At 41.1% G+C, this 72,089-nt stretch overlaps 1 protein-coding gene and 1 long non-coding RNA gene across 6 annotated transcripts in view; one reads left to right on the forward strand and one right to left on the reverse strand.

Annotated features, from left to right (window-relative positions):
* Positions 1 to 7,085, reverse strand: part of Ankrd34c (ankyrin repeat domain 34C) — a 9,290-nt gene extending 2,205 nt beyond the window's left edge. The window contains exons 1-2 of the mRNA XM_052716593.1: positions 6,605 to 7,085; positions 1 to 315 (exon numbers count right to left, since the gene is read on the reverse strand). The exon at positions 1 to 315 is cut by the window's left edge and continues 2,205 nt beyond it. Coding sequence (XP_052572553.1) covers positions 1 to 271 — 271 coding nt within the window. The 5' untranslated portion in view covers positions 272 to 315; positions 6,605 to 7,085. The remainder of the gene's footprint in view (positions 316 to 6,604) is intronic.
* Positions 7,086 to 47,835: 40,750 nt separating this feature from the next.
* LOC128096702 (uncharacterized) lies at positions 47,836 to 57,485 on the forward strand. 5 transcript variants are annotated; one of them, XR_008213720.1, is made up of 5 exons: positions 47,836 to 47,959; positions 52,372 to 52,544; positions 53,807 to 53,898; positions 54,300 to 54,531; positions 55,381 to 57,485. It is a non-coding gene; the product is annotated as an uncharacterized LOC128096702 (long non-coding RNA). The 5 variants fall into 5 exon arrangements; XR_008213718.1 differs by having other exon boundaries at positions 47,836 to 47,973; positions 54,300 to 54,384; positions 55,381 to 57,483; XR_008213717.1 differs by having other exon boundaries at positions 53,800 to 53,898; positions 54,300 to 54,384; positions 55,381 to 57,483.
* Positions 57,486 to 72,089: the final 14,604 nt, after the last annotated feature.

Raw genomic sequence — 72,089 nt, forward strand, 5'->3', positions numbered from 1 at the left:
GGATGAGAGCAGTCTTGCCAGACTTATCCTGGATATTGGGGTCTGCCCTATTGTCCAACAGATACTTCACCATCTTAGACTTGCTAATGCTTTGCTGGTCCACGTGCTTGGTGATGCATGCCACCATGAGAGCTGTTTCACCTTTGTCATTGCTCTCATTGATATAAGCTCCCCCTTCCAAGAGGAGTCTGGTCAGCCGGAGCCTCCCTAACCATACAGCCTTTAAGAGGGAATTTCCATCAGTCCTCAACTCAGTGTCATCGTCCATCATGGTGGCTACAACTTAGGACCTCTGAGCGACAGGGGTAATCAGACCTAGCAAGGGAAGAAGAAGAGAAAGCATTATATAGTCTATTGCTATTCTATGCAGCATGGTTATTTCAAAGTCTAGATGCAATCATGTCCCTGCCTGATCCCAAGCTGTGTTGCCTGAACTTCGTTATTGAATGCCTGTGAGTGGGTCTATTCATCTATAATGGAGGTAGAAATAGTAGTGACCTGCATCTTAGGGTTATTCTAAAGATTTCTTCAGATAGTGTGTATAAAACACCTGGCTAAGGGCTGCAGAGTTGGTTCAGTGTTTAAGAGCATTTGTTACTCTTGCAGAAGACCTGAGTTTGAGTCCCAGAACCCACATTAATCTGTAACTCCAATTTTAGGGGACCTAACACCTTTTGACCTCCATGGGCACCAGGCATACACCTGGTACACATATATGCATGAAGTCAAAACACTCATACACATAAAATAATATGAATTAAATCTAAAAATGTGTGTAAAACAAACACACACAAAAACCACCTGGCCATATGAAAAGCAATTAGCATAATGCAGAGCACACAGTAACTATTTTTAAATTGCAAGATATGGTTGTGTTGACTTCTCAGTTAACACAAATATAGAAATCTAAGTTCCTTTAAAAAATAAACATTCATATCTGTTTTTGTTTTTACTGTTGGATCCTCAGCACTTAGCAGTGATTCACACATAATGAGTAGGGCACTTTACAAATAATCGTTAAAAGCATTGTTATTGATGTGCATCAGAAAAACTAGTAGAAAATACACCAACGTGTTGATCCTTATTCTAGGTAATAGGCCTAGGGAGGAATTCATTTTTTTCTTTTTGTTGTGTTCCTAAAATGAATATGTATCACTATGAGTATGAAGAGAAAGCAGTAATAAATATGTATGATAAAGTCAATATAACCATTCTTTTCCAGGATCTAGTCTCCACTTTCCCAGCAGATGTCAGAATTCCCATTTGCCTAATTCACAGCAGCTCCCACCATGCCATGTTATATCCTTCCCTCCTGTTGAACTGATATATGGCAGAGAATAGAGAGAGCAGTGTTGAATTTTTGTTCCCACATATTGTGAAACACAGTTTAAAACCAAAGTTTCCTCCATTAAAATTTGTCACACTCTGGTTTTCTGTCTGGTTCTCTTCATGGGAGTTGTCTAGTCTATGGGCTCAGAACTTCCACACTGTGTGCTTGAGATGCATTTTACAAATAGGAAGTGATAGGAAGGCTGGCATGGATGCCCTGAACAGCCTATAGGTACCAATTACATTGACTCGTGTCTGCAAGAATGGCCTCTCCACATGGACACCCTGGGTAGCCAGCTCTAACTGAGCTGACGGCCTGTTATTTCCTCCCCTCTGATCTGCAGCATTCTTTCTCTTCCTGGATTACTCAAAGCAATGGCTTCTCAGTTTCTATTTTCTATAGATTTGGAAGGCAAAACTCTCTTGGCTGAAATTGAGAGATAAATGCTCATCCTTTAAAAAAATGTAATGCATAAAAAAGAAAACCAGGGCCTGAGAGCTAGCTCAGGTAGCCATGCAAACAGGAGGACCTGAATTCAAGCCCCAGAACCCACTTAAAAAGACAGGCATGGGAAAGCACACTTGTAATCCTAGAGATGGGGAAGTAACAGCAGAAGTATCTTGGGATCTTCGTGGCCAGAAATCCTAGCCTAATTGTTAAACTTCAGGTCCTAGTGAGAGACCTTGCCTCAAAAAATTAAAACGTGGATGGCTCCTTAGGAATAAAACCCAAGGTTGACCTATGGCCTCTCCACACTCATGCACGAGTGCTTGAGCACACACACACACACACACACACACACACACACACACACACACACACACACACACACAATTGCCATGGCTGTCACCATCACCATCACCATCACCATCATCATCACTGCCATACCATACCATACCACATTAAGAGAAAAAAGGTTTCATTGATCCATCCCAGCTCCTCCTGGAAGCACTTTCTTTAAAAGTAAGAGCAGCAACAGCCCAGTCTGTATCTTTCTGCTTCGGCTCATTTCCCACTACTTCAGATGCATCACACTGAAGACTCTGAGTCTAACCTGCTGCAATTGTGCTTATATGTTTCTGTGAGAGTTTCTGAAGAATTGCTGTCACCTGAGGGCATTGCACAATTGACATATCGACATGTCTGTACTTCCATCTCCTTCCCCGTTCCCTTTCTCCTTTAACATCCTATCGATCTTCATCTTATCTGTGTGTCTGTGGCTTTTCTCTCTCCTGCCATCATAATGATCTCCTTAACAGTGTGCTTCCTATGGTGACTGTGTTAAAGTCTTGAATTGTTCAATATTCAATAAATGTCTTAGTCTCCAAGCTATGGCAATCCAAAGCAGAATTTCCAAGCATTAACTAAATGAAAGGGAATAGCCAGTGAAAACACTTCTTTTCATTCCATCACAGAAGCCTTTCTTCCCCTGACCCTAACTCACCTTCTAGAATTATTCCCTGAGATGCCAGCTCTTCTCACATTCTACCTTAAAACGTCAGTATTTCTTATATACGCCCACTTTTCTCCCTCCTGGCACTGCTCTTGTTTCTAACTATAAGGACTCCCTGCTCTTCTTTAATTATTCATCATCCTCCAAACATCAGCTCAAATGTTACTTCCTTTGTAATCAAGAGAAAAATCAATCAAGATCCAAGAGGGAAAGTTGAGTAAAATTACAATGACTCATATCCAGACTATATAAAGAACTCCTCCAAATCACTTCCTCCAAAAGAGGATACACAAATGACCCATGAGCTTTACATGCTCATCAAAGGTACTCAGTCTCATTAGCACTCAAGGAAAATCAAATCAAAGCACAAGGTACCACTCAATGTTAGACAGAATGACAACCCAAAGGATGCAGGAAGTCAGAAACCATCAGGAACATGTTGGAGTATAAATAGGTACCACTATATTAAACTGAAGTCTGCATTCTGACCCGGTCATCCCATGCCTAGATTGATACTTGTGGTAAACTATAAATCATGGCTACAAAATTCTCCTATCCTGGTATATGTATGAGGAGCTGGCCAATAAAATAGGCAAAATAACACCATCGCTTTTGAGCAAAGCCTTCACAGGCCTTGCAACATCTAAGTTTTCCCATTTGGAACCCACCTGTTTTATGAGGAAGACTGGGCTAGCCCAACAGAAAGGGATAAAAGCTCTAAGTTTTCCCTGTTGGAAAACACCTTCTTAGTGAGAAATGCTGGGATACCCCACTAGAAAGGTCAGGTGGAGCTTCAGCTAACTTCCTGAATGTAGATGAGACCATTTCATCTGTCTAGCCTTAATCAGCTCCCAGATGACTGCAACTGACTAAGTGAGCCTACCAATAATCTGAGAAGCAAGTTGAAGAGAGAACTACCCTCTCTCTTCTGAAATTTTTGGCCTTTGGAGGACAAGAAAAGGCACTCTAGAAGACTTTCAGTTAATTAGTGTGTTTTTGTCTCTAATTATGTGTATCATGTGATTGCCAGGTACCCAAGGAGGTCACACAAGGGTGTGGAATGACTGTGAGCTGACATGTAGGTTCTGAGAATAGAAGCCAGGTCTGTTGCAAGAACAAAAAGTGTTCGTAACAGCTGAGCCATCTCTCCAGCCCCTGGCATGATATATTAATTATTATATTTGAATACAAGGATTAGTTATTGTTTAGCATGAGAAGGCCCTCTCTATAGTATTACAACTATTCATTTACAATTATTCATACATTTGTTAATTTATCTGGACTAAATAGGGACAGAGGTTTACATACAAACGCAAAAGGCCATCATGCCATAGTTTGACTCTTTCTCTCACGTTCTATTGCTGACCTCTTCAAAGCTGTCAGAAAAAATAGATAAAACAATAAATGCAGAGGTTTTCTGTTCTTGTTGTTAACTTGAAGGTGCATATGGTCAAGTGAGACATCATAAATTATGTAATTAGCAATTACTTTGGTAAAGATGTAATGTCATAATGTCATTCCCTTGCTGGCTACTTTCTTTGGTCCCAAGTCCAACAAATTTCCAGTTATCTTTCCTCATTTGTCACACAAGCAAATATTTCAGTGATCTGAAATATGTTGTTATGCAAAAGAGAAAGTTCTGTAGATATTTTGTGAGTATCTTCATAATTATTTATGCCTTACCCAAAAGGCTTAGGTATATATTGTTCTTATTGACCCAGAGCAGACTTCTAGGACTTTCTAAGATGTATTTCATATCCATTTGTTTCTGACTATAGTTCATCTTGTTTTTCCTCTACTTCTTCAACTACTACTGAATATAAGCCTCGTATCTTATGAATCTTTAAAGATCGTTTTAAGTTCTTTGGGAACAAAAATAGATTATAGTTAATATGCATCTATTAAGTTGATCCAAAAGTAGTTTAGAAGTCATTTCTCTCACATGTTAATATTATTTATCTAAATACTTTTAGTACTGAAATTGACAAATTCCAAGCTCCAAAGGAAATGCCAGTCTGCAGAAAGTGGTATTGCCAAACAAAGATGCAAGAGAGCTGTTCAGAATTTCAGCTCTGTTGCTAGGTAGGTACCTAAGGAATTCAGGACAAGTGTTCTTTTGCCAAATGAATAGGATAACCCCAAGCCCTACCCATTTCACAGTGTTGTAAGGATCAAATGATAGGAAGTATGTGAATTTCCTGTAGGAAGTTCTGCTTAAAAATTCCTAAAGGGTTGTAAGCTTATCTCACATCTTTTCCATGGAGCCCTGCCCTGCTCTGAACCCAAGCCTGCCCTGTAATATATTGTTCATTACTGCCTTGTAGCGTTTCCAACTACCTGCTACTTTCTTCTTTCCTACTAACTCCACAGTTAAAGTTTGAGGAACACACACACACACACACACACACACACACACACACACACACACACACTTTTTGAGACAGAATCTCATGTATCTCAGTGTGGCCTCAAATTCACAAGTAAAGGAGAATGGCCTTGAACTTCTGATTCTTCTGCCTTCTCCTCCAGAGTACTTAGATTGCAGGACTGCAACCATTACCCCCGGTTTGACTGATTGTGAGGGTCTTACCCAGGGCTTTGATCGTGCTGGGCAGACACTCTACCTATTAAGCTACAGCTTCAAACACCTGCAGTATGTCCTAAGGCATAGTGCTACAACTTTGTTCCAGTTCTGTCCCTCCAACTCCAAGCTCAGAGCTGTTCCACAGAGGGAACTCTGCTCAGACTCATGGTTCCACTTCTGCAGGCTGGGATGGAATTTAAGGTTCAATCAGCGGTAAAGTCCCTGGTTGTATAAACTTGGACAAGTTTCTTAGTCTCTCTTACTTCAGTTTTTCTCATCTGAAAAATGGGGCTAAAAATAGTGTACAGATAGAGCTATCATGGTGCATTAAATTATACAATCTATGTAGAGCGTTTGGCAGAGGGTGTTGGCACACGGTAAGCGGTATAAATGATAAGTACTTGAGAAAGTTTGGGTACACACTCCAAAACTAAGGAGGCCACTTCGTTCAGCTGCAGCATTTGCGGAAGCTTGGAAGGGTATCTTTGCACTCCGGCTCTTCCTTTTGTAGTCACAGGAAGCAGTTAGAAGCCCATTAAAAATTGAACTCCACATTTGTGTTTGTGGTTCAAGAGCCTTGTCTGGCTGAACCAAGGGAGGTAGCAGTTTAGGAGCCAATCCGAGGGGTTGGCTCTAAGCGGCCTGGAGGAGGAGGGGCTCTGTCCGAGGTGCTGAAACCCGGGGTGCGGCCGCGCCTGGTGTGTGGGCGTTCATTGCTATCAGTGTCGCTGGGCGCCTTCCTGAAGGCCGAATATGGGGGAGGGAGGGGTTCAAATGAAGTCAGAGCAGTAAATGCTCATGCCATCATTTTTTTTCAGAAATTCTCAGACACATATGCTTTACGATTTTGTGCACATTTTCAGATTTTTTTCACATTTCACATCTTCTCATTGCCCACTCATCACAGGTTTATGCAAAAACGTTAAGACTTTGCTACGGCTTCGGTTCCTGTAAAAACCCAGACGCCTAACACCCAATCTGCAACCATTTCCTACAAAAATCCCTGGCTCCTACGCATCTCATCCCCACGCGTTAATGCAAATATATATTTATATTTAAATTAAGTCCTTCCATTTCAGTCTCCCACAATTTCCTGTGACGAAAGGAGACTCTTTCCTTCAGCCCCGCCTCCTGCCCTGGCTAGACAACGTGGACTTACTTCTGGGGAGCCTCGGGTCTCACCTAGGTGACCAGCGGAAAGCCCTTAAGGCGCACTTTACCCAGTGGGGATGCTTACCTGCTTACCCAGCGATGCTACCTTGGTCCAGGAGTTAGACAGTGTCATCACTTCCATAGCACCTCCTCCTGCAGCTTCAGCTTAGCTGCCAGAGAGCCTTGCCAGTCGGAAGCACCGCCAGAAGCCAGGCTAGCCCTGTCCTCGTGGATGCCGTTGAATGCAGACTTACTCAGAACTTCTTCAAGGGCCATAAATGAAACCTCTGTGTCAGTTTCTCAAATCGCTCTCTGCTCTTCCAAGTTGTGGCGGCCAAGGAAAGAGGCGTTTAATAAGAAAAATAAGTATTAAAGAAACGTGAGGACGCTCCCCCAGCTTGGAGCTGTTGGCTGCAGAGCTCCTGCGCAGCCCAGTCCTGCAGCTTGGCTTCTGCTGGCTCCGCTGGCTGACAAGCCACTGCTGCCCGCTGGCGCCCGAGAATGGCTCTCCAACCGCGAACAGAAAAGGCTGTGTGGGTGGGTGTGAGAGAGGAAGCCAGAAGGAGGGGGCAGCTGGGGTGGGGAGGTGCTTACCTGCCGCTGTGGGAAAAGGAGCCGCTGCCCCGCCCCCTTGTCCCCAGCTCTGGGAGGGATTAGATTTAACTCAACAATTGAGCAGGAGCCTTAGAACCCCTGGCGGCCTGCGCACTTGGTGAGTCCAGACCTTGGGGTCTGGAGATTTTAAAAGACCTTCTTTGGTCTTTCTGTGGCTCTGCCTGCCTCAGATTTGATAGATTTGATAAAATCTTTGGGGTCTCAGGATGACAGTCTGTAATGTGGAGAGGAGAGGATCTGGTTATTTGAGATGGTTCCCACATGCATGATTCTGGATTCCATCAACTTCATCCTTTACCCCACCTCCTCCTACTCCCATGACTTCCCATGGAGTCATCACTAACAGTATTTGTTGTCTTTTAACTAAATTCATTTATGGCTACTGCATATCATTCATAGCAGAGCGCTATATTTGGAAAGTGGGTGTCTTCTTCCTCCCAGCCCTGTAGCACCCTTCTCCCACTAGTCAGCTTCCAGAGGTAAGCTTAATTTTCTTCTAAATATATATACACACATAGCATCTATTTATCCTACCCCAAACCGTCCTACTTCTTGAGTCAACTTTAGTGATTTCTATATTCCTTGAAAATTATCTGTCTCATTTATATGTCCAACGTTTCTAAGTGTTGCCTTGCCATTTTTTCCAATATTATGTGATTATGTGGGAATTTCACTCAATGTACCCTGATCACACTCGTTTACCAGTTCTCCCAGGTCACCCCTGCAACCCTCATGCCCTCTCAAAAAATAAAAATAAAAATAAAGGAGGAGGAAGAAAAAAATTAAAAATACATCTTACCATTTATGTATGTATGCATGTATGTCTCTGACACTGTTTGCAATTCTTTTCACTGTTTGCATTCTTAATGCTCTCTGTTGGCATTTTCTACTACTCTATCTTCTATTTATTTTAAAACCAATCTTACTAGAGGGCTATCTATTTTACTGATCTTTCAAATGTGTGAATGCTATTTCCTACTGTGCCTTTATTAGTTGGTGGTTTCATAGTACCTTACCCAGAAGTTTCCATCCAGTATCCATGATATTTTATAACTTCAGTGCTGTTTCTGGATTTTTTTTTTCCCTGTAAAGGTTTGTATGGTCACTCCCTACATTCCCCATCTTGCTAAAGGAGTTTTCTATCCCACAGTCTCAACAATGGTTCTTTCCTAAATGCCTTTATGGTTTGTGGCTATTACATTCGTGCAAAGAGGTAAAGTTAGGATCTGACAGATGTGAGATGCCAACTGTCCCAACACACAACACCAGTTCGGAAAAACCCATTCCTCTGTGCCCTGGTTTAACATGCTATCTCTGAGAGTGCTGTATTATAGTATCCAAACGCTACTTGACCATGTCTGTTCCTTTACACAAGCATACTGCTAGATTCAAATTGTTTACTTATGTGAAGGTAGTTTTTTTTCCCATTTCTATTAACAAATTAATGTTTGTTAGGGAAAGTTGATCTCTCATTGAGTTTTAATGCGGGATTATACTAACCTAATAGAATAATTTTCCTGGCATTCCAGTTTTCCCCTCAGAGAAATTTAAATCATTAACATGGTTGTCTATTCACTGAAAGTTTCTTAGATGACCCTCAAAACCATCTGTGCTCCGTGGATTTTAAAAGGACAGATTTTCTTTTTACTATCTTTTGAAAAGCATTGATGGCTGCTGGAATGTTCTCTCTCTCTCTCTCTCTCTCTCTCTCTCTCTCTCTCTCTCTCTCTCTCTCTCTCTATCTATCTATCTCTATCTCTATCTCTCTCATTGAGTCAATTTTGAGTAGTGTGTGTTTGCTTGGAAAAATAAACTATTTCTTTCATTTTTTGAAACTGTAGTTTTCCAGTTACAAATTGTCCTCTTGTATTTAATTATCTGTGAACGGGATCTTTTGTGCCCTTTCATTTCTGATGTCATGTTCTCACCCATTATCTTTGCTGTTTATAACTAGTGTTATTTTGCTGTAGTTTTAATTGACTTACATAATTTCCATTTTATAGTCAATGTATATGGTCATTTCAAACATTCAATGAGCATTTTCTTTCCATGTTTCAATGAAAACTTGACATTTATGTTATATGTTCAAATATGTCCTTCACACCTCTGTTTTGCACTATGAAGAAGCACATGCTGTTGGATGGGAACACAGATCATGGAGACAAACTGCCTGTATTTGAATCCCAGTTCTATCCCTTACTAACCACGGGATCTCTGGTAAAAGAAACACTGAACCAGTTCTTCATGCCCCAGTTTCCCATTGTGTAAAATAGGGTAAATTCCTGTGTCTGTTTATGTATTAGTTACATCTGTTAGTATTCAACCTATTAATAATAATCTAATAACATTTTTAAAACAAGCTGTTATAGTATCCCAGGATATTTAAAAGATTTCTTTTCAAAAAAAAAAAAAAGTCATTGAATCTGGGTTTATATGGCCTCATTTGCCCTCTTTAGTGTGCTCAGATTCAGCTGTGAACGGGACATATTGTCTGCTTTTGCAGATGGAATCTGCTGAAGATTCATCTCTCTCTCTCTCTCTCTCTCTCTCTCTCTCTCTCTCTCTCTCTCTCTCTCTCCTCCCCCCCCCCCGTGTGTGTGTGTGTGTGTGTGTGTGTGTGTGTGTGTCTATTCTATGCCACCAATGCCATATGTGACAATATAAAGCAAAGGTTCTCAAACTACTCCAAATCTGCTCATCAGTGAATAATACAGCCACTTCCTTACCCATGGATCCTTTGTACTGGACCCACTTGATTAATCACAATAGTGATAACAATATTTTAAAACTAATTTCCAATAAAAGCCATAAAATTTTAATAATCTATATTGCCAGTCCCCTCTAGCCAAAGACACTAGACCACTAGGTCTGTCAGTTCTTGATTTTTCCCCACTGTGTGCTATTTGAGCCTAAAGACTGTTCCTATAACATGTTGTACCTGCTTTCCGCTAGCAGTTTTAGCATTCCGGGTCTTGTGAAGACACTTTGAACTAACTTTTGTACAGGATGAAAGCTCTACTTCTCCTCTCACTCCTTTCCATGTGGCCTGCTCCTTTCCCCAGCACCGTTTGTTGCATCGTTTTTTTCAATGTGCAGTCTTAACTCCTTTGTCAAAGGTTAGGTGCCTGTAGTCATGTGGGTTTGTTTATGGTCCTCCATTCTATTGCACTGTTGTATGTGTTCGGTTTAGTGACTGTGGCTCTGTAGTACAATTAACGAGTAGGCATTGTGATGCCTGCACCACTGTGCTTTCTACTTTCTAAACTTTTGTCTATTTGAGATGCTTCACCATGAACTCTCAGATTGCCTTTTCTAGGTCTATGAAAGATGCCATTAGAGTTTTGATGGAATCCATAGATTTTTTGAAGTGATAGAGCCATTTCATGATATGAATTCTACCAACCCACGAGTATGGAAGATCTTTTGTTTTCTTCAATTTCTGCCATGTCTTAAAGTTATAGATATCATTCTTATGTAACATTTTTACATTTATTTATTCTGTATTATGTTTGTGGAGCGTGTGTAGAGGTCAGAGGATAATCAGCAGAAATTTGTTCTCTTATTCTACCATGGGTTCTGGGGAATGAACTCAGGTTGTCGGGCTTGGCAGCAAGTTGTTCTACCCCATGAGCCATCTCACTGGCCCAATTCCTGGATAATTTTTAGGGTGTTGCAAATAGTCTCATTTTCCTTACATCTTTCTTAGTAAGTTCATTATTGGCATTTGGAAAAGCTACTGACTTGGGCTTTTTTCAGATTTTAATTTTTATGTATGTGAATGTTTGCCTGAATATAAGTATGGGCACCATGGGCATGAAGTGCCTTTGGGGGTCATTTTGGGAATGGAGTTATAGAGGGCTGTGAGCCTCCATGAGGGTGCTAGGAGTTGAACCTGGTTCTCTGAAAAAGCAGCAAGTGCTCTTAAGCACTGATCCGTTTCTCCATGTGCTATTAACTTTTATTTGTTGATTTTGCATCCTGATATTTTTCTCAAATTGTTTGTTAAGTCTTTGGGGTTTCTGGTGGAATTGTCATGATAATTTAAGTATATGACGTCATCTACATGCAAAGGTAATTTTATGTCTTTTCCTGGTTGTATCCTTTTTATTTATTGCTCTTATTGGTCTAGCTAAGATTTTGAGCAGTGTATTAAACAAGAAGGGAAGGAGTCAGCACTCTTGTCTTGTTCCTGGTTTTAGAAGAAATGTTTTCTATTTTTCTCCTAGCCAGTATAATCTTGGTCATAGGTTTCTTGTATCTAATCTTTGTCATGTCAAAGTATGTCTTCTGGTCTTGGTTTCCTCTGGACTTTTATTGTGAAGGGATCATGAACTTTGCCATAGACCTTTTCTGCATCTATTGAGATAGTTGTGTGCATTCTGTCCTTGAGTCTGTTTATGTGTTGCATTACATTTATTGATTTGTATATATTCACTATCCTTGCATCCCTGGAAGGATACAATTTGTTCATAGTATATGATCTTCTTAATGTGCATCCAAGTTTTTTGCTAAAAATTTTTACATCTATGTTCATTGGGAAATTGAATTGTAATTTTCATTTCTTGTTATGTCTTTATCCAGTCTGAGCATCAGTGTAATGTAAGCTCAGTGAATTTGGGAGAGTCCCTTCTCTTTGTAGTCCATGGAACAATTAGAGAAATGTTATCATTAGCTCTTCTTTAGAGGTTTGGTAGAATTTTTCAGGGAATCTAGCTGGTCTTGGATTTTCCTTTGCTGGGAGACTTTTTTATGCTATTTCAATACTGTTGCCTGTTATGGATATGTTTAGATTGTTTAGACTCTTTTCATTTAGTTTTGGTAGATCATATGCATCTAGAGTCTACATATTCTAGATTCTTCTAGTTTAGGAGAATTTAGATTTCTAAAGAATTTGCTTAATGATCATCTGGATTCCATTGGAATGTGTTGTAACATCTCTTTTCACATCTCTAACTTTATTAATTTGAGTCTTCTCAGCCTTCCTTTTGTCTAGTTTGGCTAGGTGTTTATCAATTTGTTTATATTTTCAAAGAACCAACTTTATTGAATCTATATATTGTTGTTTGAGTCTCCATTTCATTAATTTCTGCCCTGATATTTATCATTTTTTGCTATCCACCACGTTGGACTTGGTTTGTCTTATTCTTCTAAGACCTTGAGGTGCATCATTAGGTTATTTGTTTGAGGTATCTCTGAATTTAAATATATATATCTTCACTTATTTTAGAGGCACATGTGTGCACGTGTGTGTGTGTGTGTGTGTGTGTGTGTGTGTGTGTGTGTGTGTGTGTGTTTACACAGTACATGTGTGGAGGTCAGAGGACAACTTTCTGGAGTCAGTACTTTCTCCATGGGACCCAACGTGCAAACTCAGGTGATGAGGTTTATGCAGCAAGCACATTTGCTTGTGCCACCTGAGCCTTGCATCTATTCAGCCCTTGAATTTTTAATGTAAGCACTCAAAGCCACACACTTTACACTTAGTACTGACTTGGATCTCCAATACTTTTAGTAACTGGTAAACAATATTCATTGGTTTGGGGGAACTTAAATTTTTCCTCCCTGATTTTATTAATAATCCACCTGCCATTCAATAGTTTGTATTGTTCATGCTCCATGTATTTGTGTAGTTTCTCTTACCATTGATTTCAAGTTTTATTCTAATATGATCTGATGAGATATACAAGAAGTTACTTTGATTCTTTTGTATTTTTTAAGACTTTCTTTGTAGTCTGAAATGTGATAGTTTTAAAGAAAGTTCTATAGGTTGTTGAAAATGGTATTTGGTATATGCCACATGAAATATTCTGGAGTTATCTGTTAAGTCTAATCATCCATGGTACAGTTTAAACCTGAAGTTTCTTTGTTGGCTTTTAGTTGGTATGAACTATCTAAAGATGAGATAGTATTTAAATCATCAACTATTTTCATCAGACCTATCTGACATATTATACCCAATAGTGTATGTCTTTTCAAACTAGAAGCCCCAACATTTGGTACATGTATTTTTACAATTGTTTCTCCTCATTTCTAAATTGTTACTCTTATTAGTATGTAGTGACTTTCTCTCTTTACTAATTCTGACTCAAAGTGCACTTTATCAGATATCAAAATAGCTGTGCCAGCCTGTTTTCAGCTTCTGTTCACTTACAGATTTACTTCCATCTTTTGTCAATCCGTGGGTGTCTTTGCCAATGAGGTGTGTTTTTTGGAGACAATAGATATTAGGCTTTATTAAAATTTTTATTTTATTTTTAAAGTGTGTGAGTGTGTGTGTGTGTGTGTGTGTGTGTGTGTGTGTGTGTGTGTGTGTACATGAATGCAGGTACCACAGAGATCAGAAGAAAGCCTCAGATATCCTGAAACTAGAGTTTCAGGTGGTTGTAAGCCACATGACCTGGATGTTGGGAACTGAACTTTGGTCCTCTGGAAGAGCAGTTTGCACTCTTAACTGCTGAGCCATCTCTCCAGCCTATAGATCGATCATGGTTTTTGATTCATTCAGCTAGTCTACATCAATTTATTGGTGACTTGAGGCCATTTATATTTAAATTTACTAATAAGAGCGGTTTATCAGTTCCTGTGATTTTATTGGTTATTCTTCCATATGCTTTGTATCAGTTTATTCTTTTTGTTCTTTCCTATTAGAATTAGAAGTTGATGATTTTCTATGTCAAATATAATGGATTTCTTTTTAGTTGTTCTTTGTTCATCTATCTCACTCAAAAATGTATTCCATCCTGTGCTCTTCAGATTGAGATGGTCCTTCTTTCTCCCCTGTATATAGTATTCTTTTAAATATCTTCTTCAAATGCTTGCTTGATGATCACGAATTGCCTTGGTTTGTGCTTGCTTACAATATCCTTATTTTCATCAGCTTGAAAAGATAGATTTGCTGAGACAGTCATTTTAGTTGTCAGTTATTTACTTTCAGAGATGAAAATGAATCATTCCATCTTTTCTTGGTTTTTGGTGTTGCTTACAAAAGCTATGCTCTCGTGATGTTTTGACTTTGTAAATGGATTCACTTTTTTCCTTTTACAACTTTTAATATTGTTTCTTTGATTTGTGTTTTGACATCTTTATGATTTGTGACAGAGCTGGATGTGTATTTGGGGTTCTAAATGTCTCTTGTGTTGAAATGTCTACCTCTTTATCTACCTCTTTATCTAGAAACATTATGCTATAATTTCATTGAATGTATTTTTATGCCTTTAATTTTTATCTCAGTTCCATCTTCTATCCCACAGATTCTTTGATTTGATCTCTTAAATATATCCCATAGTTCTTGGATGCTTGGTCACTTCCATTTTTTTTTCTTTCTTAGTTTTTTAATGTAGCATTTCCTTGACCTTGTCTCCATCTTTGATAGTCTTTCTTCAGCCTAGCCACAACTATTTGTGATGCTTTCAGCTGTGTTTTTCTTTTGATTTGCTGAATTTTCCATTTCTGTTTGTTGTTGTTGCTGCTGCTGCTGCTGTTCAAAATTGCAGTCTCTCTCCTGATTATTTTTCTTCTATGTTGCTTATCTTTCTCATCCATTTTGTTGGATCCTCATCAGTTTTGCTGAGGCCTTCCCCTGTGTAGCTGACTTCCTCTCTAGATCCTGTATTTTATCTGTCTGCTTGTTTGTAGCCTCTTTGGAATCATTGGTCATTTATACAAGTGAACTTTTGAAATCTTCAGCCAACGTTTCACATATTTAAATATCCTTGAGTATAATAGTTGAAAAGTTATGAGTTTTGGAGAAATCAAGTTACCTTGTTTTTACATATATCTTGTATTTTAATTTGGGATTTGGATTAATTTAATTTAATCTTGGTTTTATTTGGGAATGATTGGGACATTTTTTAATGAGGAACTTAACAATCTCAGAGTAGAGAAAAGAAATTGCTGTAACAACAACAATATCAAACCACACACTTAAAATGGACTAAATCCCACTAATACATCACTAATGACTATGAGTCAGAAAATGACAAAACTAATGTTAAGTGTGCTATGGATTCAAAATAATTTAGGATAGTGATTCAGGGAAAGGGGAAAATAGTGAAGTAGAAAAGTAAAAATGAAAGAAAGGAAACAATAGAAAGGAGAAAAGTGTAGTGAAGCAGAAAAGATGAAAAGATTTGGAAACTTAAATAACAATGAAAATATTTCTCAATAATTAGAACCTTTAGAAACAAACTTAGATAAATGTAACAAAAATAAAAACTAAAAACAGAAGAGCTTTTGAAAATATCACTACAAGTATAGCAAAAAAAAAAAAAGCAGGAGAAACACAGGGAGAAAGGGAAAGGAAAAGAAAAACATTATCCAACAATGAAAAAAATGCATAATCAAAATTGGCAGATAGGTGGCTCCAGAGCTGTGTCTGCCCATGACACTGAGTGTCAAACCCTAGGGTGATCTCAGTTGATGAAATTTGTTCCTGACAAATGAGGGAGAAATTACCTTCCCCATGCGTGCCACTGTCTGAACCCAGCCTGCTGCTTGCACTTTTTGGCTTGCCAACTCCAGGGCACCTCACTCTTCATAACTACATCCCAAGGCTATCTCTCACCTTTAGCTGGTGGCAGGCTACATTTAGGCTTACTGATTTATGGTGTTCTCTGGTCTCTGGTCTCCAGGGTGGCATGGTTTTAAACAACAGACTCTCTTTCAAGGGGGCAACCCAGCAACCCCACTCTCAGTTGTGCAGAGCGACAAATGGAATTATTTTCCACTATTGGTGACTTCTCCAGAGGAATTACTTTCTCATCAAAACTTGCAAGTGGATTTGTGGTTTGTGAGGGCATGAGCTTGCTCGAATAGTAGGTAGGGCTGTCACTCTCTTTTCACCTGGACTGCCTGGCTTTCTGTTTCCATGAGCCTCGTCACTGCCTCTGGGAGCCAGGCAGTTAAGAGTCTGGTTACTTGGCTCACATCTTTCTGGGCTTCACTCACCCTTTCTCAGCCCTTTTCAACTGTCTTTTAGGGAACTTCTGAAGCTCTTCCTCTCTTTCACTTTATAATGAGTCTGTTCTTTCTTATTCTCACTCTTCCTTACTAGGTTCCACAGCAGCGGCCTCTGGACTATCCTTTCTGACCTTGCATGCTTCAAGTCTTTCTAGTTCACCCTTTCCTTTATAAAATGATTGCACTGGGCGGTGGTGGCGCACACCTTTAATCCCAGCACTCAAGAGGCAGAGCTAGGCTAATCTCTGTGAGTTTGAGGCCAGCCTGGTCTACCGAGCGAGATCCAGGACAGGCACCAAAACTACAGAGAAACCCTGTCTTGAAACCGCCTCCCCAATATAAAAAATGATTGGTGTCTTCCAAATGTATCTGTTAGATATGCCCACAGTTGCCACAAGTAACAGAAACCCTCATCTTAAACAATGTAGAGGGTTTTTTTTTTCTTTTCTAATTTCAAATTCTGGTAGGACGGCTTAACCAAATATATACTAAGTGTACAACATACCATTGCTAATAGGCTCAATGCTGTCCAACACATCCCTAGAGAAGTGCTTGTTTTCTCATCAAATAAAAGGTCTGAGCATGGCCTTGGGTGAGTGGTTCAGGAGCTCATGGCTTGCAGGGATAGCAACAGTGCTTTCTGGCCTTTGCCTTCTCATTGCCAGACTGATGCAGAGGACTCAAAGCATAGCACCACATTCCAGACAGGTAGAATTCAAAGGGTGCAGCCATTTCTACCACCAAAACTTACCCAGCAGTGCACCTCCCGATCACCTTCACCTTTAATTATATTTTACTTCAAGTGGATCATATGCAAGAGATACTAGGAATATGGAAAGCAAGAATGTTGTGATCAGCTAAGATAAAGAAATGATTCTGTTCCTTGGTCTGATCTACTGCTGGTTCCAAATAAATCAGCATATACTTATCAAAAATAAAAATAGATAGTGTGATTATCATGTTTGTTGTTAATTTTTTCAAGAAGGAGTAATTATGTGCATTTATATTAAATGACACAATATAATTTACATAAAAGAAATTAAACCATAAAACATGGGATATTCATCTTATACCCTCTTCTTGTCTCCCTTAAAATATTAGCTACAAAGCTATTAATTTAAATTGATTTTATTTCCCTTTATATAGCAGTTCTATATCATTACATGCTATCTTCTCTGTCATTGTTAAAGGTTACATTATATTTTAATGTATGCATAAACCAGACTTCGTTTAACCAATTCTCTGTTTAACATTAAGGCTTCACATATTTTCCATTTTAGTATATGTACTCTCTTCTCAGTACCGGAAGTCATTTTAAAACTCATGCTTAATTGGTAGCTTAGTGACTCTAGACACAAAAGCCTCTCTCTGAACAGCATACTCCAGGAACCCTGAAGAAGTGCCGTGTAACTATGAAGCCTGCCTGCAGACCTCTAGATGGGGCTGGTGAAGGGTAATGCTGAATTGCAACCACACGGTATTAATGAGGTGGAAATCTGGTTGGAGCCATAGACACAAGCTTGGCATACGTGAGCTGGCCCTACAAAGAACCACTCATATTATTGGTAGGCATCCACAAACCAGAGAGGAGGGTAGGCGCCATCATCCACAAGACCATCACAGAGACTATACACAGACTGCACCCCCACCTGACTCTCCTTTTCTTTCATGTTTCTAATATAGAACACCCAATGCCAATTTGGTGGAGCAGTTCTGTCTCTCACACTGTTCTTTTTCTTTGTGTTTTTCATATATATGTATGAAACTCAAGCTCAATGAGCTCAGGCTGGCCTAAAGTTAAAGGTCTTCTTGCCTCAGCCTCCCAAGTGTGGCCGTTGTTTTATGTCAGCTCAGTAACTTACATCTTAACATATACAGTTCCTTTACGATAAAATCAAGTACTGGAGCTGAAGGGGCACTTGTTTGCAACTGACTATTGCTGTGTTTTCATAGTGCGTCTATCTATCAGCTGTGGTTTCTCCTTCAGATAGTAATTTAATCTTAGTGTATTACTGGAGATTGAGCCTGGTGCCCTGAACCTGTTGGATGAGGATCTAACTTCTGAGTTTTACCTTTAGTCCAGTGGAGAGAGATTAACATTTTAACCCTCCTGCATTGAGCATTGCAGTGATTGCAGTTATTTCCACTGCAAGAATATGAGTGATTAAAAAAAGTACCTAAGCAACAATCTAATCCCAGATACATAAATCTCAATACAGAAACATAAGAAACATGAAAACCCAAGCACATGAAAATACTAATGACCTCCAGTGAGTGAATTAGATGAGTAAATTTCAAATGACTGACTATAGGAATGCTGAACGAAATAAGAGGCACAAATGAACTCCTCAATTAATTCAAAGAGAATACAATCAAACAGATGAATTAAATGAGGATGTCAAAATAAGATAAGAAAGTAGAATACAAGAGACAGAGATAATGAAAATCAAACTCAAATATCAGAAAATATCTCAAATAATGCCAAGAATTTAGAAACCAGGTTGCATGAAATGAGAAAGTTCTTGCACTGAAAAGGAAATGATATTACATGAAGAGATGGCCTACAGAAGGGAGAAAACCGTTAGTTGTGCATATGACTGAGCCCAAAGATTACAGTTTTTTTAAGGGTAGTCTATGGTAAGTCAACCATTCTTCAGTGGAAGGCCATGCATCCAAGAGTATATAGTCAGCACCCAAAGATTACAGTTTTTTTAAGGGTAGTCTATGGTAAGTCAACCATTCTTCAGTGGAAGGCCATGCATCCAAGAGTATATAGTCAGCACAAATTAAACTTGATTGGGGAGGGGGGTGGGAAGGACACAAAGTTGGGTAGATGGAGAGGAGGTATGAATCTGGGAGGAGTTGTGAGGGTAAATATGATCAAAACACATTGTACAAAATTCTCAAAGAGATAATAAATTTTTATTCTATATGTATGGCCTACATGTTATATCTGTATCACCTTATATCACGTGCATGCCTGGTATCTATGAAAGCCAGAAGAGGGCATTGGATTCCCTGGAACTGGAGTTACAGACAGATAGGAGACTCAAGTGGGTCCTAAATACAGATCTGGGACCTCTGAATGAGCAGCAAGTGCTCTTAACTGCTGAGTCATCTCTCCAGTCCCCTCCCCCCAAAAAGCCTCAAGATTTGTTTTTAATTATGTACATGTGTGAGTGTGTGCCTTGTGTGGGGGGTCTCCACAAAATCTAGAAAAGGGTACTGGATCCCCTGGAGCTGGAGCTGCAGGTGGTTATGCGCTAATTGATGTGGGCACTGGAAACTGAACTCAGGTCTTCTGGAGGAACAAGAAGTGCTCTTAACCAGTGATCCACCACTCCAGGCCCCCAAAATTACTATTTTAATCAACTAGTACCTTTGTAATCATCAGAGAGTGCTCTATAGGATTATAAGAAGGTTCTTACTGTTGGGAAAGAATTTGAACAAGCTAGATGGATGTTGATGGTTACTTTTCTCCCCTGGTAACCTGCATAGCACCTTCCAGCACTATGAAAGTTAGCTAACAGGGATGAAACTTCCAGGTCAGTATCAGTTTAATTTATCCATGTCTTATGACTCAAGTATATGGTGTCTTTATAATTGCCTCTTACAGTCAAGTTCTAGGGAGTAACCAAGAGCATTGACAATAGCTTATAATATTGGGGAGTCTTTGTGACCTTACTAGGCAACAACTTCAAAAGAAGTAATGCATTCCCGGCACTGGACTTTTTGTTTGTTAGCCTCTAGTGTCTGGTACAGTCATTGTTACCATTACAGGGTAACTCCATTTTAACTATTTTTTTAAAAGTGTGTGTGTGTGTGTGTGTGTGTGTGTGTGTGTGTGTGTGTGTATGTGTGTGTGTGTGTGTGTGTGTGTGTGTGTATGTGTGTGTGTGTGTGTGTGTGTGTGTGTGTGTGTGTGTGTTAGGATGTTTTTATGGTAGTAGGTTTCCATATGACTTTTTCAAAAGGCCTTTTGTGTTAGTTCTATCTCCTCTTATTCCCTCTTCCATCCTGCTATTCCACTCCCTATCCCTTTTAACTCTTACTGTTCTATTATTCTGTTTTACTTCTGTATACCACTGAATTCTATCTCACCTCCCATGAATCCACTCCCACGGCCCTTTACTAATTTCCTGACCTCTATGGGTATTCCAAAATTCAAAACTAACATCCACAAATAAGAGAAAATTTGTGATGTCATCTTTCTGAGTCCAGGTTACCTCATTCAGGGTGATTATTTCTAGCTCTATCCATTTACCTGTGAAGCTCATAATTTCATTTTTCTTAGTAGCTGAATAATTTTCCATTGTGTAACATGTACCCTGTTTTCATTGTCCATTCATCAGTGAATATAACAGCAATGAACCTGGATGAACAGGCATCTGATCTATAGTAGACCACAGAGTCCTTTGAGTATCTGCACAAGAATGCTACAGCTGAATCATGTGCTAGGTCTGCTTCTAGATATTTGATGAGCCTCCGTGCTGACTTCCATAGTGCTTGCACTGCTTTGAACTCCAACCAACAGAGAATAAGTGTTGCTCTTTCCCCACAGCCACTCCAGCATTTGTTACTATTTGTGTTTATAACTTTGGTCATTCTGACCGGGATAAAATGAAATCCTAAAGTAGTTTTAATTTTCACTTCCCTGTTGGTTAAGAGTGTTGGAAATTTTAAAAATATTTCTCAATTGTTTCTATTTCATCTTTTGAGAGCTCTTCATTTAGCTCTGTGCCATAATTTTAATTGGATTGCTCTTTTTTTACTTTGTTATAAAAAAAAACCTTGGAAATAAATAAAAACAACATACACAAAAATTAACCAGCCCCAAAGACTGTGTAACGTAATGAACTTATGTGCAATTAAACTTGGCGTTCAAAATGGAATCTGTGAAGCTTCACATTAAACTTATGCACTTACCCATACCAAAACAAAGCTAAAAATCCACAACAGAACTAGAACTAGAAAAACATTTGCCTGTATTCAGTCCTTCCTTTGCCCCTCATATTCAGCTTTCCTTGTTCCCTTTTCTTCATGTTATACTGTACCCACATGTTCAGTTTACATATATTCATATTTGTTGGCTAGAGTCCACACATGAAAAAGAACATGTGCCTTGTTCTTTCTGAGATGTCTATGACTTCACTTAATATACATTCAGAGTTCCTCCATTTTCCTGCAAAATTTTAACTTCACTTATCTTTGGAACTGTGTAGTATTGTGTGTGTGTGTGTGTGTGTGTGTGTGTGTGTGTGTGTGTGTGTGTGTGTGTAGTTTTAGTTATTCACTCATTTGTTGATGAACAACTAGGTTGATTTAAATTTCTTTCTATAGTGAATAAAGCACCAGTAACATGGGGTGCAAATATCTCTATGATAGGGTGTAAAATATCAGGGTCATATGATAGTCCTATTTTTAATTTTTGAGAAATATCTAAACTTACTTCCACAATGGTTGTATTAATTTGCACCTCCACAAACAGTGAATAAGGGTTCTCCCTCTCTCTCTCTCTCTCTCTCTCTCTCTCTCTCTCTCTCTCTCTCTCTCTCTCTCTCTCTCTCCATCCTCTCCAATATTTGTTGTCAAATTTCTTGAAGATAACTAGAAAGCGGCAGTATCTCAAAGCACTTTCTAATTTACTTCCCCCTGCCCTCCTGGTGTCTGGGAATACTGAACACTTTGAAAGTAATTCTTGGCCATTTGTCTTTATTTGTTTATTTTTTTGAAAAATGTCTATTTGGTCCATTTGTTGATCGGAGTTTCATTTTTTACGTATTTAACTTCTGTAATTCTCTGTAATTTCTGGATGTTAGTGCTTGTCTGAAGTGTAGCTGGTATAGATTTTATCCCATTCTGTAGACTACCTGTTAACTCTGCTGATTGTACAGAAATATATTTTCATATAACCCCATCTGTTGATACATGAGGCTAGCTCCTGTGCTATTGTTGATAGTTTATTAAAAAGTCCTTGCCTACCCCAATATCTTACAGTGTATTCCATGTATTTTCTTCTGAAATTTTCAGTGTTTGGGGTTTTAAATTAAAGTCTTTGATTCATTTTGAATTGGTTTTTGTACAAGGTTGATCTTTGTTTATTCGAATGAGATTCCCATGAGTACAAAAAATATTCCCCTACAATCACTCCTACATTTCTTTTAGCTCTTTATATCTGTGCTAACAGAATGGAAATATTTTCAAAGATTGCCTGGAATACCTTTTCTTGCTCATTCAGCCAGGAATTGAAATGAGTCATTTAGGGACATAATATTTTGAAAGACCTACCATGAATGCCATCATGAAGCATGTCTTTCTGAGCAGTGAGACCCTCCTTGAACCACTCAGACCCTTTGGCACTAGCCTATGTAAATAATGTTTTGTAAGATGGTGTCCAGAGAGGGCATCCACAAATATTGAGAGCAGAGAGTATGACCCTGTCAATAGGAAACTAATAATGTAATTTCGACAGACCAGAGCAGAGTGGACAGAACCTTAAATTCCTTTTGTGTGTGTGTGTGTGTGTGTGTGTGTGTGTGTGTGTGTGTGTATTTCTCTAACTAGATTCTTGGAAGGAAGCCCTGTCTTTCACTCATTATGAATAGAACTCCCCCAAAGGCTTAGCCCTCGGAAATGCTAAACAGGGAGTGTGTGTTGAATGATGTGTGAATGCTACAGATGCCACCGGGCAAAGGAATGGAAAATGTAACATGAGAAACTTTGAATCCTTCTGTGCAACCCATTTCCCAGACCACTGGAAAGAAAGCTGTCTTGAATTCTTCCCAGGAGAAAAATTAATTAAATGTAGACCTCAGTCTTCTTGCCTTTGGTTTCCACTACTAATGGGGCATTGCATCTCATGCCCAGACTCTCCAGCAGTTCCCTTTGGAAAGACAGTTTGACTTTCCAGAGTCAAGGTTCAAAGTCCCCAGAGTCGGTCACTCTCACTCTCTGTGACCCTGTTCATTGCAAAGGCCATGACATCAACATCAGACATCTCAATGTAGATTTGGGAATTCATGCACACATGTAGATTTCTGTTCCTAATTTCAGACACACGCCAGAGAAGCAAGTTGAGAAGGCATTTTGTAAAATCCTGATCTTAGTATCTGGTACCATGCCAGTGAAGGCAATTGGCTCTCTGGTTGGCAAAATGAATGTGCATGTTACACATATGTGTATCTGTGTATATGCGTATGTCCCCATATATAACAGCCCAAACTTTACTAAAATCAAGGGCAAGTAGCACACTATTTATAAATAGTAATAAAATATGCAAGTCCTTTTTGGTAAGCTCCATCTAACTAATAAATTCTCACCAAATGATTTTATTGATTTTGACTATCTTTTGTACTTCTTCATCACCCTATGGAGCAATATAACCACTAACTCATTTCCTAACAAGTTCGCTGCCATTGCATCAGATTCATGACTTAGTGTTGTTTTATTTCTCACTCTTGTACAAATTATAGTCACTAAACTAAAACTTGCCTCTACTCCAGCATTCATTTTAAGTTTAATCTACATTATTAACTTTCCCTCCATTGTTTACTTCCTGAAATACAGACAAACTGGTAACTCAAAAAGTCCAGCCCTGATAAGTTTTTGATTAATATTTCCCTGATGATTGGACATTTCTTTTCATATTTCTCAGCTATTTAGATTCCTCTGTTGATAATTATCTGTTTAGATCTATATCCCATTTTTAATTGGATTATTTGGTTTGTTGATGTCTAGTTTCTTGAGTTCTTTATATATTTTGGATATTAGTCCTCTGTCACATGCGGAGTTAGTGAAAATCCTTTCCAATTCTGTAGGCTGTTGTTTTTGTCCTAATGAAGGGGTCCTTTGCCTTACAGAAGCTTTTCAGTTTCATGAGATCCGATTTATTTATTGTTGGTCTTGGTGCCTTTGCTGTTGGTGTTCTGTTCAGGAAGTTGTTTCCTGTGCCAATGTGTACAGTGCTATTCCCCACTTTCTCTTCTATCAGGTTCAGTGTATCTGGTTTTATGTTGAGGTATTTGATCCACTTGGACTTGAGTTTTGTGCAGTTGATAGATATGGATCTAGTTGCATTCTATATGCAGACATCCAGTTATATCAGCACCATTTGTTGAAGATGCTTTCTTTTTTCATTATATATTTCTGGTTTCTTTATCAAAAAGCAGGTGTCTAGGTGTGTGGATTTATGTCTGTGTCTTTGATTCGATTCCATTGTTCAACCTGAATATTTTTTATGTCAATGCCATGCAGTTTTTATTACTATAACTCTGTAGTACAGCTTGAAATCAGGGATGGTGATACTTCTGGAAGTTCTTTTATTGTACAGGACTGTTTTAGCTATCCTGGGTTTTTGTTTTTCCATATGAAGTTGAGTATTGTTCTTTCAAGGTCTGTGAAGAACTGAGTTGGAATTTTGAAGGGGATTGTGGTGAATCTGTAGATTGATTAGGTAAGATTGCCATTTCTACTCTGTTAATCCTATCAATCCATTAGCATGGGAGATCTTTCCATCTTCTGATATCTTCTCCAAATTTTTCTTCAAATACTTAGAATTTTTGTCATACAAGTCTTTCACTTGCTTGGTTAGAGTTACCCCAAGATATTTTATATTATTTGTGGCTATTGTGAAGGGTGTTGCTTCTCTAATTTCTTTCTCAGCCTATTTGTTGTTTGTATATAAGAGAACTACTGATTTTTTTTTCAGTTGATCTTGTATCCAGCCACTTCATTGAAAGTGTTTATGAACTATAGGAGTTCCCTGGTAGAATTTTTGAGATCACTTACATATACTATCATATCATCTGCAAATAATGATACTTTGACTTCTTCCTTTCCAATCTGTGTTCCCTTGATCTCCTTCAGTTGTTGTATTGCTCTAGCTAGAACTTCAAGTATATATTGAATAGATATGGGGAGAGCGGACAGCCTTATCTTGTTCCTGATTTTAGTGGAATTGCTTTAAGTTTCTCTCCATTTAATTTGATGTTGGCTGTTGGCTGTTGACTTGCTGTATGTTGCTTTTATTATATTTACGTGTGTTCCTTGTATCCCTGTTCTCTCCAAGACTCTTATCATGGAAGGGTGCTAGATTTTGTCAAAGGCTTTTTCAGCATCTAATGAGATGATCGTGTGCTTTTTTTTTTCTTTCAGTTTGTTTATATGGTGGATTACATTGACAGGTTTCCATATGTTGAACCATTCCTGCATCTCTGGGATGAAGCCTACTTGATCATGGTGGATGATATTTTTTATATGTTCTTGGATTTGGCTTTTAAGTATGCTATTGAGTGTTATGGTTTGGGAATCAAGGTGACTATGACCTCATAAAATGAATTTGGCAATGTTCCTTCTGTTCCTACTTTGTTGAATAATATGAGGAGTATTGCTATTAGTTCTTTGAAAGTCTGGTAGAATTCTGTGCTAAAACCAACTGGCCCTGGGCTTTTTTTTTTTTTTCTGGTTAGAAGGATCTTAATGACTGCTTCTATTTCCTTGGGGTTTGTAGGTCTATTTAAATGATTATCTGATCTTGATTTCACTTGGTATGTATTAAGAAAATTGTCTGTTTCTTTTAGATTTTCCAATTTGGTGGAGCACAAGCTTTTAAACTACAACCTAATTATTTAGATTTCCTTGGTGTCTGTTGTTATGTCCCCCTTTTCATTTCTGATTTTGTTAATTTGGTTATTCTCTCTTTTAGTTAGTCTTTTCATTACATTGGGTAAGGGTTTGTCTACTTTGTCGATTTTCTCAACGAACCAACTCTGTTTCATTGATTATTTGTGTTGTTCTCCTTGATTCTATTTTATTGATTTCAGTTCTCAGTTTGATTATTTCTTCCCATCTACTCTTCTTGGGTGTGCTTGCTTCCCTTTGTTCTAGAGCTTTCAGGTGTGCTGTTAAGTTGCTAGTGTGAGTTCTTTAGAGGGACAGAGATTTAGTTAAGTTTCATATCTTTTCAAGAGTCAGAGCCTGGTGGAACAGAATTCCCTCCAGCTACGGCCCTTGAGGCCTGACTGCTGCTAGCAGTGGTGGAGATGCAGTTGCTGATTTGAACAGCTATGGCTTAAAAGGCAGCAACAATTTTAAAAAAGGACAACAGCTGACTTCTTAGGTCCATTTGCTTGGAAAATCTTTTTTCAACCATTTACTCTAAGATAATGTCTATATTTGGTGTTGAAGTGTGTTTTTTATATGCAGCAGAAGGGTGGATCTGTTTTTGCATCCATTCTGTTAGTCTGTGTCTTTTTATTGGGGAATTGGGTCCATTGATAATGAGAGATATTAATTACCAATGATTACTAATTCCTGTTATTTTGTTGGTGGTGGTGGTGGTGTGGGGGGAAGCTGTGCATGTGTTTCCCTTTTTTGGTTTTGCTGGTGTGAGATTAATTATTTCCTGTGTTTTCATTGATGTAGTTAACCTCCTTGGAGGAGTTGTTTTTTTTTTCTAGTATTTTCTGTAGGGCTGGATTTGTAGATAGATATTGTTTGGATTTGTTTTTAGCATGAAATATCTTGTTTTCTCAACATCTATGGTAATTGAAAGTTTTCCTGGGTATGGTAGTTTGGGCTGGCATCGGTGGTCTCAGACTCTGCAGGACATCTGTACAGGCTCTTCTGGCTTTTAGAGTCTCCATTGAGAAGTCGGGTATATTCTAATAAGTCTATCTTTATATGTTACTTACTCTTTTTCTCTTGCAGCTTTTAATATCCTTTCTTGGTTCTGTATGCTTAGTGTTTTGTTTATTATATGATAAGAAGACTTCCTTTTCTGGTTCAATCTATATAGTGTTCTGTTTGCTTCTTGCACCTTTATAGGCATCTCCTTCTTTGGGTTAGGAAATTTTTCTTCTATGATCTTGTTGAAAATATTTTCTGGGTCTTTGAGCTGGGATTCTCCTTCTTCTATTCCTATTATAATTAGGTTTGATCTTTCCATAGTGTCCCAGGTTTCCTGGATGTTTTGTATCAGGAATTTTTGATTTTTCATTTTCTTTGACCATTGTATCTATTTATTCAATGCCTGATAATCTCTCTTCCATCTCTTGTATTCTATTGGTGATGCTTATGTCTGTAGTTCCTGTTCACTTACCTGGATTTCCCATTTCCAGAATTCTCCCAGTTTGTGTTTTCTTTATTGCTTCTATTTTCATTTTCAGGTCTTGAACATTCCTGTTTGTCTCCTTCAACGGATTGTTTTTTCTTGACTTGCTTTAAGGAATTTGTTCATTTCCTCCAGTTTTTTGTTTGTCCTTTCCTTGATGTCTTTAGGGGATTTATTTATTTCCTCTTTAAGGATCTCTATCATCTTCATAAAGTTGGTTTTAAGGTTTTTTTTTCTTGTGTTTCAGCTATGTTGGACTTTCCAGTGCTTGCTGTAGTAGGATAGCTGGGTTCATGTGGGGATGTATTGTCCTGCCTATTGTTGATTGTGCTTTTATGATGGTGTCTAGGCATCTAGGTTTAGGGTAATTACATGCCTAGGTGCCAATTTCTGAGTTTGTCTTTGTTGGATAGGTATTTTCTTCCTTGGTTTCTGTTTCCTCTTTGGTCTTCTGGTCTTTGTTGCTTGGATTTCTGGTAGCCCCCATGTTGCCTGTGGTCTAGCGCAGTCTCCAGTTGGGGGCTGGATTTCTGGCAGCTAGCATGGCCTCTAGTTCAACAGGGGGCCTCTGCCCACTGGAGGCTGTTCTGGTTGGTGTGTTCTGTTCTTCTGTCTGGCGTGGCCTCTACCTGAACATTGGATATTCACTCAGAGTTGGAGGAGTGGACATAACAGCCGGGGTGGGGGCATGGCAGTAGGGGTGGGCAGTGGGGATAGGAAGGGGTAACAGCAAATTTCGTCTTTGGGAGCCACACCAGGGGTGTGGGAGAGTTCCACTGGCAGGTAGCCCTTCCATGTTTTTCTGACTGGCCTGGCCTACAAGTTCCTACAAAATTTTAAATGATGGCTATGTTTTGACAGGCTGGCAAAATTCCAGGACATTTTACACCCAATTCTCACAAGCTATTATAAGCAAGGTCTGACACACTCCTGACCATCATCCCTCAAGTCACAGAAAAGCTGAGGCTAAAGTGCTTTCAGCAATGGCATGGCCTGGTTAACATTTCCTGTGGACAGGGAAAGCTCAGACTTGGAGTTACTGAAAATCGCACTTACGATTGTTGACAAGGAAAAAAAAACCCTTCTGCCCCTCAAACTGGTCTAGTATGAAGTGATCTACATCTGGAACCTCAATGTGGGATGCCAGCAGCAGCAGCAGCATATAGTAGCTTGAGAACAGTGCAGATTCTCAGGCCCTGCACCAGTCCTGTGCTGAGTCTAGATAGCAAACACTTCAAGTCAATCTTCTGCACATCCAAGCTTGACTTGCAAAGCAGTAGTTCTAATGCAGACTGTTAGACTCACATGGAGTATTTAAGACCCACTTGAGTCCTACCTTCAGAAATTATATAACAGGATGGGCTAGAGCCCAAGTATGGGTATCTTTTTCAAAGAGGTAAACGTGGTTTTGCTACAGAGTCTAGAAGATCTTAGCTGTGCCACATGTCCCTCATGATGCCTGCAACACTGTGGTCAACTTTCCCAGAGAAGTGAGAATGAGAGTGGCCATACCAGGTGGTGGCACAGTGGCTCCCTAAAAACCAGAATCCCAAGACTTGAAGAAAGCCAGAGTTCTCAAAGTCAAGGCCACCTGAAACTTCTCTATTATCCTGACCATCAGAGAAAATGGCAGCTCTGGGGAAGCTTGCAGAGGCAGCAAGCTGTCTCATGTGATATTTATGCTGCCGCCTCTGCTTCACTTCTTCCTTTCTTTGCTCTAGAGAGACTGAATCCAAGGTGTCACCACCACATAAAAGCAACAATATTATGGCTGCCCTCTTCCTTCCCACTCCATTCTCAAAGCTCCTACAGAAGCAATTTGGTCTTTTCAGATTTAAAGTACGTTATAAAAATACTCAGCAAATATTTCAGCAAAAATAAATGTCCCTAAATAGCCACTCCCTCCAGTAGAAGTCATGATCACCCGTGTTCCTCCTAAAAGCCTAAAATAGAGTCCTCACTTGCAGCTCCTCCAAGGAGCATCCTTGTTTAGCTAGCCTAGTTAGAAGCTGTGAGCCTGTGCTTTTGGGTCCTGTAAGAGCCTTGTGTCTTTTTAAAAATAATCTTGTTCAAAAACCCTGTTTCCCCCCAAAGGAGGTTTAGCATATGCTAATTTCCAGGAACTGGGCGCCAAGCCCTGTGCGGTCTGGAGATGCAACCTTTGTTTGCAGTCCACAGGGAACACTATGTGGATGGGGACCAGGAATAGGCCTGCCCAGAAGTTCCTTGAGAGCCCTTCTGGGTTACTTCCTTCAGGCTTCACGTCCTTGCTTTTAATATTGGTAAAAATGGAGCCTGAGACATCAAGGTTCTCCAGAGACCCCTTATTCCTGCCCTTACATTTTAACCACTCCTTTTCAGGGCAGGTGTGGAGGATAGAGCTTGCATTTTGATCCGGTTTCTGCCTTGATCAGGATTATGACTGATGGTGCTTGCAGCACAGCAGGCTTATTCTGGTCCAGGTGAGTGTGTGGAGAGTCAAGTGCTACTGACTTCTGCCCAGTGACTAAAGAACTAAAGGGATCGGGCCTAATGGCAAATCCCTGTAATCCCAGTATTCAGGAAGCCCAGGCAGGAAGATTGCCATGAGTTTAAGAGTAGCCTGCTCTCCATTCTGAGACCCCGTATTTAAAACAAATAAATAAACTGTATGCTCATGGACATGGCCCAGGAAACACCTTCCTCAGCTGCTTTTTCTATCACTACAATGAAACGCCATGACCAAGGCAATTTATAGAAGGGAGGATTTATTTGAGGCTTGCAGGTCCAAAGGGTTAGAGTTCCATCACCATCCTGTCAGGAAAGAATGTCGGCAGGCGTGGACAGAGGATGGAGCTGGCAGCTCAGAGCTGAGGGCTCATTTCTCAAACCATAAGCAGGAAGCAGCGAAAGAAAACTAGGAGTAGTACATGACTTTGAAACCTCAAAGCCCACCTCAAGTGGCACACTTCCTCCAGCAAGGCCGCACCTCCGAAACCTACCCAAACAGGGCCACTACCTGGGGACCAAGCATTTAAATGCCTAAGAACACGGGGACATCTCATTCAAACTACCAGAGCATTGTTGAAGTCTCTCTTACTGACATCATGCTTAAGTCAGTCTCCTAAGGAGCAGAAGCTCTTCAACCTTTAGCTGAGCTTCAAAACCTCCCAGGAGAGTCTGCCAAGTCATTCTCAGCAACCCACCAACCACGCAGTAAGGAGAGATTCAAACACCAGCTGCCCCAGGGAGTTTGTGTTTGTCTCTGTAAAAGAGTTAATGCAGCCACGCAAGCAAGGCCACACAAGGTGAATGGGAGAGCCGTGGAACCAAAGAGAGCTTTGTGGAGAGAAGAGTCTCAAAGACGAGGTGTCCACTTAACTGTGACACAGATCTTTATTTGTATCATGAAAGAGACACTGCCATAGTTATTTTGAACACTGTGGGGAAATTGAAGTGTTTGACACCGTGACTGACCAAGGTCGTGGGAAGAAGAGGGTTTGTGCTTCTGTACCTTTGAAGACCATAACTAGCTGGGTAGGGCTATCATTCAGAAATACCTTCCTGCCCTAGTTTATTTCTATTGTTGTGATAAACACATGCCCAAAAGCAACTTAAGGAAGGCAAGCTGTATTTTATCCTACAGCTTACAGCTATAAGGAAAGTCAGGGCAGGAACTAAAGCAGAAGCCGAGGAGGAATGTCCTTACTGACTCCCTCCCCTTGGCTTCCTCAGTTTGCGTTCTTGATTCTATCATTCCACCATAATTAATGAATCACACCTGGATTGCTGGATGTTTGTTGTTTACATTTTTTCTCTAAGAAATAATCATAAGCTATTTGTCTAAAGTTATTGTTGTTGATGGGTTCTAAGAAATATGAGTTATTGTCTTGGAATAATCAGAAGACTATTGGAACAGTAACAATATTGTAACCACAAAGGAGTAGGTGACAATTTATGTTCCCACTCATACTACAATAAAGAACATCTTTTGCTATACTTCTGTACTCATTGGCTATTTTAGGATTTAAAAATTCCATTTCATGACCTGGCAAAATGGCTCAGCAGGTAAAAATGCTTGCTGGCAAGCCTGGCTATCTGAGCTTTGTTGTGGGTTATTATTTTAACTGGGCAAAGATGTACTACATTTGTTTATGCTGCAGAATGTTACTTTAACTGTGTGAAGGTGTGTTACCTTTGTTTGTGCTGCATTTGTTTAATTATGTAAAGATGTGTTCCATTTGTTTCACCTTGCCTGCCTAAGGCACCTGATTGGTCTAATAAGAAGATGAACAGCCAATAGCTAGACAGGAAAAGAATAGGCGGCAGAGAGGGACAGAGAGGGGGGAAAGAGGGGGGGAGAAGGAGGAGAAGGAGGAGGAAGAGGAAAAGGAGGAGGAAGAGGAGGAGGAGAGGAGCGAAGAAGAGACATGCCTGAGGCAAGAAGCCAGGCAGACACCAGACAGAGAAGCAGTGAAAGTAAGATACACAGAAGTAAGAAAGGTAATAAGCCCCAAGGCAAAATGTAGATAAAGAGAAACAGGTTAATTTATGTTAAAAGAGCTAGCCAGAAATGTGCCTAAGCTAGGCTGAGCATTCAAAACTAATGATAAATCTCTGTGTCATGATTTGAGAGCTGGTAGGTAACCCAAAAGAAAATGCCTGGTACAGTTTGATCCCTGGGTTGCTGTGGAATGAAGCTCTTGTACACTGTAAAGATTTGTCACTCAAATTGGTTTAATAAACATTGATTGGCCAGTAGCCAGGCAGGAAGTATAGGTGGGGCAAGCAGACTAGGAGAATTCTGGGAAGAGGAAGGGCAGAGTCAAGGAGTCGCCAGCCAGACAAAGAGAAAGCAAGATGAGAATGCCAACTGAGAAAAGTTATCAAGCCACGCAGCTAAACATAGATAAGAATTATGAGTTACTTTAAGTGTAAGAGCTAGTTAGTAATAAGCCTGAGCTACCAGCCAAGCATCATAAGTAATACTAAGCCTCCGAGTCAATTATTTGGGAGTTGCTGGCCAGATACAAAAACTTCCATCTACACTGGGTCCCATATAAAGGTAAAAGGAAATGACCAAATCCACATGTCTTCTGACCTCTGCAGATGCACTGGAACCTATGCATTTATGTACACACAGACATCATACACACATACTACTAATAAATAAAGTAGTTCACTTGTAGAGGACCTAAGTAAAATTCTCAGCACCAATGTCCAGTGGCTCACAACCATCTGTAACTCCAGTTCCAGGACATTTGACACCCACTCTTCTGGCCTCCCACATACTCATGTATTCTCTCTCTCTCTCTCTCTCTCTCTCTCTCTCTCTCTCTCTCTCTCTCTCTCTCACACACACACACACACACACACACACACATAAGTAAAAATAAAAACTTAAAAAAAATTGATCTATTAAAGTAGCCACTAAAAATAAACAAACACACACTTGCCTAGTCTCAAACTCTGGACATTTCTGGGCCTCCCTCTAGTTAGAATGGCCATTCTAAATCAGTGATGTTTAGGGTTTTACACCTTCACTAACATCTACATTTTCATTCATTTATCCACCATAAAAAAAAAATTTGAAACTAGAAAAAAAATAGCTTTGTATCCATTTTCAATACTCGTCTTTTTGCCTAAATTTCATTCTTCATTGTCACCAAACTTGCCCTCTCTTGGTGTCCTGTTTGAAAGATGCTCGACACCACACCTACAGCTGCCTACAATCACACATGTATACATTAGAGGCTAGGTCCCCAGGTGAGAAAAAACATGCTGTTTTTTCCTTCCGAGTTTTCATCACCTTGCTTTAATATTATTCCAAGGCTATCAATTTTCCTGTAAATTTCATAGTTTCATTTTTTTTACACTGAATAGCGTTCCATTCCTTAATTAATGTGTGTGATATTTTTATTTGTGAGCTCATTACCCAAAAAAAGTGAATTTGATTGATTAAAAACATTGCATTTCATTATGAAGAGTGAAATACTAATTTCCTTTTTGTTATTGTTACTGTTGTTGTTGTTAAAGATTTATTTATTATGTATACAGTGTTCTGCCTGCATGTATCCCTGCAGGCCAGAAGAGGGCACCAGATCTCATTACAGGTGGTTGTGAGCCACCATGTGGTTGCTGGGAATTGAACTCAGGACCTCTGGAAGAGCTGCCAGTACTCTTAACCGCTGAACCGTCTCTCCAGCCTAAAATACTAATTTCATATGTCACGGAACACAAGTTTTTTGCCACGCTTACTCACATTTATGGAAGTCCAGTATTTCTTCTGTAAGATTGGGAATTTTGTCCATTTTTATGTTATTTAAGAGTGTCATACAGTTAAGTCCCACAAAAAGGGTTTAGAAAGAAAAATGTCCTCTTGCATTCATAATAATTTCAAGATGCCGAGGGTGAAATCACAAGAGCAGTTTTGTTGGGACACATCCCCACTCACCAGCACAGTTAGTCAGACTTTTCATCACGTGACAAATGAGTCAAAAGGAGGATGTCCCTTGGCTTGTGACTTCAGAGGTTACCGTATGTGACTGGCTTGCTGCATTGTTTCTGGCCCTGTGTTGAAGCAGTGTGCCATGATGATGTTCACTTCATGACACCCAGGAGGCAGAGAGGAGTGACAGGAAAGGACCAGGACCAAGATGCACCCTCCATAGGTGTGCCCCTGGCAACCCATTTCTCTAATAAAACCCCACTTTCCATAGTTTTACTGCTACCCAGATTTTAATTCATCAATAGATTAAACAGTTAACTAAAGGACCCTCCTATCTGTAAACATCCCCATAGATATACCCAGAGTGTGCTCCCATTCACCCTGGTATCTAGCAACAAAATCAACTTCACATTCCAGATTACTTGCCATTCTTCACCTATCATTGTTTTTTTAGTATTAATTTATCATTTTTTATCATTAATTAAATTTATTCATTTCTTTCACATCCCAACCACAGTTTCCCCTCCTTTCTCTCCTCCCATTCTCTCTCCCTACCTCCCACCCACCCAACCCCCAACCTACTCCTTCCTGTTTCTGCTCAGAAAGGGGCAGGCTCCTGTGGGTGTCAACAAAGCATGGCATATCAAGTTGGGGTAAGACTAAGCTCTTCCCCTTCTATTAAGGCTGGTCAAGTCAACCCAGTATGAGGAATAGGCTCCTGGAAACTAGTTAAAGCCTTAGGGACAGACCCTTCTTCCCCCACTAGGAGTCCCACAAGTAGATCAAGCTCCACAGCTGTCAGTCTAGAGTCTGTAAGCCCCTATGAGCCCAGGTTAGTTGTTTCTGTTGGTTCCCTTGTGATAACCTTGCACACACACACACACACACACACACACACACACACACACACACACGGCTTGTACAATCTTTCCTCCCTTTCTTCAACAGGATTTCCCAAGATTGGCCCAATGCTTGGCTGTGGAGCTCTACATCTGTTTCCATCAGTCACTGGATAAAAGTTCTCTAGCCTCACTGGGTCCATAGATTGTAGACTGGTTATCCTTTACTTTATAACTAATATCCACTTATGAGTGAGTACATACTATGTTTGTCTTTCTAGATCTGGGTTACCTCAGAATGAATTTTCCTAGTTCCATCTATTTGCCTTCAAATTTCCTGATGTCATTCTTTTTAGCAGCTGATTAATACTCCATTGTGTAAATGTACCACATTTTCCTTTCCATTTTTCGGTTGAGGGGCATCTAGGTTGTTTCCAGGTTTTGGCTGAAGAGAAATCCTAAATAGTCTTAGTAAAAATCTGGAATCAGATATCAGGTTAAAAGCTGAAAGATTAGAGAAGCAAAGAAACAGTTACAGTCACCTCTTACTTCCCCAACTCCTCATACTGAAAAAGGGCCAAGCTCCTGTCTCCACCCTGCCTTATCACTTCCTCTCTCTGCCCAGCCATATCATTTCCTGTCTCCTGTCTGTACAGAACTCCAGACATTTATGGTTAACTAGTGGCTAGCTCTACCCTCTGATCTTCAGGCAAGCTTTATTTGTCAGAACACAAACAAAATATCATAATACTTATCCCTTTTTGTCTAAAATAAAAAGAGAAGGTTATAACTAGCATAGAAAAACTACATACAATAAGTATAATAGCTATACAAATATATACAGGCACTAATTACATCAACAATGTCTCGTCCATTAACATTTGACAAATTCAGAGAAAATACTCTATTATCCCTGCTATCTTGGTGAGTCCAAAGGGTTGTGCCTAATTTACCTTCTATCCTAATTTGCATTACCAACCCAAAACTATCTTTTGATGTCTCTCAACCTTATACACTTTACACCTCTTTAGTGAGTTTCTTTTCTAAATTTGTTAACAAGAAAAACTATAACTATAACTATCTAGTCTTCAACTCCATCAGGGACCCAAGAAGAAATAATATTACCTGAATAAGCAGGAAGTGCATCTTGCTCTTTATCGTCTCCAACATCAGTGTTTTTGATCTTTGCCATTCTGACTGGTATAAGATGGAATCTCAGAGTCATTTTGATTTGCATTCCCTGATGACTAAGGATGTTGAAAATTCTTTACATGTTTCTCTGTAGTAGAGCTTGAAATCAGGGATGGTGATACCTCTGGAAGTTCCTTTATTGTACAGAATTGTTTGTTATCCTGGGTTTTTTTGTTTTTCCATGTGACGTTGAGTATTGTTCTTTCAAGGTGATCAATGAAATTGAATGGAAGACCCTGATGTAAATCCACACATCTATGGACACTTGATTTTTGACAAGAAACCAAAATTATACAATTTTTTATATCAAATGGTCAGGAGAGAAGGTTTATTGGATGGCCTTTTGCAGAAACAGCTTATGAAGAACTTTTGGGGGACATGCTCATCTTTGAAAAGAAGGGTTTTAGAACTTCCTACAACTGATATGGAGAATAAATGGTAAAATGCTAATGATCACAAGCTGTCAGGCACCAGAAATTGTGCAAACTCTGCAACTAAGAAGACAAAGTGGGCTTTCTCCAAAGAACACACCTCACAGCCTTCTTGGAAGAGCTCAGTGACCAGACTGTGAACAGGAACTACATCTGTTCCTCTGTATCTCTCCAGTTAGCACAGCAGAGTTGGCCTGTGACAATTGTCCTGTAAGATCAGAGTCTACACACTGTCTCTAGTTATTTTATAAAAAAAAAAAAAAATTAGCTGCTTCTCACCAAGCAGGTGAGAAGCAGGAAATGTGGGGTGGAAATGATATAAGTACAGGACTCATGTATGAAATTCCCAAAACATATTAATAAATAATTTTTAAAGAAGTAAGGAGCATTAGCAAATGAGCACAGTGAAGCTTTTGAATGATGAAAATGTCTTGAAACCAAAATGATGTTTGAACAATAATTGAAATATACTAAAATCACTAAATTATACATTTACAATTGAGTTTGATAGCAAATAAAGTATTCCTTAATAAAGCTCTAAAACAAAAATGACTGAGGATGTCTCCAACGTTCTGCCCAGAGTGGTGCTATGGTGTGGATATGATTTAAGTGGTTCTCTATGGCATCATTTGATTAAATTCAGTCACCACTGTGAGTTATTAAGAGGAAGGAAACAAAATTGATCTATGATATTTATAGGTGGGGCCTGCTGGGATGATGGTGCAGGCTTGGAATCCCAGCACTTAGGAGGCTAAAGCAAGAGGATCATGTGTTCAAGGCCAGCCTGTTTCAAATAAATGAATAGCCTCTGGGAGATAAGTATTAGACAGGCCATTAGGACACCACTTTATGGATGAATATTGGAGGCTTTACAAGAGGAAAGGAGACCTGAGGACATACCCATGGGTGCATGCATGCATATGTTTGTGAACACACACACACACACACACACACACACACACACACACACACACACACACACACGCACACACCATCTCACCACCTGATGTTCTGCACTGTCTTAGGGTTCTGACAAGCCATCCATCACTCTACATGGTCCCTCAACTTCAGATCTCTGCAACTTTGAGCCCAAATAGTCCTCTTTTCTTTGTAATTAACCCCATCAATATCATGATGTTATGAGCAAAAGAAAACATATAAATATAAGCAGTCTCCAAACTGTAGCATCAAGTGGGAAAGGGGGTGAAGTAGAGTATTTTGAGTGAGGTTTATTTTTTATTTTTCATTTGTAAAGGAGCATATATTTCCAAAGGAAGCCATGGTCTTAGAAAGCAAAAATTAATACAGCATTACTCTCTAAAGAGAGGAAACACCTAGAAGTAGGGAGACTAGGGAGGAAGCAAGCCTCCTCTGAATTCTAGACGCTACACTTATCTTGTATTTTGATTTTTCATTTGGAACCCTGAAAGGGTTTCATACAACTGAAAATAAAAGGAAAATAAATTTTCCACTTTCTCAGACTGAAAACAACCTGAGACAAACTACTTAACATGTTTGTTACACAACTATAGTTCAAGTGACTATCAACACACTGCTTGCACTAGCATCTCTGACACAGAGATGCCTAAGATACTCACATTTGGCAGCCTATGAAGCCTGGTGTGGATTGAGGAGAGGAGGGTATTTGTACTCTGGGGTTGGAGCAGGATGGTAACAATGCTCTATCCAGCACAGGTCGTCAATCAATGGCTGTACTATATGGTGCTTGTGTGCTGTAGAAATCAAGGGACAGGACATCAATGTCAACAATTCATTCTCAAATGGTTCAAGGAAAGAAAAAAAGTCATTTGAAAGACTCTCATAACTTTTTCTGTATGTTTGAAACTATTTCAAAGCAGAAGGGTAACAAAAGCACAAGTAGGGCATTGACTTGTTTTTCTGCAAATTAGTAAATAAAGGAAAAAGATGGATGTCCTGCCTACTCGGTACTTGCTGTAGTTTGAATCTTGAATGCCCCCCAGAGGCTGCCATGTTGAAGGCCTGCTGTCAAGGATGCGCTACTGGAAGGTGATGGAAGCTTTAAGAAAGAAGGTTTGTGTAAGGTCCTTAGGTTCTTGATGGCATTCCTTCCAAGAGGATGGTGGGACCCTAACCCCTTCCTCATTCTCATTTTTGCTTCCCATCATGAGATAAATGGTTTTGCTCTCTCTCGTGTTCCTGCCGTGATGCATGTCCTCACCACAGGCCCAAAGCAGTGGAACCACTGATGATGTGCTGAAATGTATAAAAGTGTAACCTGCAATAAACTTTTCTCTTAATGAATTATAAAGATTATCGTTGTGATGAGTGCTAACAGTCCTGAGTTTGGGAAAACAAAATAGGCGATCAGGGGACATCTGGGGTGTTGTTTTCTTTTGTTGAATTTTGGTGGTGGTAGTTAAAGAAAGCAACCCCTCACTTTTCAATCCTCAGTGATATAATGGATCTAGACCATACTCATCAGTATGTGTGATGGCTATTCTTGATTGTCAACCTGACTACATCTGGAATTAACTAAAACTCAAGTGCTTGGTACATCTGTGATAGATTATTTTCTTAATAAAATCATTTGAAATGGGAAAACACACCTTTAATACAGATCTTTTGAGGTGGAAAGATCCACCTTTAATCTGGCCACACTTGTGGTGATCTACATAAAGGACATGGACAAAGGAAGCTTGTTCCCTTGGCTTGGTTGTTCTCACTCTCATTGGCAAGTCCATTTCTTCATAGGTATTTAAACACACTTCTTTGGGATTCTGGAATACATTGAAGACTAGCTGAGTCATCCAGCCTTGTGGATTGAACAGCTACTGGATTCTTGGACCTTCCATTGGTAGATAGCCATTGTCAGACTAGCTGGACCACAGCCTGTAAACCATTTAATAAACCCCATATAGAGAGATGATAGATGACAGGTAGATGATAGATAGATGAATGGATGGATGGATGGATGGATGGATGGATGGATGGATGGATGAGATTCATTTTGTAAGTTCTGTTTTTCTACAGAACCCTGACTAATACCTTATGCATTAGAATTCTCAGGTTTATTCATTTTCTCTAAAGCTGGTAGAGCTGTTTGACAACACTGGAACTCAGAGATCAATCTCAGGGTTATTGCAGACAGGGCTATCAGACATCATAAAGATACAGTGAGAAATACTCTAACTCACCCATGACTGATAGTGTTTCTTTGTTTGTTTCTGTTTGTTTTGCACGGTGCTGGAGACAGAAGCCAGGGCTTTGTGCATACTAGACAAGCATTCTACCCCTGAATCATACCTCCAGTCTAATGACAGTCTTGACAAAACAAAAGCTAACATTTGTGATAATATATTATTTGTGCTGAAATGTGATATTTTATTTGTATGTTAATAAATAAAGTTTGCCTAGAGATCAGAGGTCATAGTCAGCCATAAACAGAAGTCAGGTGGTGGCAGCACATACCCTTAATCTGATTACATGGTAGGCAGAGTCTCTTTGTGTTCAAGGACACAGCCCAGCATAGTGACACATGCCTTTGATCCCAGTACCAACCATAGAGACCTAGAGGTCTGTATAGATAGGCAGTGACGAGGAAGTGATGTGGCTGGGCTTAGAGCCAATGAGAAGGCAGAACAGGAAGGCAATAAAGGCACAGGTTAGACAGGAAGAAGCTCTCTTGAGAAGCGACGGCGAGGTGGTGAGCTAAGGTTAGTTGGCGGCTATTGCTCTGATCTCTACGGCTTGCACCATTGTATTTGGCTCTGTGTTTCTTTTTTCTTTTTTTTAATCTTTTTTTTAAGATTTATTTATTTATTATGTATACAGAAGAGGGCACCAGATCTCATTACAGATGGTTGTGAGTCACCATGTGGTTGCTGGGAATTGAACTCAGGACCTCTGGAAGAGCAGTCAGTACTCTTAACCTCTGAGCCATCTCTCCAGCCCATGTGTTCCTTATTTAATAAGACCATTTAGAAATTCGTCTACAAACTTTTAGTCTAGCCAAGTTTTTATAATCCCAGAACAGTAATTCTCAACAAACTGAGGGTAAAGTCTTCATCAGTCCCCAACAGAGAACATTTAGTAATGTGTTAAGCCATCGGCTGTCACAGCTTGTAGAGAAGGATGCACTTCACTTCATTGTGAAGAGGACAGAGATGCTTTGAAACTACCATGCACAGTAGAGTTCCCTAACAAGAAAGAATCAGTTTGTCCAAGGTATCAGCAGTGATCTTGAGAAACTCTGCTCTAGATCCCACTGCCTGTTCACAGGCCAAGCAGAAGTGAGCAATGTCTTGAATGACACCAGGAGGATGCTATCAGTCAAATCCAGAACACTTGAAATTTTACAACCCAAATGACCCACTTTCTTCAACAAACAGCATGAAAATGAATAAGATAGAAGACTGTGAAATCAATTTTTAGATGCACAAAAGAAAAAAAAAATGAATGCCATGTGTGGCTGTTGGGATCTTGATTCAAACAAAGCGACTGACCAAATTGAAAAAACAAAACAAAACGTTTTCTGAGGCATCATGGAAAATGTGGATACAACCCAACTCTTAATAAATGACATTAGAAACATGTTTGTAAGTTGCATTAGATGTGATTGTTAGTGTCTAGGTTATTTTAAGCTTTCACTGGAGATGAATATTAGGGGACTATATTATATAGTATAGGAATACCTGGGTGACTTGCTTTAAAAACTGAATTTTCAAAGTACATTTCATAGACTGTAGAAAATCTTTGAGATTTTTTTTCCCAGTGATTTTCAGAGTTAAAGCTATTTTTATAACAAACGGAGGTGTTTTTTCCTTTTGGACCACTTTGACACAAAAGCAATGGAGTAGCGTGGTGCAGATATCCTGGTAGCCGTGAGTTCTTGAGAGCCACTTGCTCTAGATGAAGACAAAACATCCAAATGGACAATTTGGATGTACCGCACAAAGCAATAAAGATCATAAATTCTGTGCAAACTTGACCTTTCTGGAATACAGCCTTTCAATATTTCATGTGGAGAAACGGAAGCAATCACACTGCGTGCCAAAGGATGCTCACTGTCTCTGAGAAGAGAACTCCTGGTGTTCTTGCAGCTTCAAGCTGAGCTGGGCACTTCTTCCATGCGATAAAATGTTTACTTGAAGAACCAGCAGATAAATGATGGTCAAGTCAGACCTGAATATTTGAGAGACACTTTCTCAAAAACCAACAAAGTCAATTGCCATTTCAGGTAAAGCCAGTTGTAAGAATCTGATCTTTCAAATGAAAATTAGAATTTGAAGATATATATAGATATATAGATATATATCTATATATATCTATATATATATATATATATATATATATATATATATATCCCCAACTTACCAGGATGTAAAGATTTTCTGATGAATTATAGGTAAACAAATGTGTGTTTGAATCCTGTACCAGGAAAGACATGAGTATTTTTAAGATTGGTGCAACTTAGTCAGCCAGGATTGTCCAAATGATTGGTAGTAATGAAACAGAAAATAACACATGGGTAAAGATCCACTCAAAGTACAAAGAAGAAAAAGGATTTTAATATAATGGATATTTAAAATACATCATAGGGTTTAGATTCTGCACTGTGTTATCCAAACAAGTCTTTTTTTTAATGCCACTCATTGAGCTCAAGCTTGGCAGACAGGAAGCTTATTTACTTGTAAAGAGGCAGAAGTCCTGAATCTCAAATCTGCCTCCCTTAGAGAACACTTGGGAATATTTATGGGATAAAGAAACAGGCAGTCTGAGGTATGGGGGAAAGTGTAGCTAGAGTTTTCCTGGTCCTGCCTGGCCCACGGTCAGGACAAATCTCTCTCACCTGCCAGTCCCGCAGCCAATCAGACCCAACTGAGTAAACACACAGAGACTTAAATTACTTATAAACTGTATGGCTGTGGCAGGCTTCTTGCTAACTGTTCTTATATCTTAAATCAACCCATTTCTATTAATCTATAAGTTGCCACATGGGTCGTGGCTTACTGGTATCTTAACATCTTCTCATGGCAGCGGCATCTCTCTGCCTCAGCCTTCCACTTCCCAGCATTCTCCTCTCTCCTTGTCCTACCTATACTTCCTGCCTGGCTACTGGCCAATCAGCATTTCATTTATACAGAGCAATATCCACAGCAGGAAAGTGAAATGATTGGTGGTCAGCACATGTGTAACCCGACCTCATGACTCCTTATAGGATGCATGTTCAGAAAATGATGGTGTTGGCATGATGAATAGAGCTGAGGGTCCTCTTCTGTGAAAAAGGTGGTCCAGAAGACACTTACACAGACAAGATTATGTCCAAATTCCTAAAAACAATGCAAGTAATTGTTGCCATAGTGATAATGTTCAGTGACGATGTCTATAGTAAAGCTAGTTGAGTCTGTTGCTTTACTATTTTCTGAATAACTTTGCAAATGGGTGGTCAAAGTGGCCAGCAGCCAGGGAAGCTGAGTGGTTTATTCAGGGTGACCCTATGTTCCACAACTAACACTTTTGACACTTGTGATATGTCAGTAAAGTATCAGAAAAGAATATGCTCAGGTACCTGAGAAGACAAGACATGCCATCATTCCCAGCTGCATACCCTTCATCCATGTCTACCTCCCTTTCTACCATCCCTTTTTGTTGGTTTGTTTCATTCATTTCTAGATCAATTTAAAGCAGCATTACATTTTCCATTCTTAGCATTCTTCTACATTTAAAAAATATTAAGGCTCTCAAAGAATTTTTTTTTCTTTTAAGATTTATTTATTTATTATGTACACAGTGTTCTGCCTGATGGTGTCCTCGCAAGCCAGAAGAGGGCACCAGATCTCATTGCAAGTGGTTGCGGGCCACTGTGTGATTGCTGGGAATTGAACTCAGGACCTCTGGAAGAGCAGTCAGTGTTCTTAACTACTGAGCCATCTCTCCAGCCCTCAAAGGATCTTTTTGTTTGTGAAATGTATTGATAACCACAAACCCTTTCCTGGACCACAGCCCTTTCCAATGAAGCATGTTTCCAATAATTTGGTAGTTAGAAGTGTTTGTTATCTGTCAAGACTCAGGGTTGATCTCATGCAGGACAATATAAAACAAGGTAGCCCCTGTGACCTTAGTGCCACTGGCAAGGCCAGATGCCCTTATGTACACAACCTCAGACTTCTTATTCTAAAATATCAAACATTAATGTAACTGACACTTTGATTCCTTTGTTCGTTTGTTTTTCAAAACAGGGTTTTTCTGTGTAGCTTTGTTGCCTGTCCTGGATCTCACTCTGTAGGCCCGGCTGGCCTCAAATTCACAGAGATCTGCCTGGCTCTGCCTCCTAAGTGCTGGGATTAAAGGCGTGCGCCGCCGCCGCCGCCGCCGCCGCCACCACCCGGCTTGATTCCCTTTTAAATGGCTCACTGACACCTGGCTAGGGATGTGGCTTAACATTTTCTTTCCAAAGACAGAAACCAAAAAAGAGCAATGGATCCATTTGAGCCACATGGATTCTAGGGCAATGTAGATGTGTTCATGGAGATGCCCAGTTGGGTATCTGAGTTTGTAACTCAGGAAACTGATATGAGATAGAGATAAAAATAGAGATAGAGATGGCAGAACTGTCCACATTTACACTGTAATGAAGATTCAGGTGTGGGTAAATCCAGCCAGCATTGCAGAGAACAGAAGGGACTAGGAGAAAAGACTAAGAAAAAGTGAACTGAAAGAAAGAATGAGTAAGTCAAGGTAAAGTAGGACACAGGGAAACCAGAGCAAGAGACAGAGAGTGAATGGTCAGGGGAGACCAAAAAAAAGGGGAGAGAGAGAAAGAGAGAGAGAGAGAGAAGATGGCATTAATGACACCACAAGCAGTCAATGAGAGTAATCACTGTTGTTGGTTTTTGTTTGTTTGTTTTTCCCTCCTTATTCTTTGGGGGGCCTGCCACCCAGCTCCCAAATAAATACTCAGAGACTTATTCTTTCTTGTGAATGCCCCCACCTTAGCTTGGTTTATTTCTAGCCAGCTTTTCTTAATTTAAATTATCCTGTCTACCTTTAGACTCTGGGCTTTTACCTTTCTCTATTTCTGTATGTCTTTTTTTTTCTTCTTATTCTATATCTGGCTGTGTGGCTGGGTGGCTGGCCCATGGCATCCTCTTCTCCTTTTCTCACGCCTCCCTCTTCTCTTTTTCACCTTATATTTATTCTCTCTGCTTGTCAGCCCTGCCTATCCTTTGTCCTGCCTTGCTATTGGCTGCTCAGCTCTTTATTAAACCAATCAGATGTTTTTGGCAGGCAAAGTAACACAGCTTCACAGAGTTAAACAAATGCAACATAAAAGAAGGCAACACATTTTTGCATAATTAAACAAATGTTCCACAGCATAAACAAATGTAACATATCTTCAACTAATATTTCACAACAAATCACTCAATGACACTTGCTGACCTTGGCATAGAGATGCCATTAATAATCAAAACCCAATGGGGTTTTGTCGGTCAGAAACCAGGCTGAGGTAGAGAAGGGGGGATGAAAGAGGTGCCTGTGGTGGGAGCAGACAGCCTTAGGAAGGAAAGCACATCACTCAGCAAGGTGTTTTCCTTATTTTCTTAAAATAAAAAAGATTTTAACATTATTTGGCTTTTTGTTTGTTTGTCTTTAATCTGTTCATTTCTTGAGACAAGGCCTTTATTTCAGGTTGGCCTCAAACTCCCTGCATAGCTAAGGATGACCCTGAACTTCTGATTCTCCTGCCTCCACCTCTGAGTGCAAGGACTACAGACATGTGCTACTACACTTGATTCATGTAGTGGTGGGGACTGAACCCAGGGCTTTGTGTATGGTAGGCAAGCATAAGCCCAGTCCTTGAGCATGTTTTAATGTTCATTTCAACTGATTTTTTTTTTTACTGGTGGAAAGAAATCCAGCTGGAAGTAAAAGAAGCATCAATAACAGTGAATAATAGAAGGAAAAAACGTAGAAGCAGGCAGCAAGAAGCAAAAGCCACGCACAGAGAACTGCAGACTCTGGCAACAGGGAGATACTATGTCTCACAAACCCATTCTGCTTTCTAAAGACCATGAAATTGAGGCATGGAAAAACTGATGTGAAGGCCACAGACTTGGAATTTGGGAACTCTGATGATAGAGTCTGAGTTCTTAAGCAATAATATGATGCTTTGTTTTCTAAAAATACATACTCATCGAGTAAATACACATTTCTATTTGTGCAGGCACAGATGGACACATGTACCACATACTCACAAAGGAAAGGCTATAGGAGTAATCATCTCTGGTTAATAGGATTGCAACTGGCTTTCATATTCTTTGTGCTTTCCCATGTTTCCAAACTTCCTACAAAGGACAAATTACCATGTTCTGAAGGGAGAAAACAGTATTCTCCAAAACAAGCCTGGGAGGAGGCTAGGATACAGGTGTAGAGCAGAGCCTCATTACTCAAGTCCTGCCTCTGAAGGAAGCTTGAGGGGAGCAGGAGCAGGGATGAGGCAGGAATGGACAACTCAGCATCTTCCCACTCAGAACCCATAGTGTGTTCCCTTTGTCCCACTCAGACAGAACCCACAGTGGGTCCCCTTGACTCTCCTGAAAGTTGGACTTACAGCTTAGCACCCACAACATGCATTTTCCCTAGAGAGTGCTGTCTTATAACTCTGCCAAAGTTGTGCTGGCCATGACCCAGCACCTTAGCCTCACAGATTAGATGATTTCCTTGTTATTTCCTATCGCCTCCCTGAGGAGAAATCATGAAGCTGAATGCCCTGTAGACATGTTTCCGTACTGGATTTAGAGGTGTGGGTTCACGGCTCTTTGCAGAGCTCAGACTACATCAAAGGTGCAAGTCCTGCTGGTACACACCCTAGGTGAAGCAATTTTCCATGACATCCTAAAGTGGCTCTCCACTAGCCATCCCTGGCTCCTGCTTTGTGGAGCTATTCCCTCCCTGTCATGAAGACTCTTCCTTGAGAAGACATCATGTTTATGAAGGCAGTTAGGACACCACCCTGGTGGCTGACGGCCCGCTGCCCTCAGGAAGAGGCCACATTCAGCTGTTTCTCCCACAACCACCTATGGCCTCCGTGGCCATGGTGTTAGTTTAGCTATAGAGTTCACAATGACCTGCTTACAGCTACTAGATTCTATAAGATGCTGAGACATCCCTCCCTGTGCCCTTTGCTCCAATCTGAGTGCTGGGAGGTTTCCATGGAGTTCTGTCCAGAGTAGGTGCTGCTTGAAGCTCACGGATGTTTTGTGCATCTCTCACATCCCAATTCATGTCCATGTCCCTACTCATAGACCTGCATCCTAGCCCTGGAAAAACCTAGCCAGAAAGAGTTCCTAACATGAAGGCTGTGACACTTCCCCAATAGTTGACCTGTGTCACTCTTGGAAATATCTCCATCCTGACCTCTGAGTCTTTTCCTGTTCCCAGAGGGCCAACCAGAAAGGAAAAAGAGCCAAGTCTCACAGAGTGCACATCTCATCTCAGCCATTTGCTGATCAGATGGTCTGGGCCCCTCACTCATCTATTGAGTCCCAGAATCCTCCTCCCTGAAGTGAAGTGGAGGTGTTATGAAAGGATTGTTTCAGAGACATTGCCTCCTTCTACGTCCGTCCTCCATGCCCAGACCCAAGTCCTTGATGGAGCCTCACTTGTTCCCACCATTAGAGATAACCCAGTCACTGTTCTCTCTCCATTGGCCTTGTTGTCATTTCTTCAAGATAACATTGACCAAGTGTCTATCTGTCCTCAGCTGTAGGCTGAGTCCCAGAGTATGAAGATGAGAAACCACACGTTCCCTGCTCCCCAAAATGCCAATGCAAGGCAAGGATACAGTGGTAGAACTGAAGTGCCACAAGAATTTAGGGAGCTCATGTTCCTGTATCAACACCACCTCTCACAGCAGAAGGGGTGAGAGAGCTCCCGGGATAGAGTGAGTCGATTTTCTTTAAGAGTATGGCAAGTTGACCACAGTCCGGTAAATGACTACACGTCCAAGAACATATGGGTGGTACAAATTGGACTTGATGGCTGGAAAGAAAAAATGGACCTCAAGATGAAAGGGGGAGAGTGGATCTGAAAGGAATGAGGAGGGGTGAATATGATGGGAAACATACAAAATTCTTGAAGAACTCATCCAAATCATCTGGAAACCCAGGCAGGTGTGAGTAATGCCAACAAAGGCTATCAGCAATGTGTAGAAAGGTAAATGACATTTTTTATGTTTCTAGACTTTACATGCACTTGTAAAACACTCATGGGAGGCATACAAGCAAGAAATGGGAAGGACAGTGTGTGTGTGTGTGTGTGTGTGTGTGTGTGTGTGTGTGTGTGTGTGTGTGTATGTGTGTGTGTGTGTGTGTGTGTGTGTGTGTGTGTGTGTGTTGGGAGTGTCTGTGGTATAATTCAAGGCTGTAACAGAAACTAACATTGAGAGATACATTCATTTATCTAAATAATCTAATTGAACCCTATGACAGACTCCTAAGGGGAGAGGTTTTTTTTTTTTTTTTTTATTGAAATCCTTATATTGCAGAGACAAGGATGCATACAGAGAAGTCTTAGCCGTACTTCTGTTAGTAAAAGGTAGATTGTCTTGGCCCCAGTGTGCAGGGGATTAAGGGAAGAGAGGGCAGCCAGCATCCTGAATGCTGACAGAGAGGCCACATCTCTCCCCTTGCTTCTTGCGCTGCCATGGCGACAGTCAGTTAAAAATAGTTTAGTCACAAGTTGAGGAGTCAATGCACAGTGACACTGAGAAAGCTCTGCTGTCTGGAGAGCTGGGGGACAGGGCCCCTTCCTTCCTGGAGCAGGCTGCTCTGTGTGGGGGTGTTTCAGATGCTCAGGGCCCAGTGGCAGGATTTCCTATAAAACAAAGGTAGGTGGGCACAGGTAAGTACGGGGCGTGGTATGGCCAGCCTCACTTTCTCTCCATGAACCCCTTACATTTGGAGCTAGTATCTAGATCAAATATCTCCTACTGGACCCTGAAGGGGGGCTGCCAATGTGTGTCCCCCATGCCACTGCTCTGCTCACAGCTACCACACAATCTGGCCTTTTATTGCCTGCTTACTGACTGAATAAACAAGATGGTTAAAAATTAAAATTTTAACTCCTTGCTCCAGAATATATTTGAGTACTGCTGACTCACACACTAGCAAGCTATGACATCTTATTGAATAGACTCATAGACTCAGCCTTCTGAGCTGGGTCTTGCTGACTTGGGTAACTTCATACTCTCATTGTGCAGAAATTCAGACACGGACACTCACCCTAAGTCACAGGATGTCTGTCTCCCATTCCCCAGTGCTGTTTGCTTCCAGTGCTGCCTTTTCTTATCTCCATATAGAAAATTACCTGAGCTGAGGGTCCCTATACCCTATTTGACCACTAAGAATACTGCTTTAAAGAGGTATCACATTCAAGCTTTTGGATAACTACAGGGACTATGCCTTATAGACAATTTCAGAACCCCGGGAAGGCAAAGGAGGGAAGGAATGTGTGAGGGATCCTGCCATGCCTTTGCCGGGGGATATTTGCATAATGAGCCCAGTGCATACATTAGCTCCTGACTTCACAATCCTGAGAAGTGAATGGGTATTATTAGTGTCATTTTGTCTAGAACTGGGTCACAAAACAAAGGACAGACTTTCCAGATGGTTTCCAAGGGGCAGACTCTGTGTGAGAACACTGACAGCATGCCGAACTGGTCCAGCAGGTTCAACCATCCACCCTTCCTCTAGGAGAAGAATCAGCCCTCTTGTTACCCCTAGACTAGAGCTGCCAACGTTTGCATTTACATCTGCTGTGATTAACTACACTATCTCAGTCCCTGGCCTTGGACTTGGAAGGTGAATGACACCTCAGTATTTCTGCCCATCTATGTTTCTTTCTTTTTCAGACAATCATTTTCCCTGTCTTGGTGATTGATGCTGCCACATGCCCATACCCACAGAGAATCACCACTCCCAAACCATACATCTACTTTCATCAGCCAAGCACCAAGTCCTGCCTATTTCTCTTACTAAATGATTACCTTTTCCACATCTTGGTAGAACTTTACCTGCATACTTACAGTAGTAACCAAAATATTCCTCCCATTCTGATCTTACCCTCTACATTCCACACTGTTCCACTTTCCAAAGACATATATGTGTGGGCTACCTGACCCAGCTGTGATACTCATTTGTGTAACAACTTGGACTCCTTGAGATCATGAGATAGAATCCTTGGCCCAGATAGTACACCCTTGACCACTGTTCAGCTCTTCACCTTCACCTCTACCAGCCTTCATGCATAAGAATATAGTTTCTGGGCCCTGGAAATTCTTTCTTTGCAGCCCTAAGTATACCATGCTGTCTCTCACCTTTGCATTTTCCACATCTCCATCTGCAGCTGGTCCTTTTCAAGGATGAAATACTCAGTACAGTTAAAATTTTAAAAAAATACAGGGTTTGAAAAATGCAACGAAGCAGGCAAACACGGGGAATAGCTTAGTAACCTCAAACTCTGCTTAACTTGGGCTATACATGCATCTTTCCCCTAACAGTGTGATTGGCAGCCTAGGTCCCTTACATGCAAACTATGCATGCTCATCACCCTCCTAGCAATGCAACTGGCAACCTAGGACCTCTACCTGCATCAAGCAGTGTATATGCCTCATTCTAAAGAATGGGCTGGATTGTGTTCCTATCCACCATCAATGCCTCTCCTTTCATAGACAGTTTCTATTCAAATACATACCCATGTTGTGTTGATCAGATTTTGTGAACTTGACACAAATTATAGGTTTGTATGAAGAAAGAACTTCAATTAAGGAATTACCTCCATCACACTGACCTGTAGGTAAGTCTGTAAGGGCATTTTCTTGATTAATGGAAGGCCCCAGGCACTGATCAGTGGTGGTCCTAAGCTGTGTAATAAATTAGTCTGAGTAAACCATAGGAAGGAAGCCAATAAGTAACACTCTTCTGTGGGCTCTGCTTCCATTCCTACCTCCAGGTTCCTGCCTTAGCTTCCCTCAGTGATAGGTTGTGGCCTGGAAGTGTGAGTTGACCCTTTCCTCCTCAAGTTGTTTTTCAACAGTGTTTTATTACAGCAACAGAGAGCAAACTAAGACACAAATATATATATACAGAAGTAAGGCCAACTCATCCTGGACCAATTTAGGGTTCATGCACAATAAGGCAAACCATGTCCTTTGGGTAAAATTTTAGGGGGAAACAACCTCTTATATATAATTGGGCATTAAAATCAGATACATCATAGGAAGTAACATGCACAATAAAGAAAAGCTTGCATAACTCAAGTCTGTTGTATCAGGAAAACCTTCCTATCCTTAGACACAATGAAACAAGATCAAGGAAATAACCTAAGACCCTTGAGGGCCCTTTCAGTAAGGTGGCTGCTGTCACTCTTGGTATCAGATCAAATCTGTACTATTACTTTGTTTTTTAATAAAGTTCCCTTACCATTTCAAATAAAGAGGCCAACACTCTGGAAACACCTTATCCAGAAACTGACCACTAGTAGCAATGGTATATGTTAAATGTAATTATATAATAATTAATATCATTAATCACAAAAACATAATAATGTGATATAAATTGTGCTAGTCAGAAGAAATTAAATGACTTGTTATTTTCATAATAGCTCATACTGTCTTTTCAGCATTAAGTCCAAGTAGAATGACCATTCATCCTGATTTGTGAGGAACTGGTCAGGCAGGGGCAGTGATAAAAACAAATAGTCCTGACCAAAGAAATGCATGATGACCTTCTTCCTCCAAAACTGCCCATGGCCCTCTCTGTCTACCACTTATAGATAAAAGGTGTGTGCTGAATGGTAAGCCTGGGATGCCCAGCTCTGCTGCCCACTTCTACCCTTCCCTAAAATTTCCAAGGCCATTTCTTCTACTCCTTACAGGCTTAGTTCACTTCAGCACTGGTCTGTCAATCACTCCTTCCCTTACTCCCTCACATTCTTCACTCCCTTCCTCTCTATCAGGGCCTACACTCACGGTTTTCTACTTGTAAGTCAGTTTATTGTAGCATGAATCTTAAAAGTTCTTATTAATAAAATCAAACCTGAAGCCAGTTATTGGGGTGAAAACTGGATGATCAGAGAAACAGAACAAGCCACGGCTATCTCACCTTGCCAATTCCTCAGTTGGTCCTGTTTCCTCAGACTGGAAGCTTCTGTGTCCTCATCCCATTGGCTCTCAGCTGAACTGCTGCTAGAAGCCTGAATGCTTAACCAGTCAAATGCTTAACCAGGCAAATGCTTAACCAGCCTAATGCTTCTAGTTTCTGGTCCTCAACACCTTATAAACTTTTCTGCTTTCTACCACCACTCCCTGGGATTAAAGGCTGCTTTCTGGGATTAAAGGCGTGGGTCACCATGCCTGGCTGTTTCCAATGTGGCCTTGAACTCACAGAGATCCAGAGGGATTTCTGTCTCTGGAATGCTAGGATTAAAGGCATGTGCTAACATTTTCTAGCCTAAGTATCTTATGGCTTTTCTGTTCTCTGACCCCAGATAAGGTTATTAAGGTACACAATATTTTGGGGAACACAATACCACCACAGTTTATTACTTTAGGTGATGAGTGCCTTGAATGTGAAGCTGGCTGAGAGAAATTTATTGGGTTATGAATGAGTACAACCATCTGCACAGCCCATCCTTCAACTCTATCAAAGCTGTTTGGATATGGATCCAAATCCTTGAGTAGATTTTCTTCACCTTCTCCAGCAAGGCAGGAAGAGTAGAAGGGTTACTAGAATATAGTCAGCATCAAGTTTTTCCTGTTGTACTGATAAAACACTCTGACATGAGCAAGCTAAGGGAGAAAAAGGTTATTTTGGCTCACAGTTAATCCTGGCGGGGAAGTCACATCAGCAGTAGCTCAAGCAGCTGGTTACATTGCATACTCAATCAAGAAGCAAAGAACAAGTGAATGAATGTTTGTGCTCAGTTCACCCTCTCCTTTTTAATATGATGCAGGATCCTAGGCCTGAGAATGCTGTTGCTCTCAGGGTACAGATCTTTCTATCTCAATTAACCCAATACAGATAATCCCCCACAGGTATGCCCAGAGGCCCAGCATCCATATGATTCTAGATCTCATCAAGTTCACAAGTAAAATTAACCATCACAATGGCTGTCCTTATAAGCAGACTGCATGTATCCTCTGTGTGATGTGTGAAGATCCATGCATTTGGAAGTCATCAGAGGCACATTTGTTGCTGAGAGAAACTGGAGGCACTAAACTATTTTCTCATCTTCCCACAGGTTTCTGGAATCACAACTTATAATTAATTAATGCACAGTGATATAGCTTGACCCAGATTCCCAAACTGGAATGTTTCAACTACAACTGATGAAAAATGTGTAACTCTCATCTTCCAAGCAGACTTAGTTAGCATGCCTCCTTTCTCTGGACTTCAAGATTTCTTCAGAGATGAGTAAGTATGTGTATTGAGCAAATATATGTGTATATGTGCATATACAAGATACATATATACTCATTTATGTGACAAATATTGACTAAATCCTGCTCTATACCACTTACTATGCTTAATGTTTTCCCTGACTTGTCTCACTAAATCCCACATGAATTCTACGGGACAGACACTTATCTTGATGCACAAATGAGAAAAACTAAAGTTCTGAGTGGCTAGGTTATGGCTCAAATCATCCCCCTAGTCATGCACCTCAAAGAACAAGTTCCTTGATTCAATATAGTTACTCTTTGGGGAGACCACCTTCCTTCTCTAGGTTCTTCATAAAGTGGGGGCAGGGTTATTTATGGGTAGATGGGATCTGATCCTTAAGGAGTAAGTTATTATAGATGACAAAGGGTAATTCTTACGTTTTCTAGTCTCTCTACCAACCATCCAACCCTCCCTGGGATCAAGTGACTGCCACTCTTCCCCTGATCCAAGCAGGAGTCTGGGATGTATTTATTGCTCTTCTCTTCATGGACAAGCTCTTTCATTCTATAGCTCTGGGATGCTGTCTCATCCCCAGATTCTGCTCTCAATTATTCCTTTGCTGTTATCCCATGCCAACCCTGTATAGAACCGGTTTCCATCTCTTTTATTTTTATTATTGATACACGGTCTTGCTATATAGCCCAGACTGACCTGAAACTCATGAACCTCCCACAACAGCTTCCCAGAAGCTGTGGGAATGATCCTCCTAGCCTAGCCTCTCACATGCTTGAATTACAGCCAAGAGCCACCACGACCAGCTCCATTCTCTCAAATGAGCAGTCTCCATTGCACTTGTTCTGTTGGAATCATAGGGAACACGGGACATGGAGTCTGACAATATTGAGAAAGTAACTGTTTTGTTTTGTTTTTCTAGTTTCCCTATCTGAAAGTTTGAAATCAATGGCTGTGTCATGGGTTGCTATAAAGACTGAATGAGATAAAGTGTGATGATATTGTGTCCCCCAATGTATTGTATACCTTAATAAACTTAACTGGGGTCAGAGAACAGAACAGCCGCTATATAGACATAGAGGCCAGAAAATGGTGGCATACACACCTTTAATCCTAGCATTCTGGAGGCAGAGATCCATCTGGATCTCTATGAGTTCAAAGACACACTTTGAAAGAGCCAGGCATGGTGACACACTTGTTTAATCCCAGGAAGTGATGGCAGGAAGCAGAAAGGTATATAAAGCATGAAAACCAGGAACTAAAATCTGTTAAGCTCTTAGGTTTTTGAGCAGCAGTTCAGCTGAGATCCATTCAAATGAGGACACAGAGGCTTCCAGTTTGAAGAAACAAGATCAGCTGAGGAATTGGCGAGGTGAGGTTGGTTATGGCTGGTTCTGTTTCTCTGATCTTTCAACATTCACCCCAATACCTGGCTCCAGGTTTCCAGGTTTGTTTTTATTAATAAGACCTTTAAGATTCATGCTACAATTAAGTATACTGCACACAGTAGTCATTCCACAACGCCATTTCTTTCATCTAGCACATACCTCTAAAGAAGTATACCAAATGGTAACATTTGAAGTGCATTGTCCTTTCTCCTTAATGCTCTATATTTAAAGTGTCTGTGTGTGTGTGTGTGTGTGTGTGTGTGTGTGTATGTGTGTGTGTGTGTGTGTGTGTGTGTGTGTGTTGTATGTTAAGGTATGTGCAGAGCTCAGAGGAGGACAACAGGTGTTCTGCTTTATCACTCTCCGCCTTATTCCTTTTACACAGGGTCTCTCACTAATCCTGGAGTTATTCTGCAGACTGCAAGCCCCAGAGTCTTCTGTCTCCACTGAGCACAGCAGTGGGGTTACAGGTATGCATGGCCATGCCCATCTTTTTGCCTGGCTGCTGAAATCCAAACTCAGCTCCTCAGGCTTGCATAGCAAGCACTCTTACCCATTGAGCCGTCTCTCCAGTTTCTGCTACCTTTAAATGTTTAACTTCAAATTTTGTGAGTTTGGTAAGTAATGAGTCTTTCAAATTTCTCTTTCAAATCCAATCCTCACTACTCCAGAATGATTTATTAAACTTTCCTTCCATGTTGCTTAGTGATAGATACATCAGAGTCTTCCATGTAATGTGATACAATTCTTGGCCCAATCTTTTTGTATCTGCACTCCAGCTGATTTTATTCATTTTATACCAAACAGGTAAATCCTCAAATCCTCCTTATCTCTGATTTCTCTACACCCAACCAAAACTGCTCCTTAGCCTTGGCCATTAATCTTCCAGCTATACTATTCATGAAGTTTTAAGACAGATTTGAACACTTTAGATTAGGAATGGCTGGCTGCATAGAAGATGGAAGGCTGGCACTTTCAGGGAACTTGTATCTAAGTCCCACAAGGAAAGAGTGGGGAGGGAGGGAGAGAGATTGCCACCTTCTGGCTCTTTAATAATCCCTCACTGATAAATCAGAGGAAGAAGATATAAAAATGACTGACATCCCCTGTCAAGCTCGCCTACACTGAAAGTCATAAGGAGCATTCTAAAAATTGGCTTGGTGGTTGGAAAATTCAAGGAGAATCCCAAGAACCCTGGAACCCACGCCGAGTCTCCAGTCTTCCATTCTATTGGACTTTAAGATGCTTGAAGAATCTAGCAATTCTCAAAGTGGAATCGCTAGCCAAGAGCACCAACAACCCTGGGAGCATGCTGGTGATGTGTTTGGGCCCCGTTCCAGCTGACTGAATCAGAAACCCTGGGCATGGGGCACGCTGACCTGTGTTTTAATAAGCTTACAATTTGACAACCACTGGACCAAATAAGCATAGATTTATTTAAAGTCTACCTCTGCTTGATTTTTCAGATGTGCTGGTCACCTGGTCAGCCCCTGAGCGGCAAGGTGCAGGGCATGACAATCATGCAGTAGCCACAAAGCCAAGGACACTGTCACTGCACCATGTGCACCCTGTGAAGTAATAAGAGAAGAAGCCATGTTTCACTATTCTTTTATTCCCACATGCTAAGCAAATACAAATCTCTGTTTACTTTGATCTCCTGGAGGACTCAAGGGCACTAGAGTGCTGGAAGAGGACTCGTGGGTAAACTGCTTACTCTACAAGTGTGAGGACCAGCATTCGGATCTTGTGAAAAAGCCTGGTGGAGCCCTGGGGAACAAAGACTGGTGGACCCTTGGGGCTAGCTGCCTATGCAGTCGAGCCAAAATGGTAAGCTTCGGGTTCAATGAGAGACGCTGCCTCAGAAAGGAAGGTGGAGAGGAGATCATGGAAAGATGCCCTGACACTGACTTCTGCCTCCACACATGTCAAAACAGCAAAATGGACATGCATACACACACTTTTTAAAAGTACTGTGGCTTTCCCAGCTTGGATCATAAGCGTCCTGCGTCGACATTCTGAAGCAGCTATCCCTTCTTGCCATGATGAGTGGGGTCTCTTCCATGGTACCTTCCCCACTGATTCTTCCTGGCAGTTATTGAGTATCCCGAACATGCATTGGTCAGTGGTCACTTTTCTAGCCACTTTATTTCTTGTCTTTGTAGGTGATCTGTATCTTCTCAAAGAAGGACTCCAAGTGCTGCCGACTCTTTGGCCTAACATTTGTTATGTGCAGCTCTTTCTGCTTCAGAAGAAAACTGGAAATATGAGCTTTGACAAAGCCTGGTGAACTAAAGGACATTTTAGGAGCCAGGATTTTTCTGGAATAGTCTTCCCATCTGTCCACCTGCCTGATGTCTGCTCAGCCTTCCATATTCACCTAACAAGAAGCCTTTTGTTGTTTGTTTGAATATAGTCTCTTTAAATAACTAGCCACTTCCTCAGTACCACAGTTTGAATAACCCATTCTTGCTGGGGAAAAAAAAAAAGGCTTCATCATGTCATCTTAATTAAATATTCAACTCCCAAATGTCCTTGAACTCACTTTTGGATTCTCCATTCTCTCACATTAATCTCTTCATTTAATTCTGCCCTAGAATTATAGCATAGTTAAATATCTGTAAGTTTACAAAACACTTCGCATTGTTTTGGGGTTTTTTGTGTGTATGTTTTAGCAAAGGGATGACAGACAGATTCAGTGTCTCACTGGGTAGCCCTGACTAGCCTAGAATCCAGAATTTGCTATATAAACTAGGTCAATCTTAAGCAGGTGGCCCTCCTGCCTCTGCCTCCTGACTGGTGCCATGAGTATGGGCCACTATGTCTGCTCTATTGGTTTCAAACATTGTTTTTAATACCTAGTAGAAGCATATTTACATTCATTGTTCTTCTTTTTCAGATGTTTTTCTGGTTCTAATCTTAACAGAATGTATCAAATAAAATTCACATTGGGCCAGCAAGGTAACAAAAGCCATGGTGGAGAAGAGAACCAGCTCCCTGGGGTTCCCTCTGACCTCTTTACGCACATGCTGTCCCTCTTCCACACACAAAGAAATGCTAATCATAACAAAGAAATCATTTCTGAGCTCAGTTTGAACTTTATTTAACAAAGCCCAGAAAGAAATTCTTACTGACATGGATATTGTAGAGCAGAAGTGTCCAATCAAAATGTAATGACATCTGTTCCTATCAAACATAGGATCTACATTTTAAAGTCTAGGAACAAGAGAGAGAGGAAATTGCTTTTAATAGTATGGTATATTTAGTTTTGTATACTTACAATCAGTTCAAGGTGTAACCAATAAAAACATATTTGATAAAACATTTCACACTCTTTCCTTATGCTCTATCTTAAAAAACCACTGTTTATCCTCATGGCAACTTCAGTCCAGACAGACCCAGTTTCCAGTGCTCCATAAGGCTAATCGCTGCCGTACCAAGCAGCTCAGCTTTAGAGGTTCAGCTTTACATCCTTCCTTAAAACAAAGTTGTTTAAAGATAACACTCACCGGGCGGTGGTGGTGCACGCTTTTAATCCCAGCACTCGGGAGGCAGAGCCAGGCGGATCTCTGTGAGTTCGAGGCCAGCCTGGGCTACCAAGTAAGTTCCAGGAAAAGGCGCAAAGCTACACAGAGAAACCCTGTCTCGAAAAACCAAAAAAAAAAAAAAAAAGATAACACTCGAATTTTGGGCTTTTCATTACTGCTTTTATCTTTATTTTTAGTTTTGTTGCATTAAGAGCTTGAAATATTATTTGAACCAGTTCTTTTTTGTGTTTTGTTTTGTTTGATAGGTTAGTGTTTCTCTTGACCATCAGCTTTATGGTTTTTAAATGGAAGTTCTAGAGGCTCTTGAAAAGGCGTGGGTTTTCTGGCTTTTAGGTACATGTTCACTTTATCACCCACAATGCCTGTGTTCACTTAAGAAAGGAGGCTTGCCGGGGTGCCATAGTAAGACAAGCTAATGGTTTCTCCTGCTGGTTTGTGTCTAGTCCTTCCCTTCTAGTTCTTCAGTGGATTTTTCACTTTTTCTTTGCACTACTCCATGCTAGAACGTTGACTGGCTTGATCATGTGTAGGTCTTGTGCAAGCAACCACAGTACTGCTAAGTTCATGAATACAGTGATCCTGTCATCCTCTATGACAGCCTTTGTAAGTTGAGCTTTTGAAAGCAGCATATAGTTAAATTTTTTTTACTTGACTGATGAACACTGTTTAAACAACCAATTTTAATGACAAAGGAGCTGTATCAATCTTGACCACTGTACACTCTTTCTTCATAAAGTTCTGCTTTTATCTTTCTTGTCTGAACTAAGCTTTTATTTACATTTAAATCATATTTTCTGATTTTGTTCGTAGTTTTCTGATATGAATACAGAGTCTTAAGTATTTTTATTCATTTTTTTGAAATTTTCATACATGTATTTTGATCATATCCACACCCACTCCTTCCCCTAGACTTTTTCTAGATTCAACCTCACTTCCTACCCACTCCAAACTTCTTGTCCTCATTTTTTTGAATAATACATCAACTCCAATTTGTAATGGCTATATATATAAATATATATATATGTGTGTGTGTGTGTACATAGATATAGATATATTCCTGGGTGTAGGGCCATTCACTGCAGCATGATTGGCCTACATGGAGCCATACCCTTAGAGAAAACTGACTCTCTAGAAGCCATCAACTACTTTTCATAGCTCTTCAGTTAAGGTTTGGGGTTTATGAATCCCTTCCCACTCCATGCTAGAACGTTGACTGGCTTGATCATGTGCAGGTCTTGTGTGGGCAACCACAGTACTGCTAAGTTCATGAATACAGTGATCCTGTCATCCTCTATGACAGCCTTTGTAAGTTGAGCTTTTGAAAGCAGCATATAGTTAAATTTTTTTACTTGACTGATGAACACTGTTTAAACAACCAATTAAACACAAAAACTATGATCTTAGAAAAACAAAATTATTCTTCCCCTCAGTAAATACAATTTATCTGCAAGAACGCCATCTTAGCACTACCGATCACCCAGAGGGCTGGGTAGAGTATGTCTGCCATGTGCATGATGTTTCACTGTCCCCATAGCCTCTACCCACCAGATGCCAGAGAAATCCCCACCTAGACCTTTGGTTGTAATGACTAAGAATGTCTCAGACAGTGCCAAACATTGCATGGGGAGCAACATCTCTCTCATTGAGAATACTGTTCTAGAGGGTCATTCCATACCTTCTTCCCAGGCTCCCCACAGACCTGTTCCTACTGGTTCCTGCCAAACAGAGGTTTCAGAATGAGATGTGTGCCAATGGGTTGCCTCATAGGAGTAAAGAAAAGTTTCTTCTAGAAACTTACATCTTCCATGACACTTTTCAAATTTCAGGCGGGAGGTAATTCTTCATTTATTTGAATACTATCAATTTATTCCTTGCTGCTGTGTCTTCTGCTCCAGTTTCTTTCACATTTTAGGAGAGGGATTTTCTGTACCTTACATGCTGTCATCTTTCCACTATTGTCTGCTCCCTCAGCCCCAGCTCAGAGTTCTCTTCCCTGCATGTCTGACACAATGATGTCAAGCTACAGAAAGATTATAATTAAATGCATAGTCAGCTCTGATCAGATGACATTAAACAGAGGTGCCTGGAACAGAGAAGAGTGTTCTCTAAAGGGAGAAATATTTTTGCATGAATATTTTGGTATTTGTTAATGTGCTAGAGTTCATAGGGAGGTGTAGGAGGTGCTGAATAGAAATCCAATTTGTAGTGATTATTTCCAAATTAAGACTAGCACAGAAACCTATGAAAAGTGGGAGGTAATGTCTCTTGCTCACAGAAGAGGGTTTAAAGGTACTGGGGAGAATGAGAAAACTCTACCTAAATGTTCTTGTCACAAGAATTGTGGAAGAGTAGGCAGGTCCACTAAGGGTTGAGACATGAGTTCTAATGGAAGCTGGACCAGCAGTGGACAGTCCTTACCTCTGACCTTGTGAGCATCCCTTCACTGTGTCTGATAGCCAAAGGTTTGCACATGGATTTCATAAAGTTAAAATTTCAAGAAAAATGTGTGAAAGATCTTAATAGGTTTTGTGATGGGATTCTTATATAGATAGAAAATTCAAGCAAGCTATATGACTTGCAGTGAACTCTTATGTCATTCCACAGATAATTGTAGAGTACCTGTAGGCTTTTCTGTCATGGCCCCGATGGCATTGCTTTGCCACTGTGGCTGAAACTATTTTTTCATTGTCTTCAATGGTTTGTGAAATTCTATGGTGCATAGCATGAAGCATCTATTTATATCACAGGTTATATTTGAAAGCCTACAGGTACTCTACCTGTGATATAAATAGATGCTTCACGCTATGCACCATAGAATTTCACAAACCATTGAAGACAATGAAAAAATAGTTTCAGCCACAGTGGCAAAGCAATGCCATCGGGGCCATGACAGAAAACAGGTGATTGTCCAAAGGCAGACAGCTAATCCTGCGAGGCAATGGGGCAGAGAATTAAGTCAAAGAAGGCATCTTGAAAGAATTGGTGGTAAGCCAAGTCTAAGTAGATAGATAGTAGCTTGCCTGGTGAAAGGGCGAAAGAGGCTGAGACTTGCAACAGTTTCATGGGTACAGAAGTAACAAATGCAGTGGATTATTATTAAACCATCAAGCCCAAGACTGACCAGGAAAGGGTCATGGTTGCCCTTTATCAAACCTTAGTATTTAATCATGTTGGTGATGAGGACCCACTGGCTATACCTTGTTTGCAGCATCTTGTTTTTCTTTTCTCTGTGGCTTCCCAAACTGGCAACATGCTGTAGGATGGTCTTTCTGTATGCTGTGAATATATGTTACTGCCATTGGTTAATAAAGAAGCTGCTTTGACCTATGGAAAGATAGGAGACAGCCAAGCGGGAAATCCAAGAGAGATACAAGGAGAAGAAAGTCGGAGTCAGTAGAGACACTGTGTGCCTCTGCCTGAGAAGCAAGATGTAATGGAACTCAGGTAAAGCCACAAGACACATGGCAATATATAGATTAATAGAAATGGGTTAATTTAAGATGAATGAGCTAGTTACTAATAAGCCTGGGCCATAGACCAAACAACTTGTAATTAATATAAGCCTCTGTGTGTTTATTTGGGACCAACAGCTGCCAGACACGGGAAAACTTCTGTCTACAGCAACACTTTCCTAGTTATCCTAGTTATCCTCCATGGTAGTTTGTAGTGGGTAGCCATTCCAGCTTTGATCTGGAAGTTCCAACCCCCATTGAGACTTTGGCAACTGTCACGCCTACAAGGCTGGAACCGAGTGAGGGCGCCAGATATTGGTGAAATTATTAAGGCCACTCCACATAGTTAAAAGGAGATTTATTTAATGGAGTAACTTACAAATTAAGGGATAGGTAGGTCACGGGGTCTGGGGAAGGTATATCGCAGTCCAGCGGTGTTCTCTGGAGCTCTGCTTGGCCCACCTTCACTGTCCAAGGTCCCGGAACCGAGTGAGAGCACAGCCCATCCAGATCTCAGGTCTCCAGGTGCCTCCCTCGGCCCCACCTTGTAGGCATGACAGTTGCCAAAGTCTCAATGGGGGTTGGAACTTCCAGATCAAAGCTGGAATGGCTACCCACTACAGTAGTTCCTCTGACTCAGTCTCTTTTTTTGATCCTTCTCTTCTTTTCTTTCTAAATTTTGTACCCAGGTTCAGTCATTGGCCTCTTCCTCTTCCTTCTCTCTCTACTCATTAACAGCGTTCAGTATCACCTAACTGCTCCACAAGTCCATCTCTCAAATCTATTTATTCATTTATATATCTATTCAACTCATAATCTCCATCTCTAATTTGATATATGTATCCGAATTGCCCAGTTTCATGTAACAAAGATCCAAAATAACAGACTTTTAAAGGACAGAAGCTCATATACAACTCATTTGTGTCTGATATGATGACCTCAAAGTTATTTGAAACTCAGATTGTCGTGTTAGCTTTCAATAAATTTATATGTTATCCCACCCTCATGGTCCAAGATAGAGTGCCTCAAATTCTCAGTAACAGTGTTCTTAGCAGTTGATAAAAGGATGCATGCCCAATCATTGCAGACAGGTTTTGCCCTTTCCCTTGCTAAACTGTTAGATTACATTCCTAAAGCTAGCCCCCAAAGCCTGTTCCCTTACTTAGCCACTGACTCATTCCTAAGACTGATCACAAAGGTCCAACTACCAAAACACAAAGGTCCAGCAATCAAAATACATTATTAACTACACTGGCTAACCTGTCCAATCGGGACTTACCAACTCACCCTACTCACCATAGCACAGACTTCCCCTTTTCTTTTTAAAACCCACTCTTGTTAAAAAACAAAAACAAAAACAAAAAATCCCACCTGCTGTTTGTTGTCTCCTTTTGCCTGATCCAGCAGCACCACCCCCACCTCCTACTCCCACCCCCAACCCCCACCTCCCATCCCCCCCATCTCCCCCATGCACTTGTCCCTCTGGGTTCATAAATCTTTGTGCTAAGAATTTGGTGTCTAGATGTGTTCTGAGCCAACTCCCCTACAGACGGGTGATGAATGGGGCTGTTACAAGTTACATTTCTCAAGAACAGACTTGGAGATAAGTATTTGCATGAATGAGGTTGGTTAGACTGTGTCGTTGAGTTCGGCATCTGCAGGTGAGTGAAGGAAGAAGAATGACGACAGAAGTTGGGTTGTGATGCACTAGAACCAGACCTCAGCCCATTATGTGAAGAAAAGAATGGCAGATAGCCCTCAAGAGCGTTCCCGTGTTGGGCCAAGGGGAGCAGACCTTTTAATCTTCATGTGACCCAGTCATGAGATGTAGACTGTACCACCAAGGACCAGAGCTTTGAGATGGCTCTCCAGTCGGAGGACAATCCCTGTAAAGAGAGACACAGCTGAAAAGTGTCAGCCTGCAACATTCCCTGTAGCCAAAGAATGAAGTGCTTCAAGCCCGAAGCTGGGAGAAGTCTGGGTGGCGACCAACAGAATCCAGGACAGTCCGCTTCGTGTGCCACCGATCCACATGCTTGGCTGAACTTTGGGGAACAGTCCCTTGAAGGGGTCTCCTTTTCTCTTTCAAAAACAAATTAGGGGCTAGGGAGGTGGCTCAGTTGGCAAAGTGCCTACCACGAAAGCACTGGGACGTGAGTTTGGGTCCCCAGATCCCACCTGAAAAGTCAGGCATGGCGACATATGCTTGTAACCCCCAACCTTCGGCAGGAGGCCAGCAAGCCAGGCAGATCCCTGAAGTTCAATAGCCAACTGGCCTAGTCAAATTGAACTTCAGATTCAATGAGTAGCATCGTCTCGAAAAGAAATGTAGTGACTAATAGAGGAAAGGCATGTGACATCAGTCTCTGGCCTCCGCATGAATGCACACATGCATGCACGCGCGCACACACCATGCACACGTGCACACACCGTGCACATATGTAGCTAGAGTTTTCCTGCCTGGCCCACAGTCAGGGCAAATCTCTCTCACCTGCCAGTCCCACAGCCACTCAGATTCAACCAAGTAAACACAGAGACTTATATTGCTTACAAACTGTATGGCCATGGCAGGCTTCTTGCTAACTGTTCTTACAGCTTAAATTAATCCATTTCTATAAATCTATACCTTGCCATGTGGTTCATGGCTTACCAGTGTCTTCACATGCTGCTTGTCATGGTGGTGGCTGGCAGTACCTCTGACTCAGCCTTCCACTTCCCAGAATTCTTCTCCTCCTTGTCCCGCCTATACTTCCTCCTGCCTGACTACTGGCCAATCAGTGTTTTATTTACTAACCAATCAGAGCAACACATTTGCCATACAGAACATCTCACAGCACACATACAAATGAATAATAAAGAGTAAATGGACTACAGTTTTGTCGTTGTGTCTGGTCTCAAGGCCACAGATGGTCCTGTCATCTGCTTCCACTGCCCTCCATATGAGAAGACCTTCACTCTCAGCACCCCTTCTCATCCAGGCAGGCTGCTTTTGTAGTTTATCTTGTGGTCTGGGCATCTAGTCATCATGCCCTTCTCAAACTGTGGCTGCAACTTTTGTTCATCAAAATTGATAGGGGAGTATAAAAGCTGCCCTCAGAGTATCACCTTGGCGCCACATACATTTTTCTCTGCCTCTCTTTGGCTGGCAGCACTCTATTTCAACCTAATCACAGTCAATCATCATAACAGACATTCAGAGTTACCAAGTAACAGCCATGATTTGAAGTTTAATGGGTCTCTTATTACAATTTTTGGGAAACTCACTCTTCATACCCTAAGACCAAGATCTCTAAATGGCACAGACACCCCACAAGTATCATTGGAAGCAATCTTTATCCACTTTCGCCCTCCTCCATTCTTTAGTTCCCAGACCCATCTAATAGGGCACCATTGAAGTCTTTTAAGTAGCAGAGTGGAAATTCCAGTGCAGCGAGGGTGAGGATATATCATAAGAGAGTATTTTAAACAGGAAGAGAAGTATAGAGGCTGTTAGATTGTCCAGACAGGAAATTATGTGGATCTAATAATGGGGTATTATTAGAACCTGACATTTCCTGCAGCAGGAAAGAAAGCACTTGGCATCCAATTAGTGTTCCTGGGTACATCGGGAGGCATAGTGTAGGTTAGGAAAGACATTTGTTAAGCTTTCCCTGCACTCACCGAAGCAAAACTATTACAGGACCATTCCAAAAATAACTGAGCCAAACTGGTGAGATGGAGCTAAGCCATACGTCAGCTCAGTCAGCGGAGACACAGACATCTCTGCATCAGCCCTAGCCAGTTCTCCCCCAACCTCTGAGCCCTGCTTACTCCTCTGTGCCTGAATGCTTATCATGTCTGCTACTTGTTCAAGGTATTTACATGTAGACTGTCATCAGCTCTAGTGTCACATCTCATGAAACAGGAAGCTTGTCCTAGACTCTTTTGTTACCCCGACAGTGTCTGTCAGAGCTCCTGATCCAAACAATAAACTCAGTAAATGTTGAATGGTATTGAAAAATCCTGCAAGTGAAATCCCCAAACTGTCTATCTGTGATCAACCATAACAATACTAATGATAGCAAGAACCATTAATTGGAACAATCTTTTGGGCTAGACACACTATTAAGGGATTTACATATAGGGTCCTATTTAATTCTTCATGAACCCCTTCGAGGGAGGTATTACTATTGTCCCCACTCCATACAGGAAGAAATTTCAACACAAACTAAGTAGCTTTCCCAAGGCTACCCTGTTCCCAAGTGGTAAACCCATCTTTAAAAGAGAGGTATGAGTGGAGGCTGGGGAGGTGGCTCAGTGGGTAAGAGCAGTTGCTACACAAGCATTAAGACCTGAGTTTGGATCCCAGAACCCCCATAAAATGTCAGGTCTGGCTGCCCACATGCCTATGTTATAACCCCAAGGCTATGTGGAGTAGAGACAAAGGGTCCTTGGAGCTTGCTTTCCAGCCAGTCTAGCCAAAAATGGTGAGACCCAAGCTCAGGGAATAAGGCAGACAGAGAGTGATAGAACGGGACACCCAATGTCTTCCTCTGACCTCCGCACACATGTGCATAAGTGCTTGTATACATGCTTGTACACATATACCACACACAGGTGCATATACACACACATGCATAGGCATGCGCGCACGCGCGCGCAGCGCGCGCGCACACACACACACACACACACACACACACACACAGGGTGGGGGACAGTTTTTGGGGGGAAGAGAGGGAGAGAAAGATAGGTGGGTGCTATCATTATGGACCTGAAAAGGTGGTATCAACTTTTGAAAAATCCCAGAGTTATATGAGATCCATGTCTATTAACCACTTTCAAAAGATCACTAGAAACCAGCACATATCTATCTAGAACATCTCATTCCTTTTCCAGCTATTCATACCATCCCAGCATCCATGATGACACCCTGCATCAATGGTTATGTTATTGCAAAGCCTTCCCTGTGACCCTAACTGCTGCCCAGCCTCTAGCCATGTGTTCCTAGGGGAATTTCACAGATCTCTTTTACACAGGCATTTATTTTCAAGGAGCCAAAGGTGTCATCACAGTTTCTCTGTCATCCCTACCCCACAGCTGTTCTCCTTGTCCTGCAAAGCTCCATCACCTCAACATCAGGTGAAGTGCACTGGCCCTAGACGTATGAGAACCAGCTGCTTCCAATCACATGGAGTAGCAAGTGAAGACCCGAATAAGAACACCTCACCCGTCTGCCTCACCTTCTGCCTAGCTGCCAGCTTTATCTACTTACCCACAACTAGGACAAGTTTGCTCACCCTGGCCTGGGCAATAAGTTAGAAACTGCCACAAAGACAAAGCACCTCACATCTGTTAAGATGGCCACTATAAAAATAATAATAATTGCTGGGTGGTGATGGCACACACCTTTAATCCCAGCACTTGAAAAGCAGAAGAAGGTGGATCTCTGAGAGTTCGAGGTCAGCCTGGTCTACAGAGTGAATTCCATGACATGGCTATACAGAGAAACCCTGTCACACACACACACACACACACAAAAAAAAAAAAAAAAAAAAAAAAAAAAAAAAAAAAAAACACTTGCCGGGCCGTGGTGGCGCACGCCTTTAATCCCAGCACTCGGGAGGCAGAGCCAGGCGGATCTCTGTGAGTTCGAGGCCAGCCTGGACTACCAAGTGAGTTCCAGGAAAGGCGCAAAGCTACATAGAGAAACCCTGTCTCGAAAAACCAAAAAAAAAAAAACAACAAAAAAAACACCAACAACAACAACAATAATAATAAACAATTGATGTTGGCAATATGAAAGAATTAGAACCCTGTGCACTTTTGTTAGGAATATAAAATCCTAAAGCAATTATAGAAAACAGTATCAAGGTCCCACAGGAAACAAAAAACAGAACTCCACATAACTAGCAATTCTGTATCCAAGTCTTTATCCAAAAAAAATTGCAAGACAAGATCTCAAAGAGATATCTTCACTCTCCCGTCCATCACAACATTATTTACAGGAGCAAAAAGATAGACATGGCCCAAAAGCTTATTAATGGATGAATGGGTAAACAGCATGTGATATGTCCACACAATGACATAGTATTCCACCCTAAAAGAAGGAAACCTGCTGTATGCAACAACATAGGTGAACCAGATCATTATGCCAAGTGGAAAAAAGAAAAAAAAAAAAACACTCCAATCACAGGATGGTCAAAACTGCATGATCATACCTGTGTAGGAGGTGTCTAAACAGTCAGTCCTATAGAAGCAAAAGCAGAATGGTGGTTGTCAAGGTCTGGGCAAATAGCTGGGGATGGGACAATGACAATCTGTTTAATTGTGCAAAAATAAAAAGCCGTGGAGATCTGCTGCAGAACCAGGTGCTAACGGTTAACTATACTGTACACCTAAAACACAATAAGATAAAGTTGGTGGTACATGTTCCACATTAGTTTTTTAAAGTAAAGACATGAAATTAATGCAGTCAGCTGCAAGCATTAACTTTGTTAAACCTAATTATAAGAGAGGCAAGGGAGGAGTATATAGCCCAGGACCTGTCTCACTCTGCCCCTCCAAATTTGCCTTGACCTGGGTCACCCTGCAGGGACACACAGATGTATAAGAATTTAGGTTTATACAGATGTAAAAATTCATGAAGCTGAAACAAGATCAATACACTTTAATGTACATGTGGTATTTGTGTTTTTACGGGACTCCCGTGTGTGTGATAGTGTGTTTCTCTGTGTCTATATACGTTCCTCGTGCTTTTTCATGGGCTCTTTTTCTTGTTCAGTTGTTTTGTCATATTCTGATCAGTTTGCATGGTTTTTTGTTTGTTTGTTTGTTTGTTTGTTTGTTTCTCTTATTTTATTTTATGATTATTCCTCAGATAACTTTTTATTTTCTAAGAAGAGACAAAGAAGGTGTGGGTCCACATGGGAGGGGAAGTGAGGAGGAACTGGGAGGAGTAGAGGGAGGGAAATTATAAACAGAATAAATTGTATGAAAAAAATCTACTTTCAATAAAAAAAAATGTAAATTAAAAGGCCAAGAGAAGATCAAATCTGAGAGATCCCTGATTGGCAAGCAAAGACATGTCAAACATTCTGAGCAGGGCCAGCTCCCAGAGGCAGCTGTCCTTTCTCTGAAACCTTCTGAAAGAGCATGCTGTTATGTGCAAGACCACTGCACACCTTTGCTTTCCTACCACCCTAAGACAGTTGAGGGTAGGATCCTGCCTGGTGCATCATGGCCCCGTCCAGTACCCAGCATAGTCACTGGCTCATCATTGGCCAAATGGCAGGGATGGTGGCACTCTAATCATTTAGCAGAAACCCAAGAAGTCAGGCTAATGTTCAAGGCCAGTCCATTCTGTGGGGGAAGGGCCTATGGAGCCAGGTGCTAGTAAAGCTGGCCCCCAGAGAAAGTGTAGAGGATGGAACCCAAGTTGTTTACAAAAAATATGATTGGAGTTTCAGGTCAAGAAAGATGATGTCACTACATGATTCCCTCATAGACAACACTGTAAATACTATAGACTAGGTGTGTGATTGGGTAACCTTTAAGCTGATTGGCCCAATGGGGGCATTTGTCCCACCAGGTCTTGTTTTCTTTATGCTTTAAAAGGAGCTTGTTGCTTTTAAATAAATGAGTCCTTGCCTGACTTGGCTCCCTGCTGGTCTGATATTTACCTTTCCTCGGTTCCAGGTCTCCCTTCTAAGGGGACCTAAGTTCCCGGAGGGGCAGGACCCCACACCATTCTAGTCAGCCAACATCAACAGGACACCTGCTGCATGCCTGAAATGAAGCAAACAAAAAACTGCTAGGAAAACAGAAATGCTCTCAAGTTTCTCTCCTCAAAATAATGGCTCTCTGACAAGATAGTTTTACTCAGAAACTACATCTGGTAGTTTTTAATTTCATACTTTATCAGAGAGATTCATTAATATTATAGGATTTGCCTAAAGATACAGCATGCAGACTTCAGCTCAAGCAGTTGTCAAAAAGAATTAGAGAAGATACCGATTGTAAGGTTAAAACAGTATCTCATTGCCATGGCAATCCTGCAGTCTTTAAAGTGGAGGTATTTAGGGCTGGCAGGAACCAGGGGCCATGAAGCAGGGAGAGAATGGACCAAGACGCAAAGTGGAAATGACTGATAGACGCAGCATGTGCACAGAAAATAATCAAGCTCTGGAGCTCAGAAATGTACACAGAAGGGGTCATGGAGAGCACTCTTATGCGGGTGAATTCAGGAGGCTCTCTTACCAGGCCCAGACATCTGGCTACCGCAGAATGCCTGGAACTGTAAACAAAGAACAGGAACAGAAAGCCAGAATGCATGCTTTCTGGGACTGGGGATGCAGCTCCCTTAGTAGAGCAATTGCCTAACATGCATAGAGCAGCCTTGGCATCTATCCCCAGTATTTCATCATAAACTGGGCATGATGATACATGCTTGTAATCCAGGAACTCAGGAGGTTGTGGAAGGAGGATCAGAAGTTCAAGGTCATCCTCAGCTGCTGCATTGTGCACAGCGTTAGGGTTTGAACAAATTGAAGTGATAGGGGAATGCAGAATAAACAAACACAGAAAAGCTGGGCTCTGTGGGATGTACTCACTCTGATAGAGAGCCCCAACTGTATGAGAACCCTGAAATTTCAGTGTATTTATTTTTTTATATCTGAACCAAAGAGGTGGCTTTATGGTATACAGTTGAACAATGAGGCAGGTTTAGTTAAATCTCAGTAAGAGGTCTCTGTAAGGCAGCAGTCTCAAGCTGCAGTCATCCAGGAGGAGGGAGCTGTGGTTGATAGTGTTTTCAACCAGTGGTACAATCATTCATCAACACTTGGACTGGAGGAAGGCTTTGCCAATTCCCTGAGCCTGGGTAAGGCACTGGGATCCTTGTTATAGTTGTGCTCATATCAACAGCACACATTCACTGGGGTCTTCCTCTGCTTTCTATACTTGGCTACACGGAGAGTTTGAGGCTAGCAGTGACTACATGAGACACTGTCCCCCCCACACACACACACAAAGAGCATATGGTATCTGTGGTGGGTGCATCATAACAGTGAAGGGTGAAGGAATGGGGAACAAAGAGGCTCATAGAGAGTGGAAGGCATGGCAGAGAGTCTTATTGCAGCCAAGACAGCCCTTTTCCTGGAGCCCCCATGAAATACAAGCAGTCAGGCCAGTCTGGGTCCCCAGGGCCTTAAGACTTTGGTGACCTCAAGACAGCTGCCAGTATATGAGCAGAGACAAAGTTGAATTCTGAACCCAGCTCAGGGGCGGGAGACTTCCTGAGATATTTCAGCATTAATCATCACCCCTTTTCCGATTCAGGACCTTTCCTCCATCACCATGACAACCCACATTTCATAATAACCGGGAGGACTCCTCATTAGAAGGGATGAGCAAAGTGAGCCTGCAGAGGTAACTTGCCCTTAGTTTGGAAGAATTCATCTGTTGGGGCCTCCCAGGACATCAGGAGAGTTGCTGAAACCAGAGGACCAGCATCATAGATGTCCAAATTCAGCAGAAGGGACTCTGCTAGGACATAGATGCCCTCTCAGTGGACACATCAACTGATAAGGTGAATTTCTGTATTCCGTAGTCCCTAATCGCACAATTGGGAGGGTTAGAGATCTTTCTCTAAGCCTACACAAGCTTTGGGGTGAGAATGTTAGAAGATGCCATCAGATGATGAGCTTCTGCAGAAATGAGAGAGGTACCATCCAGCCACATGGACACAGAAGCAGAGGCACGAGAGCCAGGCTGCTGAGCGGGATTCAAATAGCCACTGTGTTCTTTAGCCCTCAGCCGAGCATCTAGGACAACTCACCCCAGCGCTGTCAGTGCCTCTGAGCCCATCAAAGGTTCTTCAGCAAAGCAGAGCTGCTGCAGGATTGGAGATTGGGACCACTAACAATGGCCTGATGTGGATGGCCACACTTCACCTGATAATAGTGTCCATAGAGTCCCACTTAGACATGGACACATGGAGAAAGGGACTGTTCCCCTAAGCCTTGTCCTCATCTGAGTAGTCCTGGACAGAATGTCTGGGAGTGGGGGCACAGATAAGCGAGAAGCCCACCGCACTCAACACAGTTGGATCAGTCGGTGAATGGAGAGCTAGCACAGACCCCAGGGGTGAGGAGACCAGAGTCCAGGGTAGGTTCCAGGCTCAACAAGGAAGGACTGTAGTTGAAGGTAGAGAAAACAAGAGAAAAACCTAGAGTTTCAGGACTCAGAGATTTGGAGATCAGTCAGTCCAATGGATTCTTTAGATGGGGAGACAGACCTGAGATCACACAAAGCCTGCCAGTACTGCAACCAGCCCGAAACAGGAGTGTCACAACACCCAGGAGGACCTGGGGACACCTGAGATGGGGACACCTTGCTACCCTGTATGTAGATAGTAGCAGATTAAGATCTTTCCTGCTTTTTGCCAAAACCAGTCCCCGTGGGGCCCAGGGATCATTCAGTCAGGACTAGGTTGGCTCCTAGAGACAAAAGTCATATATTTTGACAGTGCAGATTTAAAGCAAGCGATCCAAGAGCAATGAGGCTGCAGACTCTGGCCACCTCCTTCTCTTCTCCCATTGGAACACAACCTCCCCTCTGAATAGCTTTTCAGAAGATACCTCAAGATTTGTGGGTTTTAATATATTTCTAATTTTTCATTACATTTTGTTTACTTATTTTTGTGGGGAGGAGACACATGCACAAGGAAAGGTCAGGGAACAGCAAGCAGGAGTTAGTTTTCCCTCCAACATCTGGGGCCCCAGGATCAAACTTAGGTTGTCAGACTCAGGAGCAAGCACTTTCACCACTAAGTCATCATGCAGGCCAAATCACTCACGTGATGCTGACACACACATCACCAGTCCAGCGACTTATTCCAGTGCCCCTGCTGGGGGTAACTTAGTGCCTCAGCCAGCAGGAAGCAGGAAAGAAAGCCAGAACGCAGGAGGCCTGGAGTTCCAGCCTCACCCCTTCACAAACGGCCCCCTGAAGAGCCATTGTGGGTGTGCTGGAATGACAGGGTCTCTGTCAGTTTTCTTGTTCTGAGATGGCAGCTAATACCTACCTCATAGATTGAATAGTGACAACTGTGTCACACTTGAAGTCCTGACAACCAGCAGCCCTGCAGTCTGTGCTCCAGAAGCAAGGCCAGCTTAGGGCTGCCAGGTAGGAAACCCAGCC

The sequence above is a fragment of the Peromyscus californicus genome, unplaced genomic scaffold (genome assembly GCF_007827085.1).
Source record: "Peromyscus californicus insignis strain IS unplaced genomic scaffold, ASM782708v3 Scaffold_11__1_contigs__length_118956290, whole genome shotgun sequence".
NCBI lineage: Eukaryota > Metazoa > Chordata > Mammalia > Rodentia > Cricetidae > Peromyscus > Peromyscus californicus.